Raw genomic sequence first — 72089 nt, forward strand, 5'->3', positions numbered from 1 at the left:
TGTGTATGACTATATGTACCTTTTTTATTGCATGGTATTGGCGATTATTTCATAAGTGCACTTTCACACTGACACCCACCTCAGAACTGCTGATTGACCGGATATGACATCTGAGCAAAGAGCCTGGTTGATATTTAGATTGGATCCTAGAAGGCTGTCCAAATGTTTTGACATGGAGAACCAGTGCTTAATTGGTAAAATATTAAGTGCCCGGGCTCTGACCAGAAGGCCACTGCAGCTTGCACCACCCATCACCCTTGTCATCGCTGCAGAAACAACTACTAACCATCTCTCTTGCAAGTAAATGCAACAGTTCACATTATTCCAGGTCCCCATATCAAAAGGAATGGCTGGGGAGGTAGGTGTTAGCTGCCGTTGCTCTGCTCCTCTAAATTAGATGAGCAGCGCCACCATGTGGTAGACTGTTCTATGTATGGTGTTGACAATTAGGTGCCGGTGCCGAGCATTGGAAAGCACCCGGTCAAATTAAGCAATGTGCTGAAGCTTCATGGAGGCAGAGAATAGTTTCATTCAAACCAGTCCCAGAGTACTGACATCTTCATCAGTACCACCAAACTATAGAAATAACTTGCATATCACCATTACAAGTGGATCTGTTGATCTTGCGCTCTCAATACAGGTGAGGGAGGGCAAGTTGGGCGGGTGATAGCAGACATTGTGAAAGAGACATGCCCCGTCAGTAACTGTAGGTCACACCATGTGCTTTTGAGTTACTGTCTCTGTTGACCTCTTCCTGCCTTCTTCAGGCCACATCAATCGCTGTGTGTGATTCGTTGCTGTGGACTCAGTTCTGAGAAGGGGTGGGGCCTGACTTCCATTCTGTCTTTGTGCTGTTTTGTCCATGTAGTCCTACTGTTTCTTTCAAGGTCTATCCATGGCTGGAGTCTCGCCATGGTTGTACCCTCTAATTAATTGTTGCCAGTGCTATATAAGACTCTTTAAATAAATAAGTGCTCCACATCAGTGACGGCTGCTGCAAAATACAAGCAGGCGGGAGGAAGGGGTGGAGGAGGGGGGAATGAGACAAGGGAAATAATTCTAATTCTTTTTTCTTACTTTCATGTTCCGACGTTTGCCGGCTGCCCCTTTGCTCCTCTTCTCTCCTGATGGTGTGCCAGCAGGCCTTGAGACACCAGCACAGGGTCCCCACCCAACCCCTGCGCTGCTCTCAATAGCATGAGAGCAGCAGCAGGATTGGACTTAGCGGCTTGGTTTGCCGCTCAGACAGTGCCCTGGAGTCTGTGTTGTTTCTCAAACCTGACTGTGCAAACCATCATGCGCACTTAGGTTGTACACTACTCCTCCGCTGCTGACTGTGATGACAACCAAGCCTACCCTGGCTAGCTCCAGAGGGAAACAGGAAAAATAAAATAATTAAAAAAATCTATTTATTATAAAAATAATTCCTGTATCCCTCAGCTGGCTCTCAGCGGGGTGGGCGGGGGCGACACTCCTCCACCATGGCAGAAGAGCCACCGCTCCTTCACATACTCATAAATGTCTTTGTGAATTAGCCCCAAAACCTTTAAACCATCTGTAAATTAACCTTATGGATTTGGTGGCTTACATGTTTCTTATCCCTTGAAACCAGTGTTCCTTCTTATCCATGCTCCAAACTGTGGGGTCCATTCACAAAAGCATTGATGAGCATGTGCAGTTGTACCACAGGATCCATGTGCAGTGATACCACAGGATCCATGTGCAGTGGTACCACAGGAGCCATGTGCAGTGGTACCACAGGAGCCATGTGTAGTGGTACCACAGGAGCCATGTGCAGTGGTACCACAGGAGCCATGTGCAGTGGTACCACAGGAGCCATGTGCAGTGGCACCACAGGATCCATGTGCAGCGGCACTGAAGGAGCTATGTGCAGTGGTACCACTGGAACTGTGTGCAGTGGTACCAGAGGAGCATTGTACAGTGGGACCACATGAGCCCTGTGCAGTGATACCAGAGAAGCATTGTGTAGTGGCACCACAGGAGCCATGTTCAGTTGTACCACAGGAACCATGTGAAGTGGTACCTCAGCAAACATATGCAGTGGCACCACAGGAGCCATGTGCAGTGGTACCAGAGGAGCCATTTGCAGTGGTACCACAGGAGGCATGCGCAGTGATACCACAGGAGCCATGTGCAGTGGTTCCACAGGAGCCGTGTGCAGTGGTACCATAGGAGCAGTGTGCAGTGGTTTCCCAGGAGCATTGTGCAGTGGCATCACATGAGCTGTGTGCAGTTGTACCACAGGAGCCGTGTGCAGTGGTACCACAGGAGCCCTGTGCAGTGGCACCACAGGGGCTGTGTGCAGTGGTACCAGATTAGCCATGTGCAGTTGTACCACAGGAGCCATGTGTAGTGGCACCACAGGAACCATGTGCAGTGGCACCACAGGAGCCATGTGCAGTGGTACCACAGGAGCCATGTGCAGTGGTACCAGAGAAGCCATGTGCAGTGGTACCACAGGAGCCATGTACAGTGATACCACAGGAGCCATGTGCAGTGGTACCACAGGAGCCTTGTGCAGTGGTACCACAGGAGCCTTGTGCAGTGGTACCACAGGAGCATTGTGCAGTTGTACCACAGGAGCATTGTGCAGTGGTACCACAGGAGCCGTGTGCAGTGGTACCATAGGAGCCATGGGCAGTGGTACCATAGGAGCCGTGTGCAGTGGTACCACAGGAACCGTGTGCAGTGGCATCACAGGAGCCATGTGCAGTGGTACCACAGGAGCCATGGGCAGTGGTACCACAGGAGCATTGTGCAGTGGCACCACAGGAGCCATGTGCAGTGGTACCGCAGGAGCCATGTGCAGTGGCACCACAGGAGCCATGTGCAGTGGCACCACAGGAGCCATGTGCAGTGGCACCACAGGAGCCATATGCAGTGGTACCACAGGAACCGTGTGCAGTGGTACCAGAGGAGCATTGTGCAGTGGTACCACAGGAGCTACGTGCACTGGTACCACAGGAGCCATGTGCACTGGTACCACAGGGGCCATGTGCAGTGGTACCACAGGAGCCATGTGCAGTGGTACCAGAGGAGCATTGTGCAGTGTTACAACAGGAGCTATGTGCAGTGGTACAACAGGAGCCATGTGCAGTGGTACCACAGGAGCCATGTGCAGAGGTACCACAGGCGCAGTGCCTCAAATACTCATACATGCCTTTGTGAGTTGACTATATAGTCTCCATTTGAGATCTGTCTCTGAGGGAGGAGGATGCATTTATTGGTATGTGCTTAATCTTCTAACTGTAATTCATATGTATTTAATTACTGCATGGTCACTTCATAGTGGCGATGACACTCAGGCAAACGTGCAAATTGTTTCTGTGTCTGATACGTGTCGTAAAAGTGTGTCTGATGTATGTCCTGGAGGCCTGGGTACATGCAGTATTTTTAGGATGCCTACTGACTATGAAAATGAGTTTCACTTAGATTCACCGTAGGTCATTTTATTTTCTGTGGATATCATGAAACGTTGGCATGGAACTGGCTCCCCAGAGCAGACCCAGCTCAAGTAGTACATATCCGCTTGTTTGGTGTCCATGATCATCGTCGTCATCAAACTCTTTCGCCAGAGGCATTGCACATCTCACATTTGTGCAGGTTGACGCAGGCAAAGTTTATGTAGCTTACAGACGGTGAATCATATGCAGGGTCACTGGAATCATGTGATTTTGCAGCTGCAGCCTTTTCCGCATAGTTGTGGATTTGCTGCATATGCCACATAATCCATGGTCTGCATAATTTGCAGATTTTACCCATAAAAATGTTTCTAGATCACATTCGGGAGGTTGACTGGTCACCTCTCTTTTGCTTATTGTTATACTTGGGTGTTAAATCAGTACTATAGGGTGAATCCTTTGTCCAAACAGTGTTAACGTGTAAAAATGACAAAAATAGGCAATTTACTTTATCCGCAGAACCTCTGATGCAAAAAGACCAGAATATCTGCAAGTAAATTCAAGCAAAACAAACAAAACAGGACATTGCTCTCCAGGCTTGCACCATAGACCATCAGGCCAGTGAAATAGCAGAAATCCATGGGAGGCCCTGCCTTTTCAGTACAACTTCCAATCATCCTGAAGCATTTATGGATCAGAGAGGTAAAAACATGGCTGTTTCCAAGATACTTGCACCATTCCATTATTCTTGAGCTCGAATCCGAACAATAACTGCTCTTTCAAGTACAGCCCCCAGTCCACGGATATGGACCAGCCAACCAGCGCTCTCACGTCCTGTGTGCAAACATGTTAACACATTTCTACATTCAGGAAAGTTGTAAAGAACTGACCTGTGTCTAGCCTGGATACCATATAATATGTAAACTCATACATAACATCTTGGCCCATACTCGCACTAATAGTATAACGCTCAGCAGTCATGAACTGATAGTAAAAGTTACAAACTGCCTATTAATTGTAATAAAGTCCATCACAACAGATCTTCTGACCGCCATTCCCTTCTGCTCAAGACCATAAACATACATAAATAATCTCAGAATGGACAAAACTTTTGATGCTGGCAATCGAGCGGAGTTAGACGGGCTTTGGACGTAGCTCTCTAGTTTGCAAAGTCTCTAAACCATTGTTTAATCAAATACATAGTGAAGATGGGCACCTGAAAATCTGCATGTAATATGAACCTACTTTAACTTTTAAGTGATATCAGAGATTTATCAAGTTTCCGATTGAAATTATCAAGCCAGCAATTGAATTAATATTGAACAAAGGAAAGTGTTATAATAGATGAGTTTCCAGGTAATTTAAGCCCCCGGATCCATCTGCAAGTTTTTTTAGACGATGACTTTGTGGATAGAGAGATTTTTTATGCAGTTAATCAAAGTCCTTGACATCAAAAGATGAGGATCGGTTTCAATCAAAATACAAGTAACAAATTGGAAGGAGTAACCACTGGTATGGAAACCCTGAAGAAGGCTTTGCCGAAACGCGTTGGTAGTCAACAACTATAACCAGTGTTTCCAAAATTGGCAAATAAATTGTTTGTTTTTAGCCTAACAGAGATCAGGCAGCTCTTTGCAGATTGTTTTTGATTGCTCTGATTATACCAACTGGAGATACAGATGGTTTTCAGGTTATACCATATAATGCAATAATCTGTGGTTCAAAGATGTATAATCACGTCTAGAATTTAGGTTTTATGAAAATAATAAATCATCATGTAACAAGTGTATTTATAAATGTTTCTCTATCCTGAAATACTTTGAAAAAAAGAAGAAAAATAAAAACAAAATATATTTTTCTATATTAGTTGTATTGTTTGTATATCTTGGTTTGTTGGTCTAAAGTTTATTTGCTTTGCTAGTATTATCCAGCACTGTGCCCGGTGCAAAATATTTTCCAAATAGTTGTTTTCCCTGTTAGGGTAGTATCCTTTCTTTCAGGGGCCCCGTTCTTTTTCCAGAGTACAACACTGTGCATTAATCAGGCTATTGGATGGCGATCATAAGAAATATCAAAAAGGGACATGCAGAGCTGATCAAGGCTACAAACTTACTGAACTCCTTAAACTGTGTAGCTATCTCTCACTCTTCTTCATCTATCACGCTGCTGGGTGCCGCGTGCCATATCCCGGCCCTAAAGCGCTGGGATGCCTGGCTTCACCTTGGGGATGTCCAGTAGGGAGCATCTCACAGGGAAAGCCAGGACGGGTTCCACAGCGGTATACAGCGCCAAGATGCCTGTCAGGTGATAGTGCGCTTTACAAGTATACATACATTTACACATTTACATAACTGCACCTCAGTGGTCATCACGCACAAAATGGAAACCCTTCCTATATAGAGTGAAGCAAAGACAATACCCTTCCAGCCCCATAGCCTGCATGGCGTAGCATGGTACCCATGTAGGCAAGCGATTCAGCATCCCACATAGGGCGGAAAGGACTATATAAATGTTACAGTACACCTCAGTCTGGCATCTGTACCCGGCCGGTAGCTGTGATGAATGGGTTTCATTATCTTTGTTCCATAAGGCGCAAACTAGGCCGGGCAGTGTCAAGGATGGGGCCCCAGTTCAGCTCATACTCCCTGCCCATGGTTTGAAGAGCCAGGGGAAGGTCTGGCCTGAAGTTGTCACTTCCATGGTGGTTTCACAGGAAGCAGGACATGTGCATTTTCTGGTGTGAAAGCAAAGCTCGCTGGACCTATTTGAAAGTATAATTTAAATGGGACTGAGTTGGTGTAAGGACAGTTTGATATTATTCAGTTTAAGCCTGGAACCTGCACCAAAATAGGAACCCAGTGATCTAGTTACCAGCTGGCTACATAGAAGTTAACCCCTTAAGTGCTGCCGTCGGCCAACGGTCGTCGCGAGCACTACCTTGCCAGTGCTGCGCACGACCGCTGGCCGATGGGCCAGCATTCGTTCTTCGAACGTACAGCACTGGGCGCTGAACGTTTGACGCTCCTATGAGGTTAAGGAAACAGAATGCATTTTAAGCCCGGAAGGAAAAAAAATAACCTACCACTTCCTGTGTCCAGATGCTCGATTGAAGTGAACCCTGACTGGCTGGACAGAGAGGGACCAGATACACAAATCCCCTGACACCATTGGGGTATTCATGCTCCTGCTTTGCTTCGGTGCTGGCTGAGGGGGAAATCTAGTCCCCTGTCGTCGTGAGGGTTCCCCAGCTGCTAGATGGCCCATGAGGATAAGGCATCTGGGCCCCTCTGTGGAGCTGAGACGCTGGCTGTGCCTGGTTCCCTGTTGGACTAAAGTGTACAAGAATAATGCCTGACTCTCGGAGCTTGAACCCATCGAACTGCTGGACAGATTTACTATATTATCATTGCGTGACAGGAAAAGGGCAGGAATGCGCCGCATTTAAGGCAATACAGCATAGTCCTGACGTTTCCCCTGCGCGGACGCTCATTTGCGGCCTAGCGTCAACGCAGGCATCCTAGCACCATGGGGCACCTTCCTGCACAAAAACAATCAATGGAGGCGATTTCCTCTTTCTATGTGTGCTGCAGAATGCAACTAAAAAACTAGGAGAAATAATGTTATTTCTCCTTTTTGAGCCTCGCCGACATGACTGCGGAGGGGAAGGCTTATGACGCATTCCCAGGCTTACAGTTTGTTGTAAATCTGGTGAATGTGTTAAATGCCATGCGTGCTACATGGGATCACCCGCCGTAATTCCCATGGTACGCCTCCACATCGTAAGGAGGCAGCGCAGTGACTTGCTCTGCGTTGCCTTAATCCTTATCTACAAGGCCATGAAAAGCAAGCAGGGTGGCTTTACGTGGCTTTGTAGATGTAGCTGAGCCCTGTGCACCCCCGGAACATCACAAAAAGTGGTGTTCCGGCGGTGCACGGGGCTTGTAAATAAGGCCCAAAGTCTGAGAGCCTCATTTGAACGACTGGGGGCCATATTATCAAGGAACGGTGATAACATTATTGCCGCTTTAGCGGCAGGTAGTGGCAGTTTCCTGCCGCTAAAGCTGCGATAATTTTAACGCCGTTCTTGAGAATTTGGCCCTGGGTTTGAGTGTCTGCATCAATCCGACAATCGAGGTACGACTTCCTTGAATTCCCGCCCTTCGTCCCAACCTGAGACTTTTTATTCATTACAAAGCAGCCCAGTATGCGCTTGGGGTCACTGTACCAGGGATCAGAGGCCTCAGTTATGAGAAGTGACGCATCGGTGCGTGAAAGCAGCGATGCGTCACTTCTCAGTGCGCACTCCTTGCGACATGATTGATGCGTAATATTGTCGCAAGGCGTCTCAGATACGTCTGACGTATCTGTATGGCACAAAAGTGACGCATTGTTGGAGTGTGTCACAAAAGTGACGCAAGTCCAGCAATGCGTCCTTTCACATGGGGCAAGCCCCATGTGAAAGGGCCTGTGTCAGTCTTACGCCTGCTGTGAGGCAGGAGTAAGATATTGACGCATTTGCGTCCTAGAAGTGGCTCAGTGAAATCTTATAGCTTTAACTGCGTAACTTCTATGAACCCTTTCTTGTGTCAGAATGCCCCCCCTGCATACATTATACCTGGCGCAGGTATAATGAGGCACAGGGATTTACAAAGTGACGCATCTACCTAGATGCGTCACTTTGTAAATATGGTGTAACAAGGCACATTTTTTATGCCGTTGGTGCGTCACAAAAACTGACGCACCGGCAGCGTGAAAGTGACGCAGGGCCTCATAAATAAGGCCCCACCCCGCACTTTCCAACAGGTAATTGAAGAGTCCTGTCATCGCCACATCAGGAGAACCGAATCCGCTCTGCACCTGTGCGGAGCTTTCCTTGAGCGTCAGTCACTTCCAAGCACCCGGATGCTTATTACCTTTACCTGTTCAGGCTGATGACGCAGTTAGTGCACGTGACATCACATAACCTCGCAATTAGCCCCATTTGTGAATTTCTTGTCCTGGGAAAATGACTCCTTCCGAAGGTAACTTTCTGCACTGGATCTCACCCATCAACCCTTTCCAAAATCATGCACCCATGAGTTTGATCCAAGTCTCTGAAAGGTGCCCCCGGCCCCTGTATCACCCTTGCTGAAGCCGCATGCCTTCATGAGCAACCTTGGCCTTGCTCACAACTTCTCCATTCACTTTTATTGACGCTCTCTCACACCGCTTTCACTTTTTTCCCGTCGGAAACTGTTCGATATTCTTTTCCCCCGTATTTCTTTAGAATGTTGCCCTGTACTCATCACCTAATAATTGTATCTATATATTTATCAATGTGATTTAGTTCTTTCATTGCTGTATTTCTGCATTCCTAACCCGAATCCTATGATTCCGCCCCCGAACAGACCTCCTGGCCTTGTTGCTGTGGAAGTTTGGCCTTAGCCACAACGTGGTTTGCATCTTTCCACCTTTAACACGTCTTATAGGCCCTGGATGGTATATAGTGGCACCCCTGGGAAGTAAGAGGTTGTGAGATGCGTTGATATGTCTGCATGAACTGACACCCTCCTCCTGTGCTTGCGCGCCCCAGTGGCTGTGACGCTGGACCTCCTCCGGATGCGTCACTGGTTCATGGATTTCACTTTGTATCCGGGTGCTGCGTGTGCTTGTGGTGGGTAGCTATTGTTGTATGTTTTTATGTATTTAGCTTCTTTACTGGCTAAGAGGGTATTGTGCATTCATGGAGTACATGTTAATGTTGTCTTCTGTCTTATTTTTGCATGCATGTGCGATACTCAGGGTTGTTATTGTGTTTAGGACACACGATCATCACAATCTGACACTGCCTTCTTCCTTCAGTCAGGTTACTCTTCTTCCAAACAACAAATAACATATTGCCCAGCCACAGATTATCTGTTGGGCCAGGCCCTCTCTGCCGGGTCACCCTAGATTCATGCCTTCTTGTGCTGAACGCGATTTAGTTTAGTTGGCTTTCAGGACTCCGTGCACTTTTCCCTGCTAATCAGTGGTAAAGTGTTTGTACTCTCTCTTCTTAACGTGGTAAAAGTGGCCTACACCTGATTGGTACATTTAATTTAAAGACTATCTCTCCTACATACTTTATTACACTTAATAAGTTATAATTTCAGTTTGAGAACAGATAGAGAAATGCTTCTTCCACTCTTTTTAATTGTCATTGAAATTCCTCTATAATGGTAAAGTGGGGTTTTATGCTACTATGCTGCGAATAGAAAGCTGCAGTTTTTCTGCCTAAAAAAATGTGCTTTCCTGTCAGTGTCCAGGGTCACATGACTGTGAATGGCTCTCCTGTTGTTGGTTGTGCATTCCTTCCAGATATGGGGACAAAAGGAACCCGGAAGAAGAGAGAGTGTGTCATCTTAACAGGATGGCAGGGGTGGGGCTGTGCCCTGCCCTGATTATTGTGCCCTGACCTGGCTGTAATACTCTTGTAATTGCATATGCGGGCAGTAAAGTGGTGAGTAGCCGCACATTTTTCTTAACATAGGCTCTAGTATGATTACTGCCTGTGGCACAGTTTCTGCTGATGGATTCGTAACTGAGCAGTTTTTACTATGTTTGAACTCGGGTACTTAATAAGCATGAGCGGGAAATCCGTTACGCTCGCGGATTTTGCGGATTTTTGGGAAATCCGCAATCCGCGAATTTTTCCCGCAAAATCCGCAAAAAAAAATCCCTGACAGTTGACTGTCCGCGAGCGTAACGGGTTCAAAAGTTGAACCCCCACTCATGCAACTATTTTACAATGGCGCCAGCAAGCTGCCAGCGCCGTTGTAAAATAGTTACAAAGTTAGCTTGCACAGGAACCACTAGATAAAACGAAGCAGGTGCTGCTTTATTTTATCTAAGTGCTTCCTGTGCAAGCTAACTTTGTAACTATTTTACAACGGCGCTGGCAGCTTGCTGGCACCATTGTAAAATAGTTACAGGCACAGCCTCACACAGGTCACTCAAGGGACCCCTGCGCCCTTCAGGGCGATTGCATAGTAACACACACATGGTCACTCGAACTAGTTGCTCAAATTCAGTGACTCATTCATTAGCCCAAAAACAATCATGAGCGTCTTCGAGGCTGGACAGGTGTGCCTCTTCCCAAATCTACCGTGGAAAATCAGCTGTGATGCTGGGTAGAGGGCGGCCTTTGCATGATCACTCGAACTAGTTGATGCTCAAAATCAGTGACTCATTCATTAGCCCAAAAACAATCATGAGCGTCTTCGAGGCGGGACAGGTGTGCCTCTTCCCAAATCTACTGTGGAAAATCAGCTGTGATGCTGGGTGGAGGCCTTTGCATCCTTGACTTTCATGAGCGCAATCCCCGTGCTGTTCCTGTGGCCAGGAGCTTCTTTCTCTTCATATAATTGTGTTCGCACAGGTTGCTGCAAGTTCGCACGCGTTTTGTACAATTTCGCAATTTGCGAAATTGTACAAAACCCTCGCGAACTTGCAGAAACCCGTGCGAACATAAAAAAAAATCCGCAAATTCGCGAGAATTCGCGGATTTTGCGGATTGCGAGTTCGCAAATCCGCAAAATTCGCGAACGCGAGATTCGCAAAATTCGCTCATTCCTACTACTTAAGTGATGGCTACTCTGTTACTGCTAGAAGTATAATCTTGTTAACAACACTTTTAATCAGATGTCCCTTTGTACTCTGCGGCCCTATGAAGCCAGGCAAGGCAGTGCATCCGAGGATAGAGCAAGTGTGGCTCAAGATGGGCCAATTGTTTCTGGAGGTGGTGGAAGGAAATTGAACAGACTTTCCACTATTGTTTAAAGTTGCTGTAAACATGGCGTCCTTCATGTGCCATTGATGCACCCAAACAAAAAAACAGCCAAAACCTAAGGCTTAATAGCAGAGTGCAATAAAAGACTTTATTTCCCATGTATTTACAGTCAACTGTCAGGGTGTGAGTTGGTGGTACATTTTAAATAGAGGAAACGGAAGCGGACAGCAGGGTGTGGTTGCAGGAGACCTTTATAAATAAGATGGGGCTGTCCTCTCAGTAGAACTGGTGCTTGCCCTGTTGGTGTCTGTTGGCCATATGCATGAGCTTGAGGAAGAAATCGCTGGCAGTCCCATCCAGAAGGGTCATGTTTCTCTCATTGGGTCCTCTCCTTCGCTCGGCGTCGTCGTCCAGGCAGCTGCCGTCCAGGGTGCAGCTCTCTAGAAAAACATTTTGAGAAGAAACATACTCATTACTGCCAGAAAATAGTTATATCTAGTATCGATTTGTCACATTTTGTGACACTACAACAGTCAAAATATGATAAAACAGGTTTTTTATACCAGTGACCAAATCCTATAGCCTTATAGCTCACCGTTGCTGGCTATACAGATCATTAAAGGCCCGGGCCGAGGGCCTTTAACAAGGGAGTGGGACTTTAATGCTGTTATAGTCCAGCTACGGAGGGCTACAAGGCTATTAGAACATTCTGCCACTAGAATGTTCTAACAAATACAGCAGAGGAGTCATGGAGCACGAGGGGATTGAAATCAACATTGGAATGTTGGAGCTTCAGGATTCTACCGTCCATTAGAAGGCCGCGCCACTCCATTGTCTTCAACGGCGCTCCCAACGTTCCAATGTTCTAATCGAGATTAGACTTAGGCACAATACTTGGCGCTGTGCTATGGTAACCCAGGGGTGCTTTGTGTGAGATGTGGACTTGCAGTAACCGATTCAGAAACACCTACGGGTGAGCAGTATATAAAGTGCTATTTGGCTACAATTTCACAGTTTCTCTGCCGGAATATCGCAATATCCCACTTATCCCCTGTTTGCATCTGGTTTACTTTGTCATTAATGTTTCACAGTAAACCAGGCCCTGCTACTTTAGATGATTTGACGTTGCGTTAAAACCCTTGGTTGTTGGTTCATGGATCAGTGCTCAGTTTAACTTCCTATTTAAAAAGAAATTTCACTGGAAGGTTGATCAGCGCCGTGCTACGTGTTACGTGCTAAGTGCTGCCCTGTGTTACAATAGAAACAAATAGTGAATCTGGGCCGTGGGGCTCACTTGAAGCCAGATAACATCACAATTGCAGAAATAAACATACTGCACTTAGGAGGTCCTGTGGATATCAGCAGGTCCAGGAATAGAATGCACTTCGAGTCGTGGAGAAGAAGGGGCCAGCTTCCTGTGTCCATAGGCCTAACTGGACTGAACCTAAAGAGACTGGACCAACACAGGGGCCAAACACAATCCCCTGCAGTGCTGGGGGTCCCTAACGTTGAAGTGGCCTCCCAACCCTTCATGGGGTCGCCATTCAGCCCAAGGTTAATGAATATCTGTGAGATATGGGAGACTCAGGGGACCCTCCTCACACTCTGCAGAGGGGCCCTATTATTTTCTGTTACCCCCAGGGCCGGACTGGGAACCGAAACCGGGCCTGGCAAAGAGCTCAGCCAGCCCCGGGGGAGGGGGGTTGGTAGTGGAAATCTTTTATTGTTGGGGAACGATATTGCAGCTATGCTGCAAAACGGGCCCCGTAATAAAACCAGCCCCCACCATGGCGGCCCACCAGGGGAACGCCCAGAGCCCACGACGGCCAGTCTATCCCTGGTTACGGCACTTGGACCAGCAGAGCCCCAGTTTACCCCTGGTAGTAGAGGGATGGTATTGCCTGCTTCAGGGAGACTTTAGTTTTTTACAATACAAAAGACTAGCCCCAATCAGCGGGAATGGGAGAAACACGCCATAATACAATTACTGCGCAGACAGACATTCCCTCACTGCTCTACTTCAGCGTTAGTGCAGATAACTTTTCTGGCATTTTTTATATTGGTCGATATTGAAATGTGTGAAACCATGTGGTACCAATTAAATGCAAGGCTTGGCAGAGACTCAGGAAATTCAAATGTAGGCTATATAAAAAACATCGGTGACAGATATTAAATGAAAAAGCTATTTATGGGAGGAGGTGTGGCTTAGTGGTTATGACTGCTGACTTTGAAGCCTAGGGACTTAGGTTTGATTACTGATCTCAGCTTTCGATTCAACATTGTGTGATTCTGGGCGAATCACTTAATCTTCCTATGTCGAGAGTGATGATAGGCACTTAAAGGACAACTGAAACCTACTTCAAAAAATCCAACGACAAGGAAGACGTTTGGGACTTTAGCATTATTAGGATTATAATGAGTATCTTTAGTTTTGATTGCTCTATATGTTACCTATATGTTCCATATTTATGCAGTGTATATCTTTAATTAGATATCTATGCTTTTAATGTCTGCTTTGGTTTCCAAACAGTGCCTGGCTGATGGTACAGCTGGCATTAGGCACTCTATGGGTAGATACAATTAAAATAAAAACATTTCATTGTAAGAACGACAGTTCTTGACAAGATGTTCAGCAAGCATCCTTACCATGTGTCTCTTATTCCCCTGAAGTTCTACCCTATTTTTGCATTGCTGGACACAGACCACTCTAGCCATTACAATATATATATATATATATATATATATATATATATATATATATATATATATATATATATATATATATATATATATATATATATATATATATATATATATATATATATATATATATATATATATATAATATGATATTTACATGCAGGGATTACGGACGTTCCCCTTAACTATTTGCAAACTTCTATCATAATGTCATGTCTGTCCTTACATTAGCTCCAGCTGATGGTACAAGAGGGTCTGATATGATCCTGCTGGCTACAGCTAAGTCAACAATGGCTTCTGGATGTATATAGTGTACCTACCTCTCATGCATCACCGCTGAAAATGGGTTACAAATTGAAATATGAATTGTAATTTCATAGCCACCATCATCTAGGTAATAAATGTCATTGCTTTTCTTTGCCTTCCAGGTGACTGCGTTGAGTCTGCCCTGTGCTGACCACTTACCGTCACTACAGCAGATCCCCGGGGCCGCGCACTTGCCCTCCATGCTGCATGACTTGCCCCCAGCCTCGCAGGGCGATGGTAGGTAGTTCTCTTCGACACAGCGCATGGTTTCGGAGGTCCCGATGTAGCAGCCGAGCTCCTCGCCGCAGCAGATGTTGGGGCCGAAGCAGCGACCTCTGTTCCCTGGACCACACGGTATGCACTAGGAAACATGAGATGCAAGGTTCAGATGCCACCGCGGCTGAGTCCCAGCAAATCAAACTGAACTGGACACCGGTTCATCAGACACGGATGAGCCACAATCAATTCTTTATGTTCAAAAAAGACCTTATTAGTCAAAATGCAAGGTATCAAATAACAGTACATAAATTGAAGGGTAACTAAAAGAAGGGGAGGGGACAACAAAAGCAGTCAGGAAAAATAATACAGCAAATTCAATGACATGAGCAAATCATGGGCAGCAAATGTAACAAAGGTAATACATTGGTTATACACGCATTCGGGTAAGAATATTCAAATAACAAAGAATGATGAAGAGAAAAGGAAAGGCAAAGGGCATTCAGGGTGGCTTAGGACCCAGAATCAATTATCCTCCTACAAATTCTAAAAGATTAACAATATGTGAAATCTACGACTCGTGCCTTTTTTCATAAATGGTCCATGATGTTTGTGGTCTGTGGGCAGTGCCGGACTGGCCATAGCAGGCACCGGGCAATCCCCCGGTGCGCCGCACTATAGGGGGCCGGTTGGGGGCCCCTGGGGGGCGTTTTTTTTACAGGGCCGTTTTTGCAGCATAGCTGCAAAATCGTCCCTGTACCAAAATCGGCAGAAAACTTGCCCCAGCAAAGAGCTCTGCGGCACCTCCAACCCCCCTGAGTGGGGAGGGGGGCCGGCCGAGCACTTTGCTAGGGCGCGTTGTGGTTCCCAGTCCGGCCCTGTCTGTGGGAAACCCCTTAAAAGTTGAGCATGCGCGCCAAAAAGGAAAGAAAAACACACACAGCCCATTGAAAAAGCCATTTGTGTGTGTACGATGCAACTCACGTGCACACATAGTTCGGTTCACGAGTGGCAGTTCACATTTTGTATGGAGAAAATGTGAGTTTACACTCATGTGCATTCACTCACATGTAACAGTACGCAAAACATGTATGTGAATGCAAAGATCTCTCAGTTCATTTTCACCCTGGAAGAGGTCAGAGCTTTACTCTTTCCAAGGGCAGAGGTAAACCCGTTTTCCTGGAATGGAATGGCTAAGTCAGTAATACTTCAAGTTCAGCCCAGAGACCGCATGGGGTTCTCCTTAACAGCCGCGGTCCATACAGGTAACAGAAGTGGGGCCGCGTTGGGGGGAGGGGGATTTCGAGGGGCGATGCCGAGGGAAAATTATTTATTTATTAAATTTCCCCTCTCCATCGTCCCTCGAAATCCCCCGCGGCTGCTGTTACCTGCACGGACCGCGGCTGCTCCTGACTTTACATGCGGGCCCCTGGCTGCTGTTTCTCCACTCAGCATTAAGTTTCAGAAATATGAAGGGGGACCCTTTTATTTACAGCTTAGCTGATGTTAAAAGAAGTAATTAAGGAGTCCTGCAACGCTTAAATTTAGGAACAAATTCATTTTAAGACATGTTGCAACTGTCAGAGCAGAGAGAGGCAGCGCTGCGCTGTCGGAGCAGAGGCAGCGCTGCGCTGACGGAGCAGAGGCAGCGCTGCGCTGACGGAGCAGAGGCAGCACTACGCTGTCGGAGCAGAGGCAGCGCTGCGCTGACGGAGCAGAGGCAGCGCTACGCTGTCGGAGCAGAGGCAGCGCTGCGCTGACGGAGCAGAGGCAGCGCTGCGCTGACGGAGCAGAGGCAGCACTACGCTGTCGGAGCAGAGGCAGCGCTGCGCTGACGGAGCAGAGGCAGCGCTACGCTGTCGGAGCAGAGGCAGCGCTGCGCTGACGGAGCAGAGGCAGCGCTGCGCTGACGGAGCAGAGGCAGCGCTGCGCTGACGGAGCAGAGGCAGCACTGCGCTGTCGGAGCAGAGGCAGCGCTGCGCTGACGGAGCAGAGGCAGCGCTGCGCTGACGGAGCAGAGGCAGCGCTGCGCTGACGGAGCAGAGGCAGCGCTGCGCTGACGGAGCAGAGGCAGCGCTAGCTGTCGGAGCAGAGGCAGCGCTGCGCTGACGGAGCAGAGGCAGCGCTACGCTGTCGGAGCAGAGGCAGCGCTGCGCTGACGGAGCAGAGGCAGCGCTGCGCTGACGGAGCAGAGGCAGCACTGCGCTGTCGGAGCAGAGGCAGAGCTGCGCTGACGGAGCAGAGGCAGCGCTGCGCTGACGGAGCAGAGGCAGCGCTGCGCTGACGGAGCAGAGGCAGCGCTGCGCTGTCAGACTGAGGCAGCGCTACGCTGTCGGAGCAGAGGCAGCACTGCGCTGTCAGAGCCGAGGCAGCGCTGCGCTGTCAGAGCAGAGGCAGCGCTGCGCTGTCAGACCGAGGCAGCGCTACGCTGTTGGAGCAGAGGCAGCACTGCGCTGTCAGAGCCGAGGCAGCGCTGCGCTGTCAGAGCAGAGGCAGTGCACAGCGCAGTGCTGCACTGTTGGAGCAGAGGCAGCGCTGCGCTGTCGGAGCAGAGGCAGCGCTGCGCTGTCGGAGCAGAGGCAGCGCTGCGCTGTCAGACCGAGGCAGCGCTACGCTGTCGGAGCAGAGGCAGCACTGCGCTGTCAGAGCCGAGGCAGCGCTGCGCTGTCAGAGCAGAGGCAGTGCACAGCGCAGTGCTGCACTGTTGGAGCAGAGGCAGCGCTGCGCTGTCAGAGCAGAGGCAGTGCACAGCGCAGTGCTGCACTGTCGGAGCAGAGGCAGCGCTGAGCTGTCGGAGCAGAGGCAGCGCTGCGCTGTCGGAGCAGAGGCAGCGCTGCGCTGTCGGAGCAGAGGCAGCGCTGCGCTGTCGAAGCAGAGGCAGCGCTGTGCTGTCGGAGCAGAGGCAGCGCTGCGCTGTCGGAGCAGAGGCAGTGCGCAGTGCTGCACTGTCGGAGCAGAGGCAGCGCTGCGCTGTCGGAGCAGAGGCAGCGCTGCGCTGTCGAAGCAGAGGCAGCGCTGCGCTGTCGAAGCAGAGGCAGCGCTGCGCTGTCGGAGCAGAGGCAGCGCTGGGCTGTCGGAGCAGAGGCAGCGCTGTGCTGTCGGAGCAGAGGCAGCGCTGCGCTGTCGGAGCAGAGGCAGTGCACAGCGCAGTGCTGCACTGTTGGAGCAGAGGCAGCGCTGCACTGTCGGAGCAGAGGCAGCGCTGCGCTGTCGAAGCAGAGGCAGCGCTGTGCTGTCGGAGCAGAGGCAGCGCTGCGCTGTCGGAGCAGAGGCAGCGCTGCGCTGTCAGAGCAGAGGCAGCACTGCGCTGTCAGAGCCGAGGCAGCGCTGCGCTGTCAGAGCAGAGGCAGTGCACAGCGCAGTGTTGCACTGTTGGAGCAGAGGCAGTGCTGCGCTGTCGGGGCAGCCAGGGAGTTCTGTAAGACACAGCGGGGGTGGTTCAGTGCAGAAGCAGATTCAGTCCCTGGAGGTCACGCTTGGCTCAGCGAGAGCCCAACATAGCCCTGAGACTAGAGTGTTATAATCATGACTAACATACTGACTTCCCATGCGCTTCCCTCAGTTGCTAACTGAACGACTGTTGCCTTACCCAAGAGGGCGGTGCCCAATGTATCGTCTTCCTGAGGATAAATGAGGAGGCGAACCAGCTTGAATGCCGTTTAGGTGATCCGGGTGCATTAACCAACCGAGCTATCCCGCATGCCAAAGGGCTGAGGTTGGATCTCTGCCCTTTGGATTTAGAATCTCTTTTGGTTTGAATCTTCGGATCGCTACCTCTAAAGGACAATGTTACCTCAATTGAAAGCGCACTGAACGTGGGAGGAGCCCTCAGGGCGCTGTGAAGTGTTCTCGGCGCTGTGCATGACAGAGCACAGACTGTGCGGTGTCTGACAGATGAAGCACGAGTGTCTTGGGACACCACGGGTATTGGGGGGCTGGGGAAGGGGGCAACTGATTCAATGTTCGTCGCTTTATTGGCAATTTCCAAAAGGCGCAGAGTTTCCAGGTGGAGGGCTTCTAACCCCATTCCTGCTCTCCCTGGATGGGCCAGCGGAGAGGCACGCGCGTGCACGCGAGCCTGATGTATTCAACATCACCGGCAGCTCTCGTGTAGATATTCATGGTTTGAGACGAAGCGCCTAATAGCCCCTTGCTATGCATTGGCACGCGCGCAAATGCGCAGCAACAGCGCACGACCCCGAGCTCGCGAGCAATGAAGCATTCATGGGGGGATGAGAGGCCACTGCCCACCGGGGACGCACTGTCAGGAGGCACTGGACCCCTGTCACTTGGGGAGCCCCACTCTTGGAAGCAGGTGAGTGAGGGGGGAGGCACTGGACCCCTGTCACTTGGGGAGTCCCACTCTTGGAAGCAGGTGAGTGAGGGGGAGGCACTGGACCCCTGTCACTTGGGGAGTCCCACTCTTGGAAGCAGGTGAGTGAGGGGGAGGCAGTGGACCCCTGTCACTTGGGGAGTCCCACTCTTGGAAGCAGGTGAGTGAGGGGGAGGCACTGGACCCCTGTCACTTGGGGAGCCCCACTCTTGGAAGCAGGTGAGTGAGGGGGAGGCAGTGGACCCCTGTCACTTGGGGAGTCCCACTCTTGGAAGCAGGTGAGTGAGGGGGAGGCACTGGACCCCTGTCACTTGGGGAGCCCCACTCTTGGAAGCAGGTGAGTGAGGGGGAGGCACTGGACCCCTGTCACTTGGGGAGCCCCACTCTTGGAAGCAGGTGAGTGAGGGGGAGGCAGTGGACCCCTGTCACTTGGGGGTCACTTGGGGAGCCCCACTCTTGGAAGCAGGTGAGTGAGGGGGAGGCACTGGACCCCTGTCACTTGGGGAGTCCCACTCTTGGAAGCAGGTGAGTGAGGAGGAGGCAGTGGACCCCTGTCACTTGGGGAGTCCCACTCTTGGAAGCAGGTGAGTGAGGGGGGAGGCAGTGGACCCCTGTCACTTGGGGAGTCCCACTCTTGGAAGCAGGTGAGTGAGGGGGGAGGCACTGGACCCCTGTCACTTGGGGAGTCCCACTCTTGGAAGCAGGTGAGTGAGGGGGGAGGCACTGGACCCCTGTCACTTGGGGAGTCCCACTCTTGGAAGCAGGTGAGTGAGGGGGGAGGCACTGGACCCCTGTCACTTGGGGAGCCCCACCTTTTGGAAGCAGGTGAGTGAGGGGGGAGGCACTGGACCCCTGTCACATGGGGAGCCCCACCTTTTGGAAGCAGTGTGGTGTTGGCCGTGACCTGGCGTCGCAGAGCAGTGGCAGGCAGCGTGGTGCTGCCCATAGCCTGACGTCACAGAGCAGTGCCAGCAGTGTGGTGCTGCCCATAGCCTGACGTCACAGAGCAGTGCCAGGCAGTGTGGTGCTGGCCGTGGCCTGGCGTCACAGAGCAGGGCCAGGCAGTGTGGTGCTGGCCGTGGCCTGGCGTCACAGACCAGTGCCAGGCAGTGTGGTGCTGCCCATAGCCTGACGTCACAGAGCAGTGGCAGGCAGTGTGGTGCTGGCCGTGGCTTGACGTCACAGAGCAGTGCCAGGCAGTGTGGTGCTGGCCGTGGCCTGGCGTCACAGAGCAGTGGCAGGCAGTGTGGTGCTGACCGTGGCTTGACGTCACGGAGCAGTGGCAGGCAGTGTGGTGCTGGCCGTGGCCTTGCGTCACAGAGCAATGCCAGGCAGTGTGGTGCTGGCCGTGGCCTTGCGTCACAGAGCAATGCCAGGCAGTGTGGTGTTGGCCGTGACCTGCCGTCACAGAGCAATGCCAGGCAGTGTGGTGCTGGCCGTGGCCTTGCGTCACAGAGCAATGCCAGGCAGTGTGGTGTTGACCGTGACCTGGCGTCACAGAGCAGTGCCAGGCAGTGTGGTGTTTACCGTGACCTGGCGTCACAGAGCAATGCCAGGCAGTGTGGTGTTGGCCGTGACCTGGCGTCACAGAGCAATGCCAGGCAGTGTGGTGCTGGCCGTGACCTGGCGTCACAGAGCTGTGCCAGGCAGTGCGCTGATGGCAGGGTACGGCCCGGACGTCGCAGTGCAGTGGCATGCAGTGCGCGATGTCCCGGGACTCGCATTGCAGTGTCGGGATCTGTGCCGTGAAAAGAATGGAGCGGGGTATGTCACTTGGGCGCACGCAGTGCGTTGTTTGCTGCTGTGCAGTGAATGCGCATACCGTATGTGTCGCCAAGTGCAGTGCAATGGATGGTGCGTGGGTTCCGCCCTTTAGTTCACACTGTGGTGAGGTGCAACGAACACACGGATCTCGGCTCTCAATTTGATAGTTTGGTGTCAGGCGCAGGGTACTTAATGCAGGGACGCGGCCCCGGCAGTTGGCATTGCAGCGTCGTGTCACGTGCAGTGACTGCGGCGCGTTCAGCCTTGCAGTTTACAGCGCAGCAGCAGCTGCAGTGCCTGCTGTGGCTTCGGCCTAGGGACTCAGTGTTGCGCCAGTTGCACCGAAGAGGGTGGTCTCGGCTCCAGAGTTCACAGCCACGCGTCACGTGCGTGCAGTGAACTCAGCGGCCCTGTCTTGGAGTTCACATAGCAGGTGCGGTGCAGTAGCAGGTGCAGTGCAGCAGCAGGTGCAGTGCAGTAGCAGGTGCAGTGCAGTAGCAGGTGCAGTGCAGCAGCAGGTGCAGTGCAGCAGCAGGTGCAGTAGCAGGTGCAGTGCAGTAGCAGGTGCAGTGCAGCAGCAGGTACAGTGCAGCAGCAGGTGCAGTGCCTGCTGTGGCTTCGGTCCTTGCGCTCAGTGTGGTATCCAGCTCACCGAAGAGGGTGGTCTCGGCTCCAGAGTTCACAGCCACGCGTCACGTGCGTGCAGTGAACGCAGCGGCCCTGTCTTGGAGTTCACATAGCAGGTGCGGTGCAGTAGCAGGTGCAGTGCAGCAGCAGGTGCAGTGCAGCAGCAGGTGCAGTGCAGCAGCAGGTGCAGTGCAGCAGCAGGTGCAGTGCAGCAGCAGGTGCAGTGCAGCAGCAGGTACAGTGCAGCAGCAGGTGCAGTAGCAGGTGCAGTGCAGTAGCAGGTGCAGTGCAGCAGCAGGTGCAGTGCAGTAGCAGGTGCAGTGCAGCAGCAGGTACAGTGCAGCAGCAGGTGCAGTGCAGCAGCAGGTGCAGTGCCTGCTGTGGCTTCGGTCCTTGCGCTCAGTGTGGTATCCAGCTCACCGAAGAGGGTGGTCTCGGCTCCAGAGTTCACAGCCACGCGTCACGTGCGTGCAGTGAACGCAGCGGCCCTGTCTTGGAGTTCACATAGCAGGTGCGGTGCAGTAGCAGGTGCAGTGCAGCAGCAGGTGCAGTGCAGTAGCAGGTGCAGTGCAGCAGCAGGTGCGGTGCAGCAGCAGGTGCAGTGCAGCAGCAGGTGCAGTGCAGCAGCAGGTACAGTGCAGCAGCAGGTGCAGTAGCAGGTGCAGTGCAGCAGCAGGTGCAGTGCAGCAGCAGGTGCAGTGCAGCAGCAGGTGCAGTGCAGCAGCAGGTGCGGTGCAGCAGCAGGTGCAGTGCAGTAGCAGGTGCAGTGCAGTAGCAGGTGCAGTGCAGTAGCAGGTGCAGTGCAGCAGCAGGTACAGTGCAGCAGCAGGTGCAGTGCAGTAGCAGGTGCAGTGCAGTAGCAGGTGCAGTGCAGCAGCAGGTACAGTGCAGCAGCAGGTGCAGTAGCAGGTGCAGTGCAGCAGCAGGTGCAGTGCAGCAGCAGGTGCAGTGCAGTAGCAGGTGCAGTGCAGCAGCAGGTACAGTGCAGCAGCAGGTGCAGTGCAGCAGCAGGTGCAGTGCAGCAGCAGGTGCAGTGCCTGCTGTGGCTTCGGTCCTTGCGCTCAGTGTGGTATCCAGCTCACCGAATAGGGTGGCCTGGGCTCTAGAGTTCACAGCCACGCGTCACGTGCGTGCAGTGAATGCAGTGGCCCTCCGTGCAGTTCACAGCGTGTGAGCAGGTGCAGTGCCTGCTGTGGTTTCGGTTCTGGAGCTCACAGAGTTTGGTGCCATGATTCTGGCTCTAAACCGGGGTTGTGCCACGTGCCGTGCAGTGAATGCAGCGGCCCTGTCTTGGAGTTCACATAGCAGGTGCAGTGCAGTAGCAGGTGCAGTGCAGCAGCAGGTGCAGCAGCAGGTGCAGTGCAGTAGCAGGTGCAGTAGCAGCAGGTGCAGTGCCTGCTGAGGCTTCGGTCCTTGCGCTCAGTGGGGTATCCGGCTCACCGAATAGGGTGGCCTGGGCTCTAGGGTTCACAGTGACGTGTGATGTGCCATGCAGTGCCCATGTTCCCGAATTCTCAATATGATGAATCAGCAGTGCGTGCAGTGGCCTTGCAGTGTGCAGTGCAGGGAGCCCTGCTAACCGAAGCCATTGATACATTGAGACGGTGCCCTAAGCGAGCGCCCCCCTGTCATTGGCAGGAGCTGCCCGTGGTCCTGAAAGCCCGTGTACATCCCACACTGCCCTCCTCTCTGTGCGCAGGAGAGCGCCTAGCACGACCAGCGACCGACGCAGCGCATTCATTTCAAAGTCTCGAATCTGAACGGTGTAGACGGCGGCACGATTCAACGCGGGCACTTTTGTAAATTATTCCAAAGACGAACGCTGCGCACGAGTCACGAGCTCCGTGTTCACGATTACCACCAGCACCACTCGGCCCAGGCCAATGAGTCACGAGGAGCATTGGAAGCAGGTGCCCTCTGCTGCCCTCCGCGCGACGGCTTCAGGTCACGGCTTGGAGTACCGTTAAGGCAAACCTGGCCTTTCATCCTCCCAAGGTCGATGAAACGAGCACGAGCAGCGCTTAGAGGCGGCCAACTTTGACATTAGGCGTTATAGAGCCATATGAATGAAACTTAGGTTTTGCGATTCTCAAATAGTGATTTTTAGAGAATTGCTATTTGAGAATCGCAAAATGCTATGTATGTAGGTTTTGCAAATAATTTTGCGAATCCTACATATTTCTAAATTGTGAATGGCAAATTGAGATTCGCAATTAAGGAATACCCCCCTCCCCCCCCAATGCATTCCAATGGGCCTAGAGGCCCATAAGAATGAATGGGAAGACATTCTCAATTTGTGATTCTCAATTAGAGAATCGCAAATTCAGAATGCAATTTCAAGGGTGCCAAGGTGTCAAAAGTACACCCTGTTGCACCCCTGAAATGTGCATGTGTGCACAAGTGGCACACATACATGCCCTGTATATGCGCCACATGGCACTTTGAAAAATGCAAAAAGGTGCACTTTTCAAAGAAATCGCAAATTACCACCAACTTGAAGTTAGTGATAATTTGCGATTCCTTAAGGCCAAATTGCACTTTTCTGTGCTTCTTACATTGTAATTAAGGAATAGCAATTTGCGATTCCTTCAATGCATGCGCAAAATCAGGAATTGCAAAATTAGCGATTCCTTCATTTGAAAGAAAATTTTGCTTTCATACATATCATTAAGCCTAATTACGATCGAAAACGCCGAAATTCTGAGAATTTCGGCATTTGCTATTGTAATTTGGAACGATACAAGCAGCGACAACCAGTGACTTCGTCCCCCTGACAGACACTTGAACACAGGGTGACATTTGGCACAGCTCACTGACTCAAGCACGTGTACACACAGGGTGAAATATACTACACTTCTCTGACGTGCTCATGCGCACAGGGTATAAGATACTGCATACCTCTGAAGTACACGAACATCAGGCTGGCCTATTCCGCACCTCATGTGGGGACACGAACACAGAGTGGCATATTCTGCACCCCATGAGCACGAGGTGGGAGGCTACGTCACCTACACATACATATGGGGAATGTATTGCGCCGCTGTGAAATGCACATGCAGGCAGGATGTAGCGTACACCTCGTGCACATGTACATGTACACCCAGTAGCGTACACTGCACCATCCCAAAGTATGTAGGGGGGACAGGTCAGTCACACATTCTCCAAGTTCCCATATACCTGCTCATACGGTGGAGTACAACGCACCGCCGTGAAGCACACGTGCACAACAGGTGTGATCGTGTGCACACCCCTTAAATGTACAGCACCAAGGTGCAGGAGTGCACACTGCGCTCAAAGATACAATGCAGACGATGGAATGGAATGCGCCTCTCCCAGGTATATGTGCACAAAGCAGGCAGTACACACCTCACACACTCATGCCACGTGGGGAAATGTGATTCATCTCTGATGCACATATGAACACATGGTGTGGTACTGCACCCCTGTCAGGTACATGCACACATCTTCCATGTGTATAGCACATTGGGGCCGATTCACTGAACTAATCTGAGACAAAATCCTAAATCTACTACTTTTGGTATTCACAGAAGGCATGTAGCAGTAGTAAAGCTAGGATTCCTAACTTTACTACTACTAAATCCCTTTAGTGAATACCAAACGTCATAAAGATAGGATTTTGTCTCAGTTTAGGAGTAGTAAAGTTAAGAATCTTAACTTTACTACTACTAAATGCCTTCTGTGAATACCAAAAGTAGTAAGTTTAGGATTTTGTCTCAGATTAGATCTGTGAATCAGCCCGATGTGCGTGTGTATATGTACGAGGTACACTCACACATACATGCATGCACACAGATTAGCTGAGGGAGTGATGTGTTGATACACTGCATACATATATGTGCACACAGGGTGTAGTTGTGTACACCCTAGTCCCTTGTACATGCACAAAGAATGGACATATTGCACTGCATCTCGAGAAAGTACACAAGCACAGAAGGTGTAGAGTGTACACATCATCGACGTAGACATGCACACAGGATGTACTATGATTCACCTCCCTGACACGGAGTAATGATATACAGCTTACTCTGATGTTATTATGCACTGTGTATCAGCGCACAGGTATACATGTGCACATATACACATGCACAAAGGGTGGAATAACCTGCAACTCTATGCAGCATTTAGGCATGCACTCGCACAGCGTGCAGTAGTGCACACCTTTCTGATACAGGATGTCAAAGGCACCCTGTGTGAACTACTGTACGCCTCTAACACACTTACAGGAAAACATAAACTGCAGCTTTCCAAAGTACACACACACACACAAGCTGTAAAGTACACTTCTGTACACGCAAGCCTTAGAGTGACCCTCTGTTCACACAAGTTGTAGTGTAAGCCGATGTACACGCAAGCTGTAGTGTACGTCTCTGTACACACAAGCTGTAGTGTACACTTCTGCACACGCAAGCTGTAGTGTACGTCTATGTACACACAAGCTGTAGTGTACACCTCTGTACACGCAAGCTGTAGTGTACGTCTCTGTACACACAAGCTGTAGTGTACACTTCTGTACACGCAAGCTGTAGTGTACGTCTATGTACACACAAGCTGTAGTGTACACTTCTGTACACGCAAGCTGTAGTGTACGTCTATGTACACACAAGCTGTAGTGTACACTTCTGTACACGCAAGCTGTAGTGTACGTCTCTGTACACACAAGCTGTAGTGTACACTTCTGTACACGCAAGCTGTAGTGTACGTCTCTGTACACACAAGCTGTAGTGTACACTTCTGTACACGCAAGCTGTAGTGTACGCCTATGTACATACAAGCTGTGGTGCACACCTCGCCTAAATATACATAGAAACTGTATAAAATATACTGCACACCTCTGTAGTACACACACAGGGTGTGCAGGCAGCACAGCATTACAGTACACACGCACACACAGGGTGGCATAGGCAAGAGCTCTCTGGAGTACACACACACACAGGGTGGCACAGGCAGTTCTTTGGAGTACACACACACACACAGGGTGGCACAGGCAAGAGCTCTCTGGAGTACACACACACACAGGGTGGCACAGGCTGCAGCTCTCTGAAGTACACACACACACAGGGTGGCACAGGCTGCAGCTCTCTGAAGTACACTCACAGGGTGGCACAGGCATGAGCTCTCTGAAGTAGACAAACACATAGGGTGGCACAGGGAGAAGCTCTCTGAAGTAGACACGCACACAGGGCTGCACATGTTGCAGCTTTGTGAAGTACACGCACACAGGGTGGCGCAGACAGCTCTCAAAAGTAAACACACATACAAGGTGGCACAGACAGCAGTTCTCTGACGTCCACTCACATAGAGGGTGGCACAGGCAGCAGCTCTGAAGTACACACACTCATACAGGGTGGCACAGGCTGCAGCTCTGAAGTACATGCATACATAGGGTGGCACAGGCTGCAGCTCTGAAGTACACGCACATACAGGATGGCAAAGGCTGCAGCTTTCCGCAGTACATGCACACACAGGGTGGCACACACACCTCTCTGAAGTACATGAACACATACAGCGTGGCACAGACAGCTCTCTGAAGTACACGCACATACATGGGGGCTCAGACAGTAGCTCTCTGAAGTATATGCACATTCAGGGTGACACAGACAGCTCTCTGAAATACACTTGCACATGCAGTGTGGCACAGGGAGTAGAGCTCTACAGTACACGCATATAAACAGGGTGGCAAAGACAACTCTCTGAAGTACACACACACACATACACATACAAGATGGCACGGCAGCCAGCTCTCTGAAGTACACAGACACACACACACACACACACCCACACCCACACCCACATACACATACAAGATGGCACGGCAGCCAGCTCTCTGAAGTACACAGACACACACACACACACACACACACACCCACACCCACATACAAGATGGCACGGCAGCCAGCTCTCTGAAGTACACACACACATACAAGATGGCACAGGCAGCAGCTCTCTGAAGTACACGCACACAGGGTGGCACAGGCAGCAGCTCTCTGAAGTACACGCACACAGGATGGCACAGGCAGCAGCTCATTGAAGTACACGCACACACACAGGGTGGCACAAGTATTATTTTCTGTGAAGTACATGCACACAGAGGGTGGCACTGGCAGCAACTCTGAAGTACATGCATACATAGGGTGGCACAGGCTGCAGCTCTGAAGTACATGCACTCATACAGGGTGGCACAGGCAGCAGCTCTGAAGTACATGCACACACAGAGGGTGGCACAGACTGCTCTCTGAAATACACACACACATATAGTGTGGCACAATTATCAATTCTCTGAAGTATACGCTCACACACAGGGTGGCACAGGCAGCAGCTCTGAAGTACACGCATACACACAGGGTGGCACAGGCAGCAGCTCTGAAGTACACGCACACATACAGGGAGGCACAGGCAGCAGCTCTTAAGTACACACACACACACGGAGTGGCACAGGAAGCAGCTCTGAAGTACACGCACAAATACAGGGTGGCACAGGCAGCATCTCTGAAGTACACGCACACACACAGGATAGCACAGGCAGCGGCTCTGAAGTACACGCACGCACACACAGGGTGGCACAGACTGCAACTCTGAAGTACACGCACAAACACAGGGTGGCACAGACTTCAACTATCTGAAGCACACGCACACACACAGGGTGGCACTGGAAGCAGCTCTGAAGTACATGCACACATACAGGGTGGCACAGACTGCAACTCTGAAGTACATGCACACACACAGGGTGGCACAGACTGCAACTATCTGAAGCACACGCACACACAGGATGGCACAGGCAGCAGCTCACTGAAGTACACGCATATACAGGGTGGCACGAGCCTCAATTCTCTGAAGTACACGCACACAGGGTGGCACAGATAGCAGCTCCCTGAAGTACATGCACACACAGAGTGGTACGAGCATCAATTCTCTGAAGTGCACGCACACACAGGGAGGCACCGAGCACGCCCACACGCTCACGCACACGTGCGGCACATACTGCACCTCTCTGACATCGGTGTCCGGGAAGGACCTCTTGCCGCCTCGCGGGCAGTTCTGTATGTAGCAGGCGGAGGAGAGGGCCAGCAGGCAGAGGAAGCAGGCAGGCAGGGAGGCGTCCGGCATCTTGAAGCTCACGAGACGAGGGGGGGTCTGCTGCGGTGCTACCTGTCAGCCTCCTCACTAGATTCTCCTCTCTGCCGGGTCTGCTTATTTATACCCCCTTTATTTGCTCTCACGCCGACGTGATTGCTTTGTGTTGCTTTGCTGTCCTGCCACGTGCTCGTCACTCCCCCATCGCCACATAATTGACGTGCTCACAAACACTGAATGCACCCTGTTTGTTTCCCCCCTCCCTCCCTGGATGTGACTGCCTGGCCTCGGGCCTATTGAAGAGTCGAAGGCCAGGCTCCGAGGCGCTGCCCCCGCCCCAGAGCATCCCTGCCACAAACAAACCTTGCCACAGGAAGTGTCCTTTGTCACTGCAGGGAACACTCAGTACTAGAAAGCTGACGGCAAGGAAAGCGCTCTGCACTATCGTTAGAGAACCTTGGGGTCGATAACTGAGTTACCATAACTCCCTCCCGACCGACCGCCGAGTATATTTTCTGTCTTAGTGAAGTATTACTAGAGCCCCTGCAATTATGCGACAGGAACCGACCAAGTTATGCGGCATGGTTGACTAAATTATGCTGCAGGGAATGACTAATTATCCTTCATTATGCGGCACTTCTTCCGATAATTTTACTTAATTATCTGTCATTTTACCCATATCAGCACTGCCTTAGCAAATGGTCCACCTCAACCCCGAAATACAGCAATTAACTAAATAAAGATGCCTACCGATCTTTGCAAAGGCCCTTCCACTGGAAAGCAACAAGTATCACAGCTTTTTTTCTGTTAGTAATTTTTAATCCGTTTGAGCTGGAAACTATTTTTATGTTGTTAACATCTGCAAATTCTGCAGCAGATGATGGATTATGCGGCAGATGCGGCATATCCATAATGGTGCAAAAAGCACTGCTGACGCAGAATTGCATCATTCCAGTGGGCCTGTGTATTACACACATCTAAGGAGGCATGTTGAACCTACTGCGCGTCGGTGTATCTATGGTCTTAGAATGAAGACACCGGCTCGCCTACTCACGATTGGCACTGGAAGACTCTGGTGCTAATAAGGAAATGAACCGGTACAAAAGGGGGTGGTGATGGACGGAGCATCTGAACCAATCAAACTCTCACACCCAGTCAACAGATCTGGGTTTAATCCATCACCGTTCTTTAGCCCACTCTGCCACCCTAGTTCAGACATGGCTATATGCAAATCAGTCTGACCCTGTGCCTCATGGGAACAGTCCAGCCCGAACTGCCAAGTCATGCCTTCCCTGGACCGGAAACAAGCTTCCGAGGACCGGTTTCTGGCATTCCAGCCGTCTTCAGCCAGGATAGCTTGACTCCAGTGGCAAAGTGAGCAAGGGACTCACGTCTGAGCATACCCTGCCAATTTATGACGAACAAAGCGGTACAAAAAGGGATGGTGATGGACGGAGCATAATTCTGAACTCATCAAACACTCACACCCAGTCAACAGATCTGGGTTTAATCCATCACAATAAGGAAAGGAAAGCATACCTTCCTGCACAAAACAATCCTCTGAGGCTATTTCCTCTTTCTATGTGTGCTGCTGGATGCACATAAAAAAGGGAAAAAACGAGGAGAAATAAACATATTTGTCGTTGTTACTCCTCGCCTGGGAAGGCGTTGCATTTTGACGCATCCCCCAGGTTCACTAGTCTTAATAAATTTAGGAATGCACCAGAAACCGTGGGTTGATGCATGGGAACACCCATACTTCCACCCGTTGAACCCCTTCCCAGGGCACAGTAACACAGCGCAGCGAACTGCGCTGCACGCGTCACTCCAGATTTACTATGCCACGCAGACCCACAACAGGTGGCTTTGCACGGCTTAGTACATCTCACTGAAGCCCTGTTGTTGCCCCTTGCACACTACAGTACGTGGCAATGCAAGGGCTTGGTACATTTGGGCCCTGTGTTCTGTAACACTAAACACAACACAGTCACTGGAGAAAATCATCGAATTGATGTTTTGAATTAATGCCAAATCTCCTTTCTAGTGAAGTGTTTTAAGAGAGTTTTTAATATTTTTAACATTTGAGCTTATGATGTAATTAACCAACCATAATAACTTGTACCAATATTTTTTATTCCATATATGTACGTATTCACTTTTAAAACATACTAAAGTGGAGCTACGTTTGCGTTGGAAGCAGACAGGTGTGTATTTCTCAGTGTGAGAACCCGAATACTTTTTGAAAAAACGTCAGTTTTAGTACTATCAAAGTTTTAACCCAATACCACCGAACAATTGTTTTTATGTTATCTGGTGCTGGTTAGTCTTGGCAGTTGGAGAAAGGGGGATTATCATCCAAGCAATAAAGGAGATTTTTCCGAGCGAAAAGCTCAAAAACATCGAAGTGAAAGTTTGCCATATTAGCTAGCAGATCTGTTTCACGTGCACTGAGTTCCCTCCAGCTATTTAAAAAAAAAATATTGGAATTATAGCTATCTGGTGCACGTGCTGGGTATTGCTATAACCATTACAGGGTTTCAAAAACATTCCAAAAAACAAAAGTCTTTTTATGAGTTGATTTTTCCTCCTGTTAGAGATTCTGTCAAAATATTGATTTTCTCTCTTTGATTCTTGACATTTTCCATCAGTGATTTCTTCCAGTCTAGATCCTCTGGTGCGAATCTTTCACATGACAGTCTCCTTGAGCCTTTCTAGCCTCTCGCCAGACACTAAAGGCTTATTTACAAGCCTCTTGCGCCGCAGATGCGTCATTCTTCCAATATTAAGTGACGCACCAGCGGTGCAAGGTGCTTGTAAATAGGCACCCGAATTTCAGCTACTTTTCTTGTGTGACAGCCGTGGGAGACAAATCTCCTTTGCTGTAGTTCAAGTTCAAAGAGACTTTATTTCGGTTTGTTACAACCATAAAAGTACACAGGTCATAAAATACAATTGTTAAAAAGCCATAGTCACATTGTTAAAGTGCAAGTGCGATGATATAATACCCTTTGTACATTAATTCATTAATGGTCTGGTACATTAATGCAGTAACATTCATTGATCCAGGCAATTTCGCAGTCTAAGAGACAATTTTAAAAATTCAGTCACTTGAAGTATACTGTTAGTATGCAATAATTGTAAATATAACAGAGCTGGTCGGATCTGTTTCAAATTAAGTGTCTTTAAAAGCACAGTCAAATAGCGTTTACGCGGGTATTCATAAAAACCACATAAAAACATAAAATGCAGCATATCCTGTGGAGACTTTCCGTCGTAGCCACAGGGTGCTGGAGTTTTGCTAAAAGAATCTTTCTTTGGTCTAATAAGCAGGTGATGAAACTGATGTAACCTGAACCTTGTTAGCAAAAAACTTCTCATGAGTGCTCAGTGTACCAAGGAGGTAGGGCTCCATTGTTAGACAAGTTTTAACCATAACATATTTTCTTACACTTGTTTTCTGTAACTCTACCCCTTCCCTCTGGGACTTCCTGTCCAAGAGGAAAGCTCGTTTAATTAGCCAACATCCCCCTTAACAATACTGTGTGGGTGGTCAAATAGCTCTGGGCGTCCCAGCCCAGAGAAGCATGTTTTCAGATATTTTAGCCAGGGAGTACCCATTGCATTGTCTTGAGACAGAAAATCATTTACAATCAGGTGTGTCAACGGGATATCTTGATTCAGCCACAGTTTTAACCAGCAGGTCAGCGGGCGTAGGGAGAAGATATCGCTCAAATATTCCGCCCCCAACTCCTCATGAACTGCAAAGTTAGACGTGCCGGCCGAGACACACAAGAGGCGCTTCATGAAAGCATTTTCGGCAATCTGAAGTTGTTCGCTGGGCACATACCCCCATAGTTCACTGCCGTAGACTGCAGTTGCCACTGATTTTGCATCATAAAGTTTCATCATGGCATGGGTCGGTTTTTCCCCAGTTTTGAAGCAAAGTTAAAAATGGAGGCATTGACTCTGGTCACATCACTTCTCTTTTTAGCAAGTTGAGGTCCCCAAGATAATTTGGAGTCAAAAAGGACACCCAGATATGAAAATGTATTTGACAGTGGGATCACTACATTGTCTAGTTTAAATGTATAGTTCCTTTTTGGGCGGTTACCCATTTGCATTATAAATGATGTAGAGTTATTGACCAATAGGTCTCTGTCTGTCATAAACAGTTTAAAGGCATTGAGCAAGGCTTGGAGACCTAACTCGGTTCTGGAGATTAAAACTGCATCATCTGCGTATAAAAATACAGGAATACTCCGCCTGCCGACTCTGGGACAATCGGCCTTCACATCCTGCAGAACGCTATCTAATTCATTTATATAAAAATTAAAAAGAAAGGTGGCCAAGATACAGCCTTGGCGAACTCCCTTATCTATAATAAAATTATCAGTTGTGCACAGATCTTGGGAGTACCTTACATTGGCACTAGTGCTACTTTGTAGATCTACCAAAAAGTTAACAATCCCGCTGTCCACATCCTTCTCCCTCATGGACTTCCAGAGCTTCCCTCTGTTCACACAGTCGAAAGCAGAGGATGAATCCATGAAGGCGAGTTGGACAGTACCTTTTTGGGCAACGGTGTATTTATTAAGGATTAGGAAGAGATTAATGCACTGCGTTATAGTTGATCTACCACTACAGAAGCCGTACTGGGAGATGGACATGATGTTATTGTCCAGAACCCAGTCGGACAGTCTCTGTAGTATAATTCTCCCCACTATTTTGACCATGGAATTAATTAGAGAGATGGGCCTATAGCAGAGTGGGCTATCCCTATCCCCCTTCTTAAACACCGGGACGATGGTAGAAGCCCCCAAAGCGGTGGACAGCCAGCTATGGCAGCCGCGTTAATAACCGCCTCAAGAATCGGTGCCCAGAAGTTTGGGTCAGATTTATATAAGTCAGGGGGAATCCCGTCAGATCCGGGAGCTTTCCCAGCTGTAAGCCCCTCTATCCCAACAATAACCTCGCCTCTGTCAAATCTTATGGATCCACCCTCATTAGCGGGGAGGGGATTCATATTGTTGTTCAACGTGCAGCTATATAGTTGCTTAAAATGAGCTACTCACTCCTCCTTTGTTATGACACATTCAAGCCCGTCTCCCGGATCCTGGGCCAGAAAAGGTTTCTTAATTACTGCCCAGAATCTGGAGCTATTGCTTAACGAATGGGGGTCCAGAATCTCATCCTTTGCTGTATACCTCCCCATAGGGCCGGGATCCTTTGTCCAAGCAAAGTCCAAACAATTTGGTAGAAGTCCTTTGTTGGAGTTTTATCATTAGACTAAGGGACTGAGTTAGATCTCGGCGGAGGGAATACTCTGTCTTGAACGCAACAGATATTCCGTCTGCAGTATTAACATAAGACGGCTGACGGGATATACGTCACGTTTGTGAAGGAGTCTTCATTCCCCTTCACCAAGATCTAAATCTGGCCATGAGGCCCATTTGACACACAATCAGGGCCGGACTGGCCATATCGGGTACCGGGCATTTCCCCGATGGGCCGACAGGGCGAAGGCCGTTTTTGGGCCCCTGGGGGGCTGTTTTTGCTACAGGGACGTTTTTGCAGCATAGCTGCAATATCGGCCCGCTGCAACGAAATCGGCTGAAATTGGCCCTGGCAAACAGCTCGGCTGCACCCCCAACCCCCTGGGGAGCCGGCCGAGCACTTTGCCAGGGCAGGTTTTGGTTCCCAGTCCAGCCCTGCACACAATACCTTCAGCAGATGAGTAGAAGGGACTCAGTTGGACCTCACACAGACAAACCAAAACCTCTCTTTGCATCATCATTTCATATAAACCTAAGATAAAGGGAAGTATTTACGGGTTCAGCTGGTTGGCTTCTTAACCGCTGTGACGTCTGAAGCATCACCTCTGCCGTACCAGCTGCAGCTCGCCCACCATACTGTGAGTCTTGCTAGGTAAATAGGAAAAACATGGCTGACATGAAAGCTGAACACTTGTTCTAAGTAAGATGGGCCTTCCGATGCCATGTCATCCAGCCAGTGTCGTAACGAAACTTTGGGGGGCAGGCAGAGGTGCAACTAGAGCCAAATCTTCAAGCAAAAGGCAGAGTGGAGCTGCCGGGGCTCTAAGAAGGGGTGAAAACACAATAAAGCCTCATTACCAAGCAAAAGGACTTTTAAAGACCTGTGAAGTGTTCGGTGCGGCTGTGTGTGTGTGTCCGGGAAGCTGTAAACCCCCGGCTGACACACACGATGGAGGGGGGGGGGCTGAAGTCCTTTGAGTCCAATGGGCGTTGCGTGCCAGGGGGGCAGCGCTGCAAAGCACATGGATGCCCCACCCCCGGTAAGGATCTCTCAGGCTAGGGGCCAACCCACCCATACACAGTGCCCGAGGAGGCATCCAGGAGCTCCCCCTCGCACAGCGGGGGCTAATGTTACACCACTGATGTTACCAGGCAGTTACATGCCAGAGGTTTGTTTTTGATCGCAGAGGTGGCTATGGCCCCATGGAAGCACAGCAGCTCACCTGACTCTACCTGAAACGTGGTAAACAAAAGCTGAACTGACGGGGCGTCTGCCAATTTTTGGCAGACGCCCAACTACTACCCAGCTCAAAATAACTATGAGAGGGAAGCAGGGTTTACAGGACAGAACTATGCTAAAATGCACAACAAAAGAGAGTCAGGTCTCAGCCAAGTAAAAAATATTTTATTTAATATTTACCAAGGATCCAAAGAAAATTGATAAATGGAGATTAATTAAAATTAGATTTACCTATGTAAATTTGAGTCAGCAGAAGCCACTGTTAACATTGAGTCATGTGGAACTGAAAGCAAGTGTCCGGAGGGTAAGAAAAACATCTGACAAAATGAATATGCAGTTTATGGAACAGTGGGTCATAGGCCAAAATCAGGCTGAATGCATGGGAGTGCATGAGGAGCGACAGGGTTAGCCAGTGCACAATACTACCTGCAGCCTTACAATCCCTAGTGACATGTCTGAAGTATTAAGAGTCAACTAGACATCTGCAGGGTGCCTGCAATGAAGAGCTCACCCTAAAGGTGACGAAGGCCCGAAGTCCCACAAATGTGACAGGAAGAATGCTTACAATAGGTCTAACCACTGTCAATCGCTCAGGGTGGCATTCCAACCCATCTTTTTGTTACCCACCATGCCAGCTCGGATTTTCCTTTCACTGCAAGACCTCTGTAAGACTCAAGCAAACACTGCATTGCCTGGCACCTTCGTAAATCTGGCCCTCGGTGCTTCACATCAAACACACAAACGATGACGGCAGGAATGCTTGCAATGAGTCTAACCACTGAAAATGGCTCAGCGTAGCATTCCAACCCCTCATTCTTCTGCACACCAGGCCACCTCGGGTTAGCCCTAGGCATATGCAAATCAGTCTTGGTCCTTCTCCGATAGAATCATTACAGCCCAAACTGACAAGCCATGTCCTCTCTGAACCGGAACACAAGGAACCCAGGACCGGGTGCGGCCTGATGGGGCCTCTTCAGTTGGGTGTAGCCTGGCTCCAGCGGGAAAGAGCAAGGGACTCACGTCTGAGCATGCACTTAGGGTATCACTCCAAACACACAAAATGTGATGGGAGGAATGCTTGCAATAAATCTAACTACTGGCAATCACCCAGGCTACCATTCCAATCCATTATTCTTTTGCTCACCATTCCACTTCAGATTAGACCCAGCCATATGCAAATCCATCTTGGTCGTTGTTGGAACTGGTACTTTCTGGTTAGCTGAGGCGGTGCCCAAGCCAGGCAGATCCTACCACTCGTGTCAGGGTTAGTGGATTACACACAATGTATAACCTGCGCTCACCCTTGGTAGCTTGGCACTGAGCAGCCAGGCTTGTCACAGAGGCACTGTGTAAAGCATTGGCACAGCACTCTCACAATAAATACACTGAGCATCACAAAAGAGACTTCACACGTGACGTGGTGTATGCAAATAAAGATTGTATTCAACACACACATTAATTAACACGGCATGAACATCAAGATTTTCTGGGAATAAGTCACTCTTGGAAATATTACTTGCAGTGCCAGCACAACCGTGCTAAAATAACATCAGTAGTATGCACACTTACAGTAAAATCCTTTTTTACCCTCAGCCCCCTTATGCAGTGTGATAAGTTGTCAGAACTGGGCCCACTCTGGTAAATAACACAATAAAATCCACACATTTCTAGGGTGCATCTCAGGACACAAAGATATCAGGAATGTGTTCACACAGGAATTCATAACTCTTTTCAGCAGCACTGTAGGCCAAGGCTGCATGGGTAAAACCAGTGCCAAAATGGAGTATTCGTTAGGTAATGAAACAAACAAATACTACAACACCGCTACTAGGTGCAATGATTGGCACGCTGTTCTCATGCAGCACACTCTCCCGCACTCACGCAGCACTGTAACGCAGTGCAAAGGATCTCAGCAAGTCCGTATGAAGCATACTCGCACATATGCGCTCTGATATCCCGCAGGTCAGTTGATATTATGAATGCAGACTCCGTGGCACAATCCCTCCCACACATCTCAGTTACCACCCTCCGTACTCTGCCCACAGGTTAGAGTCAAATACTCCTACCCCTTACTAGACCGGTTTAAGGCTGGAGTTGCACTTAGTCAGGGCCCCAGGGGAGAATGCTGGAGTAACTATCAGGGTAACCAGGCAACAGTCGACAAATGAGGGGTTGGCCACCACTCCGGAAGTTCACCCACATTAGGCAGAGCAGAAACCAGCCAGAGGCTGCTCTGTTCAATCAAGATGTCCCTCAATTTGCCTTCAAGCACCAGCCCAGTTCTGCGCCGTCTCTTGACCCACTTCTGATCGCTCTTGGAAGTGTTCCTCAGCCCAATCACTCAATCTCACCACCCAGGACTGATCTGGGCGATATTTCCTGACAACATAAAGTCGTCGGGTGGGGTGAGGAGAGGGACGTTGATTCACTGTTCTGAGAGCAAGACGGGACACTCAGTGAATGGGTGGTGCAGCTGTTCCCGGAATCCAAGGGAAGTGATACACAATATCTGGCGGATGTAGATCCAAGTCACACCAGACAATGCGGTCACAATGAACCACAAGTCGGGTTCTCTGTACCTCCCTGGAAATGAGGCACAACGTCTGGTGCACAATGATACAAGTCGCACCAGACAATCCGGTCACAATGAACCAAAGTTGGGTACGTCGTACTTCACTGGAAATAAGGCACAACGTCTGGTGCATGATGATATGATTCACAACAGACATTTGAGTCCCAATCAACCCAGAGTTGGGTTCGCCATACCTCCCTGGAATAAGGCACAACGTCTGGTGCGCAATGATATGAGTCGCACCAGGCAATCCAGTTACAATCAACCCACACTTGGGTTTGCGTACCTACTTGGAATGAGGTACAACGTCTGGTGCATGAAATGAGTCGCACCAGACAATCTGGTCCTACACACAGTCGCAAGTTCAGTTGTACTGCACAAGGTAGAATGAGGCACTACTACAGATGCTACGAGAGTCGCAACCTGTGAATCGGACACCACACGCAATGAGCATGTTATCAGCGTGTCGCACAAACGAGAGATGGCACAGACGACACAATGAACCATGCTGAGTCCTTCTACTGGTGAATCTGATCAGCACCATTAGGATGCTTGTAGGTGCTGAGGCCCCATGATGCAGGGGCCACACTTCTTAGATGCCGGCATGGTTTGGGGGCTCTGCACAAGGCAATCTGATCTCCAGGCACAATACTTAGTTCCGCGCTCACAACACACTGCAGTCAGGATCCAGCAGACAAAGTAAGCTCTTGAGAGGACACCTCTCTCCAGGTGAAAAACGTAGATGTTGTAGGTCCTGCATGGGAAGTCTTTGATGTATCCGAGACCTCCACAAAGAACAGGTGGCAGCCAAAAAGCCACACAGCAGCAGGTAGTCAGCCCAGGCCAGCCACTATTCATGCAGGGAGCACGGTCCCTTCCAACAGATTCTTCTGGCGGTGTGCACCATGCAGTCCAGGATCTCTGCCCTGCTGAAGTTTGGCACCAGTAGTTATACTATAGTATGCCTTGAAGTTGGGGGTGGTTCAGAGGCTTCCTCAAAATTTCAGTTCTGTCTGCCAGGAGGCCTTGGAATGCAGATCGTAATCTTTAGGGGTGCCATGATCTGTGTTCCCAAAGGCCAAGTGTCAAAACCTCTCCCCCAATGTATCCAGCCAGGCCCCGAAATGGCGGAGGTCTGTCATTCCAGTTGCATGCCCAGTGTTTATGGATGTCTGTGGCTCCCCCAGCCCTCAGTATGGATTGGAGTTTAAATAAAAGGCACACAAAAGAGTTTAGCGCTGAGAAATGCCTACTTTCTAGAAGAATATATGAACAAACAACAGGAGGATATCTGGAAACCCAGTTGAGACCTGGGTAGATAGCATGTAGCAAACAACAATGTCTCAACAGGTATTATTTAGAGGACATTTGTACTTTCAAGGAAGCATACACATAAAAGTTGAAAAGGAAGGGAAACAGAGAGACAAAAAATATATACTTAAGGGCAATGCATGCAATATTTGTCATGTATTTAGACAAGAAAAGCAAAATAATATTAACAGCACTGAGTTACATCAACTGTTCATGTTACCTGTATAAAACAGGTGCACAACAGTGCTTGTGAAACATAAAATATCACAGATCTCTGTACACCATTAATTCAGCGCACTCCACGCTTACATGTAAGTCTTACTTTCCATCTCCTCACTGTGCCTGCGCCTTATGACATGGTCATACCGGGGGTTTCCCTCACCGCATCATGCCTCGTTCCTTTATTGCAGTTCGTGCCATTAATCCTGCAGCTGAGACATCCCCATCGCGAGGCTCTGCACTCATCGCTCTACCGCTGGATTCCATTGACCCAGCGCCAAGTAAGGTGGACCTCCATCCCGCTTACTGCACCCGCGCCCATTAACTTGATCACACCGGGGATTCTCTCGAATTAATGACGCCTCATTCTTCTTCTTGTCCTTTTTCTACAGTCCCTGGTACTTACCCAGTGCCTACTACGTCTACATGCCCAACATCTCCTTTGGCAGACTTAACTGTGCCTATTATGGTGAGTCCCATGCCTCTAGAAAAAGAGGGTGGGGGGGTCAACAGGGGAAAGTTTAATGACCACGGTAGCTCAAACCCCTTCTATCAACTAAATAAACAAACAAGAGGTACCTGGTCAGATTGCTTATCTATGAGTTGTGTCGTGCCAAGGAGACCACTACACCAAACTGTCCTCCCAATGATAATACTGGGTTAGAAAAAGTCCCATCAGCCCACCCTTATTGGTGGAGTGTCGTCATGTGGGATATAGACCATGAACCAAGATTTTCTCCTGATGCACCTAGTAATGATGCAGAGATAGGTTCTGGAAGGTGATCTTCTTAACCACAGTATTACAGAGGTAGGACCAATGGAGTGCAGTGCTAGTGAAAACCAAAAATAACGGTGATTTTAAAATTGGCTCCTGGGACAAAAAATATGTTTATTCAGTATTGTCCAGGGTCAAAAGTAAAAACAACGCCTATAGTCTTAAAAATGGCTATGTCATGGCGTAGTGCATAGTGGTCGACATGTTTCAGCTCGGGGGACAACTAGTCCGAGCTTTCTTCAGGACCTTAAGATGTTATGCATCTGCACTGTTAGAAACAAGAAGTGTAGTTAACATATTGGATTAATCCTACCGGATCTTTGAGCCCAAAGTATTCCCTGGTAGTCATCCAATTGGTCTTGATTTTCCTAAATGGAATGTGAGAGGCAATTTGTGAAGCAGTGGCACTTCAAAAGACACAACACAACAAAGAATAAGCAGTGGCTACAGAAGACTTTTCTCAGCCCTTCAGAAGCTGCATATGTCTTCTGATTTACAACTAAATTAGTTACACAATGTTCATTAATCTATGTTCTACTCACCCAGCGATCTCTGGGAAAACGCCTCACCTCACCCGGCACCCACTCGGGAAAGAAGGAGGCCCGCTCTGTTAGAGATGGAAAAGTATAGTGACCTCTAATGAACTAATCTATTGAGGTACAGAGTGTGTGTGCTCTACTTATCCATATATATATTTATAGACACTAACTGAAACTAGTTGATTAAAAAGAGACTCAACCCAGACAAAAATACATGGTTGTGACTAGGCTAGGGAATAAAACTTGGTGAAAAAGTTGGTTCTATAGGTGGGCTATAGATGCAAGCTAGACCCACATGCAGAAATATAAGTAGGAGAGACCAAAACAGGCTAAGTTGGTGCAAGTAGGACAGCCAAACTGAAATTAAATAAACCACAAAGTTTAAAGTTAATTAAACAATGCTAAAGCTTAAATTTACTAGTTCCAAAAACTCAGGTTCAGCTGGGGCCATACCTGTCCGTCGGTACCCCTATGGCCAGCGTCCAAGTGGGAGTGGAGGTGATCTCAGCTATGTGAAATGCTGAGTTAAATACACCCTCTAATTGGTTAATTATCAAAAGCGCGCGAAAAAACAGCGTTTTTTTAATAAACATAGCCTGCCCATTGGTTTATGCTGACTGGCTAGTGTTGCTGGTGGCAGTTAGTATTAGACGCGCATGAGCTAAAAGTTAGCGCTGTAAAGAGATGCTGCTGCGCATGCGCCAAAAGTTAGCGCTATCGAGGATTGCTGCTGCGCATGCGCGTAAAATGAGAGCAGACGGAGTCTGGAAGCGCATGCGCCGTGTAAGGACGCTTGGCGCATGCGTAGCTTAACAACACCGCTCGCATGCCTCACCACAATGTTCCTTGGTAATTTGAAGCGTTAACTGTTATTCCTTAGAGTGCAAACGTTTCCGCTCCTTCCTCTCTTTCCTTAGATACGACCCAGTTCTGACATCCTCACTATTAATGAATGAATTAATGAATTCTTTATTTGTGTGGTTACTCAATACCATTACAAAAATACAGCTTATATAATGACAGTAGAAAAATCAAAAAATCTAAAAGCGCATGTGTATGTGCAACACAATGTTAAAATTCTCTTTTGCTTTCTTAGATAAAAACAATCAAGTAATAATCAGTCTTTTAGACTAAATAAGTCTGTTTTGAAAAAGTAGCCAAGCGGCAGCCCCAGCAGTGCCTGCCTGGTGTCCTAGGGGGAGGTGCCCATCAATTTTTTGCGGGTGAAATGGATGAATTTGCCAAAGTTGGCCCTATGCTTCACTGTGTCCAATGAGTAGAGGCGATGAACGGCCTCCTTTGCTGTGTGAGTGCCCAGTTGGAGGAGGATTGGCCTGAGGTAGTTTCTGTGGGCTAGGCGCTAGGCGCAGCGCCGGCAGCAGAGTGAAATATGGGCCAATAACTCACGTTTGTAGTTGCAAAGGCGGCACTCCGTGATGGCTGACCTTACTTTCCCGGTTGGATATAGTTCTTTGAGAGGGAGAGGATTTGGTCTCGCAGCTAGAATTCTGTACAGGACTTGTCTCTCCACAGCCTGCGTAAGATGACGTTTGAGGCTGGGCAGTGTGTGGGGGAGGCTTTGGGTCTCGGGAACGCCTCTTCCTACCACGAATTCCATATCCAAAGTGCGAGACCGTAGACGTACTTGATTTTTATTGTTCTTTTAATAGTGGAATACTTGATTATGTGTCCAACCAGGTTGAATCCTTGCCCCTGGTATATTCACTATTCTCCTTCTTCTTTCAACTATATTTTAACCTATCATTTCTTTCTCCTATCCTTGTTTCTTTTGTCTTTATCATCATTAACATTTGTTTGATCCAATTACAATTGAGTTTCATTTATTCCTCCCTTCACTCTATACACCACTCTTATGAATACCGTAACCTGATCCTGATGATGACCTGAAATTTGCACAGGTCGAAACGTCGATGACTCTTCAGCGCATTCCTTGGCGCCACCTTCATGTTTCCCTCAAAATTAGTTGTATTTCAAAATGCATGAATGTATGGGAAACCACCAGGAGTCCATTTTATATATTTATATGCTTCTCTGCGCCATCTTTTTGCAGTATATAAACCTTTACTTGTCACCTGCACCGTTCACTTTATGTTTCACGAGCACTGTTGTGCACAGGTTTTATATAGGTTACATGAACATTTAATGTAACAGAGTGCTGTTATTATTATTTTTCTTTTTCTTTTGTCTAAATACACAACAAATATTGCATTCATTGCCCTTAAGTATATTTTTTTCATCTCCCCGTTTCCCTTCATTTTCAGCTTGTATGTGTAAGCTTCCTCGAAAGTACAATTGTCCTCTAAATAATGCTTGTTGAGACATTGTTGTTTGCAACACAGTTTATAGAAGTGGCATTTCTAAGCTATTAATGACATCCGTTATCACCACAGGAGAGGGTTTGTCATTGTGAATCCAATGATAGTAAACAACATGATGCTGCTCCACGGTAGGCCACCCAGCAGCCTAAAGTAATCTCAGCCATTCCCCATGTTAACCTATGGGAAGAGCAAACCTCCTAGAGAGAGAAAACCCTCATTGGGATTATTCACTACAGGGGCAGGGAACACACATGTGTACAGATCGGTTTTGGCTTTGTTAGGCCCCGTCAGTGAGGTATAGCTTGGATCCTATAGCACAGTGACCAAGTGAAACTGCCGCCCTGTGGATTAGCTTGCTGCCAAAGGACTCAAGAGTGGAAACTCCCTGCAAGCTACAGGTTAACAGAGCTCACCTGGGCAGCCCCACAACAAATTCAAAACCTGGAGTACCAGTGGATTTGTAAGGGTTTTGTTCAAGTGGATTGCGGAATTGAAGTTTCCCACTTTCAAGGACCCTCTTGGAGATTCCAGAACCTTGGATTGTGTGTTGGATACTTTGGGACCTGCAAGCAGAACGCCAGGAAGGTGTTCTAACTGGACCCCGCTTGCTGAAGAGGGCGGCCCGCTACAGTGGTGAGAATTCTTCAGAACAATTTATAAAGGTGTGTCCCTGACAGAGAAAGCGAAATGACTTAAGGGGCACTGTTGGTTTCTAAGCACTAGAAAGTGACTAATCTTTAAAAATTCATATCTCTGGTTCCCTACTGTGGATTATCTTCGTTTTGGTGTCATTTAAAAGATACAAATATTACCTATTTTTATAAATTGGTGTTGGATTTTTATTTTGTGTTGTGTCTTAATTATTTACTGAAATGGTGTTTTTAAATGCTTTACATACCTGTCTTTGAAGTTAAGCCTGTCTGCTCGCAGCCACGTTACCAAGGGTTGAGCAAAGGAATACTTTTCTAAGACCTATGCTGAGTCCTATCATGTGTTAGTGGCCTTATTGCCAGTGGCAGACCTACATTTGCCCCCACCAATAACCCACTTTCCAACACTATGTTTCTGATACCATTCCCTATATGTACATGAAGTCAAAATGCTTGTTTAGTAACTAAGGGCCAGATGTATCAAGATACCCTTTTGCGATTCTCAAATAGCGATTTTTTGCGAATCGCTATTTGAGAATTGCAAAATGGTATGTATCTAGAAATTTGCAATTTTTTTGCAATTTCTTAAAATGTCTTAATTGCGATTAGCAAATTGCTAATCGCAATTAAGGAATAATTTCCTATTCATTTCTATGGGCCATGAGGCCCATAGGAATGAATGGGGAGTTATTCTCAATTTGCGATTCGCAATTTGCTAATCGCAAATTGAGAATAATTTCAAGGGTGAAAGGGTGTCTTAAGGACACCCTGCTGCACCCCTGAAATTTACATGAGGGCATGTATGAGCGTCACATGGCACCTTTACAAATGGCAAAAAGTGTATTTGTAAAAGAATTCGCAAATTACCACCAACTACAAGTTGGTGGTAATTTGCGATTTCTTAGCCCAAATTCGACAAAGTTAAATGCTTCATACATAGCATTTAAGGAATCGCAATTTAAGATTCCTTAAATGCTTACGCAATATTAAGGAATCGCAATTTGTGATTCCTTAATATTGCGAGGCTTTTTAGTTGATACATTCCATTTTCCTATTTTTTTGTCGCAAACGCTGCTTTTTAGCGATTCGCAGCGTTTGCGACAAAAAAATGTTTTGATACATCTGCCCCTTGATGTCACTGAAATCCCCTGCAACCAGCATATCCACCAGTGACACAGTCAGTGACATCACAGACAGTTTTTATGTTGCTGGACTGCCAATGCTGTCTGCTGGGGAACTCGTGTTCCCTATTGCGGGTTGGCTGGAGTACTATATGGGCGCCACCCATTTCACCTGATACCCAAGGGAAGGCTGCAATAATATAGAATTTCTTTACAATCTGTTTCCTTTTTGTTCCTGACTGTGGTGATAAATGGTGGCACTCGTTTGGTGATGTATATGAAGACATGTCGTAAGCACCAAGGCGACCCCGAGTTTGAGGTGCCCAGTGTGTCCCGACTAACCCTCTGGAAAGATTCAGTTTCCAGGAAATGCATTGTAGTCAGTATTTTAACACGTGTAGGAATGGTCAGAGAGCAGGCTGTAGGTGTGGTGAGCTCCAATTCCCAGTCAAGAATCACATGAGGTGAAAGTCAGTATATACCAATTTTTGTTTTTCTGAAGATGTTGACTTTCCTGCATATGCTCTTTCTCCTCCTCCTTGTTCATCAATATAAGACTTAAGGCAACAAAGACATTCACTGTCATGGTGGCTATGGTTGTCACTTGCCGTTTTATGTGTGATTGGTTGATGTAGTGACTTTAACCTGTTGATAGGTGTGATGGGGTCTTGTGTCTTCCCCCCCCCCATTGAATTAGCATGTGTGTTGAATGTGAAAAAAGCCTTGCAGCTGTATGTGTTGTCTGCGAATTCTAGACATGCTTACTGTGATATGCTTGCATTTACATTTAGTTAATGAATAAAAAAAAACGAGAAAAATATGTAAAATTTGATTTTTGAGACACATAAAAGTAATTTCCCCTACATTTTTGTTTCTCCCTTGTCTCTGTTAGTATGATTACCCGCCTCCATAAATATAAATGGGAATGCTTTTCAGTACCAACGATTGGCCAAATGTGGTACATGACTTAATCCAAGGCTTGGCTGAAATAGATTTTACTCTCTAAATAGAATGAGAGGGACCCTTTAGTAACCAAAGGACTAGGGTTCAATCCAGAAAAAGCAGAAATGTGTCCTTTGGTCCACCAATAATAAAAAACAGAGAACAATTGACGCAATAGACTCATAATTTGTGCAGAGGGCTCTTACACTAGATATTGATTTACCTCCCAGCCCCAATGGCATTATACCTGGTTACGTTTTTTAATGAAAAAGTGTAGTGTCTTTTAATACTCTCTTTATTTCCTTTGTTATCTAATCTTTTCATCTGTCTATTTATGGTGTGATTCTTTTGATCTAGAAGTATATGAATATTGTATGATCAAATGTTCTCTTTTTTTAACTTGTTAAATTTGCCTTATATGTTTTAAATACATTTATATGTAATATTTTCAGTACTATTTGTGTGTTGGCACACTGCTTTCTCAATCTGTGTGATAGAGGTGTTTGAATGAATTAGGGTTTTTATTATTGGTGGACCAAAGGACACATCGCTTCTTTTTCTGAAATAGATTTTAGCCTGTTTCATCTGTAGTACTACTGGCGTAGATGTGGCTGTAACTTTGGTGATTAGTAACTGGCTTACTCATTTGTAGGTATGTTATTGTATTTTCTTATGGCTCTCTGTGCGCCTCCTTTGTTTTACTTTTACTATATCTTGTCATCATCATCATCATCAATATTTATTTTTTGATTAATAAAAATCTTTACAATATTGGAATGGATAAAAACAGGAAAGAAGAAGAGAGAAATTAAGATGAAAATAAAATGACATGTATTCTTAACAATAAAAGTCAAAATGTTCTGACCCTAAAAAGGCCTCTCTGGACATGTATCTTTCGTTAAAACACAATGTGTGTATCCAGGGCGAGATTTTCGCTAAATGGCGTTTCTACCACCACGTTCTTCTTTCCTTGGCCAATGTTTGCACTAGATAGTAGGTGCCTTTGTCTGTTCAGTTTCCTGTAGCAGTTTTGTTACCTTGGTCATAAATTTTACTCCCCGGCATGACAGAATGGATGAGGCACCTCCTAGCCAGCTCATCACCGCTTGTCTGCAAGTGCGGATCTTTAGTGTGGTAAAAATTCCCTGTAGATGCCTTCTTCTTAGAGTCAATAGGGCCGGATTTTACTTTTACTCTATCAATTTAGCATGAGATACTCTGCATTTTACTGACAATCTCTATTGCCCCCCACAATTACACAAAAAAAGTACACATTTGTTTACACACATGTCAGAGAACTCCCATACATAGGAGATAGGTCAGGCGTGTGCAGAGATCTTAGGGCCTGATTCACAAAGGTAAACTTACACTTTTGTGTAGATATACTATTTCTTTTTTGTTATCCACAAAGTAAGAGTCCCAATATACTAATAGTAATTTTACAACTGTTGAGGGATATCTTTTTATGAGCAGAGTCTCCGCACTCATACAATTCCTATTAGTAAAATTAAACTTGTAGTTTGTGAATACCAGAAAAATAGTAAACTCACTCGAAAGTGTAAGTTTACCTTTGTGAATCAGGTCCTTAGTCCAGAGGTTACTGAATAGCATATATGTATATATGAAACAGTACTAATGTAGTACTCCTTTAAGTACTCAAAAAGGGTTTGGTGAATATGCACAAGCTTTGCAGGAATTAAAAACATTAACATAAAGAGGTGTATTGAGAAACAAGCAGCTAAAAAGCAGCTATTCAAGGAGCATTTCCATAGGGAAGAGCATTTAAAGAGTGCTTGAGATGAACGACTGTTAGTACAATTTAAACAATTATTTGCAATCTTAAGACAGCGTCAGATACTTTAGTGAACAAAATAATTGTATGACACTGAAGACATCGCAAATATGTATTGCACTGCAAGATTATTAGACTACATTTTATGGACTGAGAATTAAAGAGCATTCACTAAAAGCTATGCATAAAACATATTATGCAAGTCTTGGAAAAAGAATGAAGTATAGACTTTGCAAGACGCAGACTAATAAAATGAGATATAGGCCCTGATTCCATGAGGGACGTCAACTTTCGATGTCAGTGCAAACCTGTTGGCGCAAAGATCTGAATTATGAGATTTTTGGTTAGCACTGCACTCCTGCAATTTTAAGTGAATTATACTATAGAGGATTAAGGTATCTTTTTAAATCCTGTTATGTTCCGCAAGATTGTTGCATGAACCATGGTATATCTCTTCAGAGTGTGAGAATAACACCCAGGTTTGATCAGCACTTCTCTGAGATATTTTGTTGGGTCTAGGGCTGAGCTCAGCTCGCAAAATTGTACCACACAGAATTCCGTGGAGTTGCTTTAAAAACTATGTGGAAGTCTGCAGAGTACCGCTCCTCCCTGCCTCATCTTTGCTGTGAGCAGACGCTCCCCTGGCTCCCTGCTGCTCGAACTGCTTTGTGGTATCGTTATTCTGCGCTCACACATTCACAACGCGATCATTGCACAGATCTGCGCTTGAGATCTGTCTCCTTACTTTCAGCGCGTTATTTTGCATTGTGACGATTTGCTTTTAATGTGCCTCATTTTGTCTGCAGAGATAAACTGAAATTGTTGCGCTTTTATTCTGAGTGTACCTTCATTGCTCTCTTGTGTGGCGCTATATTGGTAGGGCTTGGCGCTTTGCTGCTCGTGCTTTTCCACACGCCGCCATTTGGTTGTTGTTGTTTTCCCCTGCAAGGCCGTCCTCCAGAGCCCGCCCCGCCTCCCAGCTGAGCCCCCCTCGCCCCTCCCCCTCCACCTATTTATGCCAGATGCACCCACGCGCAGCGACGGCGCCCAATCCGCGCCGAAGGTGCGCCAAAGGTAAGCCCGTCTACGCCCGTCCGCGCCTGGACCGCGCCCAGCGCCAGAGCCCCTGGTCCCCGTCATGCCCACCCCTCCCGCATTACTTACGATGCCACCACCCTCCAAGCCCTAAACCCTGGCCGCCCCCCCAACTGCGTCCAAGCCGCTCCTGGACACACCCATGGACCCTTCTCCTGCTACTCCTGCAAGTTCGACGGCACCAAGAACAACTCCTCATCTACGAACACACAACAGATATCCGACCCCAACCACCTACAATGCATCCTGCTCAACACCCGCTCGGTCCACAGGCACGCCATTGACCTCTGGAATCTACTAGACACCATCTCTCCGGACGTCGCCTTCCTAACAGAAACATGGATGAACGCCTCATCAGCCCCAGACATCACCATTGCCATCCCGGAAGGCTATAAGATCATCCGCAAGGACCGTTCCGGCCACACAGGAGGAGGCATCGCTATCGTCCATAAGAACTCCATCCGCATCTCAACCAGCTCAGACATCAATCTCGCCAACACCGAACACCTTCACTTCCAGATCCACATCGACCCCAAGACCACACTCAGAGGCACCCTCCTTTACAGGCCACCAGGACCTCGCGCACAATTCAGTGAAGACATCACGGACTTCATCACTCCACACGCGCTCCCCTCCAAGGATTACATCCTTCTGGGAGACCTCAACTTTCACCTTGAAAATAACAACGACCGCAACACCACCACCCTTTTAGACAACCTCGCCAACCTCGGACTTAAACAACTTGTCACTACCCCCACCCACATCGCAGGTCACACACTCGACCCTATCTTCACCTCCAGCAAACATGTCTCCTTCAGCCACTCCACAGCTCTCCTTTGGACTGACCACAGCTGCGTTCACTTTACCTACAACAAGCCCACATCCAACAACCACCCCCAACCCACTCTGCAAAGGAACTGGAACAAAATCACCACCGACCAGATCGCCTCATCGCTTCTTCTTAACCCCCCAGCCCACTCTTCAATCCCCGACCAGGCAGCCACCAACCTTACCCAATGGTTATCCAACAGCGCCGACATCCTAGCACCACTGAAAAAACGACAAATCAAACTAGGCAGCAAGAAGGCCTCCTGGTTCAACGATGATCTTAAGAAATCCAAGAAACTCTGTCGCTCCCTTGAGAAGGCCTGGAAAAAAGACCCAACCACCAGCACCAAGGACGCCTTCAAAAACGCCACCCGCATACACCTCCGATTGATCCGGAATGCCAAGAAAACCGCCTTCAAGGACCGACTAGATAACAACGCCCACAACAGCAAGGAATTATTCAACATCGTCAAGGAATTCACCAACCCCTCAGCCAACTCCAACGACATCACCCCCTCTCAAGCCCTCTGCGACTCCCTAGCCTCATTCTTCCACAACAAAATTGTCGACATCCACAACAGCTTCGACAACCGACCCGATGACCAACCCACCCAACCCCCTGCAGGACCCCCACCCCCCTGAACATCCTCAATGACTGGAAGCCAATCTCCACTGAGGACACCACCCGTCTGATGAACTCCATCCACTCAGGATCCCCCACATACCCATGCCCTCACCACATCTTTAACAAAGCAGACTCCATTATAGCACCGCACCTCCGAGACGTCATCAACTGCTCCCTCAACTCTGCAACCTTCCCGGAAAGCTGGAAACATGCCGAACTCAGCGCCCTCCTGAAGAAACCCACAGCTGACCCCACCGAACTCAAAAACTACCGCCCTATCTCACTCCTTCCATTCCCGGCCAAAGTCATCGAGAAAGCGGTCAACAACCAGCTCGCTACATTCCTCGAAACCAACAAATCCCTCGACTCCTCACAGTCCGGCTTCAGAGCCAAGCACAGCACAGAAACCGCCCTCATCGCAGCAACAGACGACATTCGAACTCTACTGGACAATGGAGACACAGTCGCCCTCATCCTCCTCGACCTCTCCGCAGCCTTCGACACGGTCTGTCATAGCACCCTTTTACAACGCCTCAGAAACATCGGAATCCAAGGAAGAGCACTGGAATGGATCACCTCGTTCCTCACCGGAAGAACCCAGAGAGTCCGCCTTCCACCATTCAAGTCAGAGGCCACTGAAGTCATCTGCGGCGTACCACAAGGATCTTCACTCAGCCCCACCCTCTTCAACGTATACATGAGCCCCCTCGCGGCCATCGCACGCCAACATAACCTCAACATCATCTCCTACGCTGATGACACTCAACTGATCCTCTCACTCACCAAAGACCCTAACATCGCCAAAACCAACCTGCATGAAGGAATGAAAGAAGTAGCCGAATGGATGAAGCACAGCCGTCTGAAACTGAACTCAGACAAAACAGAAGTCCTCATCCTAGGCACCTCCCCCTCCGCCTGGGATGACTCTTGGTGGCCAGAGGCCCTTGGAAAAGCACCCATCCCGACGGACCACGCACGGAACCTGGGCGTCATCCTGGATTCCTCACTCTCGATGAACAGACAAGTCAACGCCGTCTCTTCATCTTGCTTCAACATTCTTCGCATGCTCAAAAAAACATTTCGTTGGATCCCCACCGAAACTAGAAAAACAGTCACCCACGCTCTGGTCACGAGCCGTCTGGACTACGGAAACACCCTCTACGCCGGTACCACCGCAAAACTCCAGAAAAAACTCCAACGCATCCAGAACGCTTCAGCCAGGCTAATACTAGACATCCCGCGTAAAGATCACATCTCTGGACACCTGAAAAACCTCCACTGGCTCCCCGTCAATAAAAGGATTACTTTCCGGCTCCTAACCCACGCACACAAAGCGCTCTACGAAATCGGACCCGAATGCCTCAACACAAGACTGTCCTTCTACACCCCCACCCGCCAGCTACGATCCGCCAACCAAGCCCTTGCCACTGTACCTCGCATCAACAAAACCACCATGGGAGGTAGATCCTTCTCCTACCTGGCAGCTAAAACCTGGAACTCACTTCCCACTCACCTTTGCCTTACTCAGAACCACCTAGCATTCAGAAAGCAACTTAAAACGTGGATATTTGACAAGTAATTCCCCACCCCTCTCCAAGCGCCTTGAGACCCTTTGGGTATGTAGCGCGCTATATAAATTTATTGACTTGACTTGACTTGACTTGGTATTGATCATAAGGACTATGTCTGATCACTGGGAACAAGGGACTAGACCGCCCTCGCCTGGTACAACAAGCAATGGAGCATGTGACTGCGCTTGTGTAAAAGCACGTGCGGAGCACGGGTGACGGTTTACTGTGAATATCGGCTTACCAGATCGGTACTTCGGTTAAGTTAGAGCTGCCATTAAACAAATATTTATCCAGCTGCGCAGAAGAGAAGAGTTTGGGAAATATTACGGTCCACTAATGGAGAAGTGTGGCTCACTGGTTGTGGAGAAGTGTGGCTCACTGGTTAGAGAGGCAGACTCTGAAGCAGAGATCAGGCTCAGGACCAGGGTTCAAGTCCCAACGCGGCAGGGTCTTGGGTTCAATGTCCGCGGACTCGATAATTCTCACCTCGGTGCCTACTCTAACCATGGGTCCCACGCTGCAACTCGGGGCAATAGCTTGCTTAATCTCCACAACGGCCCCGAAAGCGCTGGGATACCTGGCTTCACCTTGGGGGTGCCCAGGAGGGGCATCTCACAGGGAAAGCCAGGAAGGGTTATACAGCGCCGGGACGCCCCGTTGGGGCAGCTGTGCGCTTTACAAAATTCACTACATTTACATTTTAATGTGTCTTCGTACAATGGCTGGAAGTGATTTGTAAGATAATAGAGCACAAAATTGAGATCATTATGCTGGGAAGTAAGGCCAACTTTTGGACCCCAGACTGGTGGCCGTTAGACCTGGGCACCCTCTCTAAACCTACGAGGAAGGCTAAAAATGTGGGTGTTATAGTGGATGATAGACTGAGCTTTGATGGCCAGATAAACGCCACAACCTCGGCCAGCTTCCATTCTCTTAAACTGATTAAAAAGTTCAAACCATTCCTGCCAGAACACAGTTTACGAACGGTCGTCTCATCCCTTATTTTATCACGTCTGGATTACTGCAATGGGCTCTCCTTGAAAATCAATTGAAGATCCTGTAAAATGCGGCAGCAAGACTGGTGACAGCTACCTCCAAATTTGTATCTGTCACCAAGGAAAATAAAAACCTAAACTGGCTGCTGATCAGGAAACGGGTGCACTTCAAGTCTCTATGCATTATCTTCAAGGCGCTACATGGCCAGGGTCCTGAATTCTTGATTCGCCAGTTTGAATGTTATACTCCCAGAAGATCTCTGTGCCTACTAGGAGCCAAACTAGTGAGCCTACCACTCACGAAGAAAACTACTTGGGGGGGGAGAAGTTTCATTACAGACGCAGCCAAAGCTTGGAATGCCCTCCCTTGGAATCTGAGGAAGTCCACTGACCTTCTCGCATTCAGGAAAGAACTTAAAACATGGCTATTTAACTTATAGAATCTCCCATCTACACCTTACCTGCAATCTTGATCTTAGTAGAGCGAGCTACCAGCGCCAGGACACCCTCGGGTAACAGTTGCGCTCTATAAATATAATTAACATAACATACCAAGTAAGCAATGCATCTTATATGAGGCACTTAACAATGAAAAGTAATAGCACACAATTTCTTACACGGATCGCCCGTCCACTCAGATTAATGCTCGTTGTCCATTATTGATTGTTTCAGGGACATTTGCTCGTAATATCACTCAGTAATATCGGGTTACATGACAACCCCTCCCGTGGCTGAATGTATTTGGCCATCCGTCTGGGAATCGTGAGCATTTTTAGGTCTCGCGACCTATCAATGCGCGCAAGCGCATTGAGCGGAGCGAGAATTCAAGTGCTCGAAATCCTCGTCAAACCAAGGGCTTCTTGCGCTGCGGTTTTCATTAAGTTCACGTGAATCACGTGACCAAACAAGCACGCGCATTCACGGCCGCACAGCACATCAAAGGGCTTCTCCCAGAGTGCGCTGTGCGGCTTCTCCTCCCCTAATTATTCATGGCCGGCCGCAGGCCGGCTGTACTTTCAGTTTCCCGGCCGCTCTGCATTATCAGGTACGTGTTGTTTCACTTTGTCTCCGTGCGTGCATCTCCCTCATGGTTTTCCCCCACCACTCGTGTTGTTCTCTCCCTTGTGAACCCAACCCACCCCCCCCTTGCATTTCCCGTACTTGTCTTTATTTTTTTCCTTTATCGCTGTATTTTCACTTTGTCTCCGTGCAACAGACCTTTTGGAACGTGTCTTTGGTGTGAACCCAACCCCCCCCCCCCCTTGCATTTCCCGTACTTGTCTTTATTTTTTTCCTTTATCGCTGTATTTTCACTTTGTCTCCGTTCAACAGACCTTTTGGAACGTGTCTTTGGAACGTTGCCCATTCTGATGCACGAGGATAAAAAGTTGCAGCCTGTACTACAGCCAAAGTTTGCACAGTCGTGGATTTATGGATTTATGATGTGCTTGATGCGCGAAGTTTTTAGCATCAAGCGGCTTCTGGCTTTCCGACTTCCCGCAGTTGCTGAATTGCAAGCCATGTGTAAACGAAAGTGCTCAGGGGGCTCACAATATCTGTAAAAGAAGATACGGATGCCCAGGGATAAAAGATGTCTCACCTAAAATCACAAAGTGTACATGGGAGGAAGCCACGATTGGAAAACTAGCCATGTACCGGCGGGCTGCATCTTTGGTGTTGTCGTGCAGCATGGTTATTTTTTAACAATGTGCACGCAAAATGTAACAAATGAAAGTGGAACATTATTTTGTGTCCTTTTTTGAAGCCCCGAGCCAATGTTTCCATAAATGCTAGGTTTGCAAGCATTTCCATGTTTTCCTTTATTTTTGTTCTTGAACCTGAGTGCCATCTTCATTCGGAAAAGACTGTACAAAAGTCGTTGTACTGAAATGTTAGTTATTAGTGATCATGATGCTGAACAGACATGATCAATACCGAAAATTACAATCCAGTACAGTATAACACCCAATGCATTTTTTTAATTGACCAATCACCAATGACAATGCAGTCGGTCCTTTATATAGTGTTTTTGTAAATATACTTTTTGGGGTTAAGTGTTTTTTGGGGCAGGCGATTGAATTGCAATGCTGCATTGAAACACACGCCGTACTTTAAGATCAACAGGGTTACCAGTAACCTTTTAAATACATACACCGTTATTAGAATTAGAGAACAAAAAGTTGTTGAGTAATTGTGAAAAAAGAAAAAAAAAACATTGAATTAAATGGACAGTGAATTCAACTGTAGCAGCACAACCAAAGTTTACCTGGTAGAGTTCCAAAGTGACAATGCTGCATTCTGGCATTAATTGTTTTTCACACGGTTTCGCTAAAGTCCTATTTCCTTTACCGTGAAATTGTCCTCACTCCAAGGGCTGAAAGTCAGGCCAGAATGAATAGCAACTTGGAAAATACACACCACAGTACAAACTTAAACAAGCACTGGCGTTGCCAATAGGTCTCGCAGTAGGAAAGTTGGAGCTATTGGTTTTGTAAATGACATTTTATATTTATATATCGGTATTGGCATTGTCAATAACAATATATAAATATAAAATGTCATTTACAAAACCAATAGCTCCAACTTTCCTACTGCGAGACCTATTGGCAACGCCAGTGCTTGTTTTAATGTGTTGTAAACTCACCCAGGATTAGAGCACGGCACCATCTCCTCCAATGTGAGCTGCACGTAATTCCGAAATGCTCATTGGCTACAAGGTTCACACGTCACGTGCCTCTGGTAAACATTGGCGGTGGGTAGGAAGCAGTTACCAAAGCAATTCACAGGAACGTTGGTAAGTCGCTCCAATACTCTAAATCAGTCTCCCCGCCCCTCAATTGTGGCTTTCACTTTATGATCTCCTTGGGGTTGTCTTCACTCACCGCTAGCCCCTAACACAGTCTCCCTGCCTCTACGATGGGGCTGTTTCTCTGCTTACCCTCTGGCAGTCTCTTCACTATCTGCTCTTAAGGCAGTCTCTCCGTCCCTCTGTTCTCCTTCTGGCTGTATTGTCTTGTGATGCTGCCCAATTGAGTTTCTTCTCTGTCTTCTAGTTTGTTCATAGATCCCTGCTGCTGAAGTGGTCTCTGTCCGCTCCCTCAGACAGACTCTCCCCTGGCCGTCTCGCTGACACACTCTTTTCACCCCTTCGCTCTCTCTCAAGAGCTCATCTGCAGTATTTCCCGCCCTTCTCCCCGCTCCCCCGTGATCACCTGCAGCTCTCCCCACATGGCTACTCTGCTAGATGAGCTCATCCATTACTGTGCTCTCCTGTCTCTCCTGTCTCACCGGCCCCTGCACTCCCTCAGGGCTCATTACATCCTTTCTACACCTTCCGCAGCACTCTCCAAGAGGTCAACCACCTATAAAAGTGCCCCCATCTGCCGTCAAGGCAGGAAAAGTGTCTCCAAGCGGCCATATGATACAAAGGGGCAAATGTACAAGTCCCTATTACCACCACAACGTCACTTTTTACAACATTGTGGTGGTGATAGGGACTTAGCCTTATTTACAAGGCAGCCTTAAGCTACTTGATGTGGCTTACTGCTGCCTTGTAAATAATCCCCCCTTTCAGGCTATGGTTAGCGTTGAAGGGATGGGTAGTGGGTATTGCGGTTGGCGTTCCACAGCAACACCCGTTGATTTTGAAGCTGCCCCCTATGTACAAGCGCAAAAGAAACAATTGATGGACGGAATGCTGGACAATGCAAACATTTACCCACAGTCACAAGGATCTGGGTTACATCCGTCATTCATTTGCTCACCACACCGACCCACCCCACCCCATTCTGGACCCAGCCATATGCATATCATTCTTGACCCTGTTCCTTGTGGGAACACTCCTGCCCGAACTCCTAAGCCTGGTCCTCCCTGGACCAGAAAAAACATCCTGGGACCGGTTTTAAAGCATCACCCTTTACCAGCCAGGCTAACTTGAATCCAGTGGTGTAGTGAGCACGGGACCCACGTCTGGGCATACCCTTCCCACTTAGAGCGACATATGCAAAAGAAACAATTGATGGGCGGAATGCTGGACAATGCAAACATTCAAACATGACGTTGTGCGGGATAGGAGCTTGTAAATATGCCCCTAAGTGTGAGTTACAATCGCCTGCCGGATCCTAATATCTTGTGTAATCAGAAGGTCCTTTGGCAAGGTTAAAAACAGTTAGATGCCACAGGGGTACAATGGCCCTAGACATCTGGTTCAGCCATTTTGATGCCCAGTAGGTCAGTTGACTTTCTTCAGGATCAGTTAGCGTAATAACCCTCACGTGGTGGAGTTGCTAATTTCAACCAATCTTTCGTGCGTTCGTACATATATTCAGTAAAGCATGCACGCAACTACACAGACCATTGATTGGACTTTTTCCTTGTTATGGTCCGAACTAGAAAAGTAAATGAATAGGATTGAACAATGCAATTATAAATGTCTCATGGTCATGTGGAATCTTCCTTTTTGTGCTGAGAAACATGCACACACGTGTAATAATCCATCAATATGTACATATATATACATTTAAAAGGCTCATCAGACAAAATGATACATTAAACTGTACAAAATACATTTAAAAACAGTGTACAAGATGCACACACACACACACACACACACACAAATAGTTAAAATAGTAAAAGTAGGTTTGAACGTCCACCTACATGGCCTGCATATCTGTTAGGCATCATGAGGCTAGTAGGTGAGATGGTCTCTGTAGTCACAAACTGTCAGGGAAAGCAAAAGTTTAAGATTGCTTTTTAAAGTGTTTTAAATGTATTCAATTCAATCTGTAGCCATTTGTACTTTGTCAACTGAATATGTCCACAAACACACCTAAACTAACACCATGGAGGAGTGAGAAGCTATAATCAGGTAAGATCCCTCAGCCTCCCAAACCGTCTGAAATATTTACAGTATATAGGGTTAACCTATCTTTTAAATCCCATTATGTTCCTGCAATTTTAACCTGTCAAATTTTAGCAGGTCAATGCTGCTGAAATTGACCGGATGAAAATGTGGTGAATTCCAATAAATGTTTAATTTTGTACAGGAAGCACCAAATACTTCATGTAATTCATCACCTTCACAAGAAATCTCAGACTACAAGGTTTAACTTAACATGGTAAATACTGCACTCCATGGGATTTGTATTTACCAATTGTGGTAAATCTGTCACACCCATCCACCACACTTAAAAGTGGGGTCTTTGTATCACCAGTAGAATTATTGCCATTTGATTCTCTATTTTCCATTTCAGAGAGTCAACTTACTTCTGTTTTTTATTTGCCCTATACCATTTATCTGTAGTTCCATTTACTAAAATGTACTTTGACGATGGAATCCATCTAATGAGTCTGCTGGGCTGTGCAGGTTTTAGCAATGAGAGTTCATTTTACTTCTACAATCAATACCAGCTTGACGGGTGGTAAAAAAAAAATCTGTCCTTTTGTGCATTGGGACACAATATAGATACAACTACTCATACACCCAACCACAGACGAAGAAAATCACTCATACACCCACACAGCCACTCACACACCTACTCACACACCCATAAAAGCCACTCCCACACCCACAGAGCTACCCACATACAAGCAGTGATACACCTATAGAAATTGCAGTAGCATATGTTTGTATTGAATTGTTGTTGGTTTAGCATTGAATGTGTGCAATACAACTGGCAGACCCCTTATTTGTCTGAGGATTTGCGACAGATCCGCGGATCCATAAAATGAATTTAAAAAATAAGAAAGACTTGGTCCATTAAATTAATAGAAAGAATAGATAAGTGACCTTAACTTAATTATTATTGTTTTGTTTTAAACTCTTTAAGAATGAATGTGTGAATAAATTGTATTTATAAATTAGAGAAAATGAATATTAGTCAATTGAATTTATGGGTCAAATCGTAGCACAATTTATATTTAAAAACGGCGAAATTCTCAAAAGAAACCAAAGGTTACAGGGCAGTTAAGGTTAGGAACTAGAATTTTAAAAAGTAGAACTTTAATGAAAAAAACAAAGGTTACAGGGACGTTATAGTTAGGTTCACATTTTACACACACAAAACCATAGAAATTCAGCAGTAATAGTTAAGAGCTAGCTGAAGAAACTATAACTCATGCTCTAAAGTAACTATAACTTGCACCCTCGTCATGCTCTGCTAATTACCTCACATATTATATCACTCATGACATCTTCTGTCACAGGATTGATATCACTGCAACATTTGCAATAAAATTATTGATGAGAAATATGTGCATGGTGGGGGCATAAGTTATAATTACCTGGTAAATCTGGAGAAACACAAGTCAGCATAATTCGCTGTTTTGTGTTACTGTGCACACCATAATCCACATTGCTGTCGAATTTCACATACATCTGTATGCCACGCCACTGTAGACATTCTACTATATGGTATCCCAATCTACACCACTCCACTCTATGCCTCTCCACTGTATGAGACTGGAGTGGCATAGATTGGAGTGGCATAGTGTAGAGATGTGTACAGTGTAAGAACGTGGAGTGCCGTGACATACAGCGGCATTGTGTACAGTCAAATGGCTTAGAGGGCAGTGGCGTAGAGTGGAGTCTCCAATCTATAAAAGTGTACCACACTTCATGGCACACTATGAAATTCTACTCCACTTTATCCTGTACACTCCACAGTCCAACTCTATACTTCACTCTATGTCCATACACTCCAATATACAACACTCTATTTCACTATATAACACTTTTCCATATGGCACAGCACTCCATTCTACTGTACAAGACCCCACTCCAATTTATAACAGTTTACTACCTATTCTACACCAGTACACTCCACTTCATAACACTCTAAGACACACCAATACACTCTATTGTACTTTACTCCACACTACGGTATACCACTCCACTCAACTCTACTCCGATGTATGAGACATTACCTCGTTCCATGCTACTATACAACAATCCATGCTATGCAACCCTTCTGTTTCACACAGTTCTCTACTCTATGCAACTCCACTCTACAACACTTTACTACACTGTATGCCACTTTTTGACACTTTAATCCTACCTATACCCCTTCATACTTCACTGTACAACACTGTACTATGCTGTATGCCACTGTACAACACTGTACTCCACTGTACTCTATGATACTTTAGTCAAGTATATGAAACTGTACGTAACTTTTTGTATGTGACTCACCCCACTTTAATCCACTCTGTTCCGACACAGTCCTGCACTCTACTCCACTACTCCACTGTACGCCACTCCACTATACGCCACTCTATGCCATTGTACTCTATAACACTGTATGCCAATCCACTTTATCACGCTCTACAACACTGTACTGTACTGTACACCACTCCACAAAAATCGACTAGAGTGCGTGCCACTCTACTGAAGTCTACATCACTTTTAAAATAATGTACAACACCCTACTACACTCTACTGTAAAACACAGTATTCCAATTTATGACATTTTTTTCAACTGTGTGGTTCGCCGCTCCACTCTACTGCACTCCACGCCACTATAGTCTGTGACACGCCAGTCCACTCAATGACACTTTACTCCACTCTACACTACCCCACTCCAGTGTACCCCACTCCACTATGCTTCACTCTGCTATACTTTATCTCACTCTACGCCACTGTACTATACTCGATTTTGCCCTACTCCATTGTCCGACCCCCTACTGCATTGTATGCAACTCCACTCTACAACACCATACTACACTCAATGCCAATCTATGCCCATTCTATGCCCATCTATTCTGCGCCACTGTACTACACGGTGTGGAACTCAATGACATGCCACTCAACTTATCTCTACGATATGCAACTCCACTATATAACATGGCACTCCACTCTACAACACTCTACTCCACTGTACTCTACGACTCTCCACTTGACAATACTCAACTCTATGACACTCCACTTCACCATACTCCATTCTAAAATACACTACTCTAATCTATGGTGGTCTATAACACCCTACTCTACTGTTCGACTCGCCATTCCACTGTACAGCTCCAGTCTATGATACTTGAGTCCACTATATGAGCCACCATGCCACTACACTATACAATAGTGAACTAACTGTACAATACACTAATACACTCTACTCTACCCCACTCTATTCTAATATACCATAACTCCACTCTAGGACAATATACTTTACTCTTCTCCTCTGTATTGTAGGATACTACACATAACTCTTCACTTGCGACAATGGACTCTACAATTTGAAACACATTATTATTAAAAAAGTTTTAAAAAACATTAAAATTCAATTTTAAAAAAGGATTAGTGCTTAGTTATTATTAAAAGACTTATTTTCCCTATACAAACCAATTGTAAACTATACAAACTTTAAAAATTCTAAAGTTATAATTATAGCTTTCATTTACAGTTTATCCACCACCTTCAAATAATTATAAGTTGCAGACCTTGTTACAGTCTTTTCAGCTCGCTAACCATACAACACTAACTATAACTCGCCACTTTACCATGCACTTTGTTCTCCCATATAATTATACTCCACTGTACAAATCTACACTGTACAAGACTCTCCGCCACTCTACTGCATGACCCTATACTGGACAACACTGAACTATACAACACTCTACTCCACTTAACTCCACTCTATGCCACTACACTCTACAACACTCTGCCACACTCTATGCCTTTACAGCGCTCTACTTGATGACGCTCCACTTCGCCACACTCCATTTCATGACACTCCAGTCCACGACACTCCACTGTACAACACTCAGCTCTACTGTTCAACATGCCACTGCACTGTGCAACACACCGCTCCACTGTACGATACTCCAATCCACGATATGACACACCACGCTACTCCACTGTATGCTACGTCACTCCACTTTACTTGGCTATACTCTATTCCACTCTACAATACTCCACTCTACAACACTAGACTTTACAACACTCTCCTTCACTGTACTACTACACTCTGCTTACGACACTCCACACTGCGAATTGAAATACATTTTATAAAAAAAATAAAAACCATTAACATACAATGAAAAAAACAAAGGATAAGGATATTCAATAGTTAAAAATACCATATGTATTCTTTCTAAACAAGTCCAACTTAAAATACGCAAACATAAAAAATTGTAAAGATCCAATTCTAACTTCAATGTTTAATATACGCACCACCTTTAAATTACAGTAAGTTGCGCACCTCCGAACACAGTCTGGTCACCTCCTTCACCACTCTACATTAAATAACATGCATTTCGGTGCAATACCACGTTTACTCACCTTTTGCATCAAAATCCATGGGTGAAGGCATTGGAACACCCATGGGATGCCTCCCCGATGCACAGAAGCGCAAAACAACGCTATGTGCTGCCTCGCGTGACATTTTGGAAAATATCACATGCAAAGCCATGCAAATCTGATTTTCATGGCTTTGTAAATCTCAACGAACATTTGCATCGTGGCTGGTCAAAGAAGTTGCTCAACCATGACGCAGAATGTTAGTAAATCTGGGTCTTAGTGTTATGGGTATATGCCCATTGCAAATCCATCTCCCGGGCACACAGTTTAATACGTCCCTATGGTCAAATAAGTCATATAGTCCAGTTGGCATGTGAGTATCTTTACTATACTCTCAGTTACAAATCCAGCCACACTTAAAAACGGTATATTTTGTAAAAGAGAACAAAAAATATTCACACTGCTTGCTCCTTAGCACAGCTCACAAAATACCACTCCAGTTTGTAATGGAATCTTAAAACCAGGCTGAGAAGGAACCAACCATGATGTTTGCAGCGATAATATACCAGTGGAATATTATTTGCCATATAAATACATATAACATACCAAAACACCTCAAATCTGCTGGGTAGTTCACAGTCTTCTATTAAATTCCAATTATGGTGACAGTATGTGAGGCACATCAGCAGAGAGTAATGAGCTGTAATCTACATTTGTTTGCACCCTGTCATTATTGCAAGGGGGCGTAGGACGTCAGCAGATGTCAAACTGCGTTCACACACCTGTCAACAAAGTCTCATCTAATGTCCAAAGAGGAAAGCAATATATCGATAAGTGATCAGGCTGATCTTCAGAACGAGCAAATATCTAGGGTATTCTCAAGACAGCTTGCATACATTTATATACGTGTCAGGTTTTCAAACACGTTCATTTCTTTCTGAATATAATTTCATATTAAGCAATCTGAGAATAACAGGTGTCAAAATTAAAATAATTCAGAGGTACCATGCCTATAAGATGCACCCTGAATGTTATTTTAGGGTTTGCATAATATTGCTCGAATCCCATGCCTGCGTGTTTAATCACGGCAGTGCTCCTTTTATTTATTTATTTATTTTTTTACCTGAGAACTAGATACTAAACAACCTAAGAATTCTGCTAATCTAGTGAATTTGTAAAAATGCAGAAAATGAAATCCCTGACAGGAGTTCACAGATGGGAGTGGTATGAACCACATTACCATACACCAGCGGGAGGAATGTCCCATTTCTGTCTGTGAATATCTGTTATCATGTGGTTTCCTTGTCTGATTTGCTTGTGGGATCCTCTGTCGGATCTCCAGTGATGTCCACCTGCCTGGGCCATTGTGACACTGCATGGGACCCCACACAAAAATGGAAGGTGTGCCTATGTGGGGTGTCATATCGAAATTGAATGTATTTTAATACGGGAAATATGTATGAACTGAGGCACTGTCTTACTGCATGGCACAGTGTGCCCATGTGTGGTACTGTGATACTTACTGCAGGGGAAGGTGTACCTAGCGATATTCATATGTACCTGGTGCACTTTGATACTGCATGGAAATGTTTCCCTACTTAGGATATTGTGACACTGCAAGTGTGTACCCAAGAGTGGCATTGTTATGCTACATAGAACAGTGCGTACCTAGGGAATTACTAGCCTGGCCTAGAAATGTGTATCTACCTGGGCATTGTGATACTGCACCTAAATGTTTCCCCAATTGGGTCTAGCCAAAAATGGCATGGGGAAACAGATAAGCTGGCATGTTGACTTGACAAATCTAAAGGAACCTGCTGGCTGGCAGACACAGTAAACATGGCACTAACTGCAACCAGCAGGTAATATTTGAGCAACACCTTCACATGTTATGTTATGTTATGTTATGTTATGTTATGCTATGTTATGTTATGTTATGCTATGTTATGCTATGTTATGCTATGGTATGTAATGTTATGTTATGTTATGCTATGTTATGTTATGTTATGCTATGTTATGCTATGTTATGCTATGTTATGCTATGTTATGCTATGTTATGCTATGTTATGTTATGTTATGCTATGTTATGTTATGTTATGCTATGTTATGCTATGTTATGTTATGTTATGTTATGTTATGTTATGCTATGTTATGTTATGTTATGCTATGTTATGTTATGTTATGCTATGTTATGTTATGTTATGTTATGTTATGTTATGCTATGTTATGTTATGTTATGCTATGTTATGTTATGTTATGTTATGTTATGTTATGCTATGTTATGCTATGTTATGCTATGTTATGCTATGTTATGCTATGTTATGTTATGTTATGCTATGTTATGCTATGTTATGCTATGTTATGTTATGCTATGTTATGTTATGTTATGCTATGTTATGTTATGTTATGTTATGCTATGTTATGTTATGTTATGTTATGTTATGTTATGCTATGTTATGTTATGTTATGCTATGTTATGTTATGCTATGTTATGTTATGTTATGTTATGCTATGTTATGTTATGTTATGCTATGTTATGTTATGTTATGTTATGCTATGTTATGTTATGTTATGTTATGTTATGTTATGTTATGTTATGTTATGTTATGCTATGTTATGTTATGTTATGTTATGCTATGTTATGTTATGTTATGTTATGTTATGTTATGTTATGTTATGTTATGTTATGCTATGCTATGTTATGTTATGTTATGTTATGTTATGCTATGTTATGTTATGTTATGCTATGTTATGTTATGTTATGGTATGTTATGTTATGCTATGTTATGTTATGTTATGTTATGCTATGTTATGTTATGCTATGTTATGTTATGTTATGCTATGTTATGTTATGTTATGTTATGTTATGTTATGTTATGCTATGTTATGCTATGTTATGCTATGTTATGCTATGTTATGCTATGTTATGCTATGTTATGTTATGTTATGCTATGTTATGCTATGTTATGCTATGGTATGCTATGTTATGTTATGTTATGCTATGTTATGCTATGTTATGCTATGTTATGTTATGTTATGCTATGTTATGTTATGTTATGCTATGTTATGTTATGTTATGCTATGTTATGTTATGTTATGCTATGTTATGTTATGTTATGCTATGTTATGCTATGTTATGCTATGTTATGTTATGTTATGTTATGCTATGTTATGCTATGTTATGCTATGTTATGTTATGTTATGTTATGCTATGTTATGCTATGTTATGCTATGTTATGCTATGTTATGTTATGTTATGCTATGTTATGTTATGTTATGCTATGTTATGTTATGTTATGTTATGCTATGTTATGTTATGTTATGCTATGTTATGTTATGTTATGTTATGCTATGTTATGTTATGTTATGCTATGTTATACTATGTTATGCTATGTTATGTTATGTTATGCTATGTTATGCTATGTTATGTTATGTTATGCTATGTTATGTTATGTTATGCTATGCTATGTTATGTTATGTTATGTTATGTTATGCTATGTTATGTTATGTTATGCTATGTTATGTTATGTTATGTTATGCTATGTTATGTTATGTTATGCTATGTTATGTTATGCTATGTTATGCTATGTTATGCTATGTTATGTTATGTTATGTTATGTTATGCTATGTTATGCTATGTTATGCTATGTTATGTTATGTTATGTTATGCTATGCTATGTTATGTTATGTTATGTTATGCTATGTTATGTTATGTTATGCTATGTTATGCTATGTTATGCTATGTTATGCTATGGTATGTTATGTTATGCTATGTTATGTTATGTTATGTTATGTTACGGGGTATTTGTAGTGCGCGCGGCTACTCCTGGGAGTGTCCTGGCACTGATGTGACCCCTTGACAGAACAGTGGAACACAACAGTAGGTGCCCCCTCTACTGTTGGAAAAGCCAAGTTTTTAAGTTTTTCCTGAAACTCAGGAGGTCCTGCGCCTTTCTCAGGGAGGGGGGCAGGCCATTCCATAGATTCGAAGCTGCCACCTGGAAGGAGGAGGCTTCATCCATACGCGACCGTGCAAACTTTGGCATGATCGTCAGGCTTTGGGTCGAAGACCGCAAGGTTCTAGATGGGGTGTGGGGCAGAATTCTATTCCTAATGTAAGGGGCCCCTATGTTATGAAAGGCCTTGAAGGCCAGCTCCAGGGCTTTAAAATGTACCCTTTTTCGCACCGAGAGCCAGTGCAGGGACTTCAGGCAGGGGTCATGTGTGTCCTGGGTCCGACCATAAGTACAGCCCTTGCCACCGCGTTTTGTACCACCGGCAGGCGGCCCTATAAGTAGTCAGGGAGGCCCAAGTATAGCACATTGACATAGTCATTATACATGTCCAAGAATGTTTACACATCACTCATGTGGGTAGGTAAATATATGTGTGTCTGTATGTATGTGTGTTTTGCATGTGTGTGTGTTTTGGGTGTGCACTCATAAATAAAATACGATATTGAAGTGTTAAAGGTATGAAAGAAGTTAACTGTTCACATAAGGTCATCTACTTTGAAGGGGTTGAAGCAGTCTACTGCTCTTGTGTCTATCCCTTGAGGTTGTCAGCCGGAGCGTGTGGCATGAAGTGCTCCTCCTGCAGGTGCAGGCCACGGCGGTCCTCCTCACAGGGCTCAATTCGTAAAATAATAGGTGCCAGGAAGGGCCCTGACCAGGAGGCCACTGCAGCTTGCACCACCCATCGCCCCTGTCATAGCTGCCAAAACTCAGTGGTGGCTGGCATGGCTCCTGGGTGGAAGGGCGGGCGTGGAGGGTCACAGTGGAGTAGGGGTCATGCGGGGTTGGGGTCGCAATTGCAGAAGGGAGTGAGCAAAATAAAAAATGTTAAATTAAAAATGTACCTTGCTGCCCGAACCTCCGTCTCGGCTCCTGCTCTCCTGCCTCCGACTTTAGGAACAGGAAGCAGGCGGCCAGGCTCCCTCCCCTAAGGGAATCACAATGCTGCAGTGCACCGTTGTTATTGGTCTGAGCACCATGATACGGCGCTCGTCCAGGGGCTGGAGGGGTGGGCATGTTCTCCATGTAGGCTGTAATGCAGCTTGCATGGAGAATGGGAAAAGTGCAAATTACTGGTTTGGGCGGCCGAGAAGGCCGACTAAACAGTCATTGTGCAACAGTTCAGATTATTCCAGGACCACGAAGCTGAAGGAATGGCTGGGGAGGCGCGTATTAGTCATTTTTAATGTGTATTATATTTGTAAACAACAATTGTTCTGCTTATCTCAAAATTAGATGAGCAGCGCCAGCATGTGGCAGACTGTCATACGTGCTGTGTTGACAATTATAGCAGGTGCCAAGCACTGGAAACCACTGGCTCAAATTAAGCACTGCCTCTTCAACAGCCCGGCATAAGCCCCAGCAAGAGTATTTGTGTCACTGCTCAGTCTGCATCTTCTTTGGGTGGTGAGGGTCGTTTTGTGCTGTCAGAGTCTCTGTAGTCCCTATTCTGTGAGTGTGAGGGAAGCCTGCAGTGCCGCAGTCCATGCTCTTCCTACTTATTGTGCCTCAGTGAAACTTCCAGTTGTAGCTATTGATGGAGCAAGGATTCGCACGTAAAGCGACATGCTCTCATTCATGAACCTCGTCTAACCTTTAATAAGTATTAACCAATCCTGTCCGTCTTAAAATTCATCTTTTAAAGTACACGCGGGTGCCCGAGAGAAGCTCGCAACTGTGTTTTATTAATCGTAATGATGCTTGCACTACTGAATCGCCGCTTCGCAGAAATCCAGTCTGCGCATGCGTCGGTCATACCCACGTGATGTGACGCACTCGCAAATTGGAGGGATGTTTTCGCTCATGCGCTTTACTGCTAAATATGGCCGTTTGTCTTTAACCATGCTCTCTGCTGGCTCATGCTGCTTCTGCATATCTGGTTTTACTGCATTAACCTTTAATGCCATAGATATTGGAAAATAAGGGATGCAGTGAAGTTTTTCATGGTATACAGTGTAATCATTTTTTTCTGTGTTTCTAATTTGTTTTCGCTTACTTTTCATGTACCGCGTAAATGGGGGCCTGGGAGTTGGGGAGCTGCGCCATTTTAGAAGCCTATGTGGTCTCGATCACGTGATATGAGGACCGGGCCTTGCCTCAGTGGAACTCAGCCAGCTGGCTACCGAAGCTGAGATGCTCCTGGGAACCTGCCTCATGACCCAGAGAGGAGCAGCTGAATTTCACCTGAAATGCTACATTTGTTTCTTTCTACTGTATGCTCTATTGTCCTCTTCTACACGTATGCCTGGGAACTGGAATTTAAGGGGTGGATACTGTCATTTGAATATTAAACATGGGAACGCAGAATTTAGGAGGTGACAATGACCTAACCACCTCTTTTGACCAATCGAAAGATGGGACCTTGTCACTTGCAACATTTGTGGGTGGTCTGGGGGTCCCAATAGAGTATAACTAGCCTAGTTTAGTTAGAAGAAGTTGTCCGACTTGTCCGAGTAGCTGACCTGTCACTGACCCTACAAACTCTATAGGTGATTGATACAGAGCGCTGCGGAGCACTCTGTCCGTATTTTCCACAAACTCCAAGGGGTGGAAATAGTCTTAAGTGCTGGCGAAGCACTTTTACTGGGAGATTCGAAAACCCAATCGGGGTTACTGGCGGATTCTGTGCAGAGAGGGAGTAACGCAGGCGTTGCATCCGAAGCTGCAGGTGTTGGTCGTGCCCTTTGATGAGCCCAGTCCTGACCCAAAACCTGAGGGGTATCCTGTCCTGACTGTCCATGAGTGTACCTGCTCGCCTACTGGCATTCTGAGTCCTTGAGGGTCCCTGTCCTCGCCTTTTTCCCAGCTGACCCGTGGCCAGGGTTGGTCTTCATTCCTGTCCTAGGTAAATATATTTGTGGGTGTCTGTCTAAACTATACTCTTACCTTTTCCTCTTCTTAATAAAGCACTCTTGCCTGTGATATTTTCCTTATAATCTTTGGAAAGTGAATGTTATACCATTGTTTATTAGTGATGTTCCACTCTTTCCCTACCTATAGGTTATAATTGAAACTGATCGCTTATACAGCTTGTTCCATTTTTCCTTTTCCTTTAGTACGTTGGCAATAAGGTTTAGTAAAGATAGCGTAAGATTAGGAATTAGTATAAGATTATTAGTGCACATTTATGCCCTACTCACTTACCCTGCCTTAGTTTAAACTCGTTCTGACTAGCATGTTCCCTAGTACTCATACTTTGTAGTGTTCCCTAGTATTCTATGGTACTTGCCCTCATCCACAGTTACATTGTGATTTTAATCTTGATTATTGATGTACTGATCTGTATTTGCCTCATACTCATGGCATATTCATTCTAAAAACTTACTCTATATAAAACTTTGAAAACCCTCCAGGTGTTTGTGGTCATTACATATCACAAGTGTTATTAAATGTACTGAATGTGTAAGGTATTATACTCATTTTAGGAATCTTGTCACCTGTCCACTGATAGCTCCTGATCCATCAGGAGAAATGTGCCTGTGGTAAGTCAGGTACATGAACCATAGTGGTGAAAGAGTCACCCCCTGAATTACTCATAGTAGCGTGGAAAGATCACCCGGGTTCAGGTAAACCTCAGTCGTCGTATGCACGCCAGGGCCCAGTGCGTGGAAATTGGTAAACTGGTGACTCGGGTGACCTGCGCGCTCTATCAGTAATTTTCTGGTAGCAGTAGTATGGTTAGGACTAGTTAAGATAGGTAGATAAGATAGTTAATAAATAAACCATGAAAACAAAAATGTGCTGCTAGATTTCAATGCTGCTATATTGATTACATTACTTCAAATATTGCGCAAAAGTTTTTTTTATATTTTGACGTCTTTGCATTACTGCTATATGTAATATTAACAAGAATTGTCCGTAAAGTGTTTTATGTTGTCTGAAATCCCCGGGGAATTGTATAGCGGGTGGTGAGTAGAATCCATCTCGCTCAGAGGTCGCTTGTCAGGAGGAAAAATTAGTGCATGGTTAGGTAGAACTGGAAGCGCTAATTAGGATCTTTTGTATTTGAATAAATGATAGCTACGAGTCCTTTGGTGTAAAAACTTCCCTTGTGATATCACCTAGTAAGGGTCACATGAGGAAGGAGTAACAGGGTCTCCAAAGCTTGAATGGTAAGCAAGGTAGTCCGCTGGTGAAAGCCTGACTTAGTATATATCCCGGAAATAAGTGGATAAGTCAGAGGAATAACAGGTTCTATATTGCTCGTGTGAAAGGTTAGGCAGAGAAGTCTATCCAAAGTGAATGAAAAGTAGACAGAAGTGGTTTGCTTGTAGCAAGAGAAAAACTTTCTTTCTTTTTAGGACACTCCGACACAGCGGCGAACGTTATGTATTGTTAACTAAAATAAGCACTGGCACTTTAAGAAAAATTCAAAGCTTCCGTTACCTTGTAAAGGAGGGAGTCAGTCGGAAAACCGCCCTGACGTCACTCCGTGCCGCGCTGGTATTGGTCAAGACAGCGGGTGTGTAGTGAAGCTGAAATTGTAAAGGAGGGGTGAGAGCCGGAGCATGAGACCGCGTCTCGCGAAAGGCCGCGCACCCATTGACAAGAGTTTTTGTAATAACTGTGTTGATTGGTTGCTGCGAGATAGAAGTCGCGCTAGCATTGGAAGCACAAAAGTAAACAAAATTAATCAAGCCGAGCTAGAAGCTAGTTTGGAAAGGTGTATGTGGTATCCCGAATTCTTGCCTAATCCACAGAATCTAGGTTTTCATAAGGAGCAGATGCTAAGAGGTAGACCTTACAATATGTACGGAGGAAAGAGAAAATTGTCATTTGCCGAAAAGATTAAAAACTATTTCAAGAAAGATAAGCCCATACGAACTAGGGAGGGTGTGATCATTCCCCCGCCAAATACTCCTGCTTCCTTCATGATGTTTGATAAAGGGTATCATACCTGTGTATGGTTGGAGAATTGGGTAAAGTATACGGAGGATGATGGGGTTTTAGCATTTCCCCTTGATGGTACCTTTAATGGTAGGATCCTGTTTAACTTAAGAACCCGAATGAATGAATTGCATCCCCGACCCAGATTAACTCAATACGAAGCATTAGAAGAGTGGGAAATTGAAGCTCTAGAACGAGACAGACCCCGAATGGATAAGGGATTGAGTAAATGGTATCCAAAGGTCCAAAAAGAAACCAAAGAGAAAAAGATGCAACAGTGGAGACAGAATATGATGGTTGAGGGACTGTTTCCAATGTTTGGGGTACTCGAACAAGGGAAAGGGAAGTGTGCGGAGAAAAGCCGACACCTCGTGGGTATGGGGGACTCAGAGGATGAACACCTAGAAGATTTATTGATGAAAAATCCACCTCCCTATGTTGCAGAGTCAGAATCTTTGAGCTCACAGAACCCGTTTTCTAAATTTCCTAGATGTCGAAGGGCCAGTGAGACAGATGTAACTGGTACGGAAAGTAAAGCCAGTGATAGTGATGGGTTTTGCAGACCTAGTTCCACGGTCCCAAATTACCAACCGTTTGGGGAAGGCCGACCAAGCTTGGTCCTTCCGACAGCCCCAAGTATTTACCCTACATTAGTACCCCAAGTGGTGCATGACAATTCTTCAGAAAGGGTTTTGCATGAGCGAGGAAAGGAAGCCCTGATTAAACAGCGAAATGATTTAATTCAGACTATAGCCCAGATAAATTCCAGTCCGGAGTCACTGACTATTCCAGTAACTATTGGTCCTGCTATACCTCTTTATGGGGATAGATTGGCTAGTCCAAGAACTCCTATTATTACTCCCATTGTACCAACCCCAAGAAAAGAGCCGCTCATAGTCGATGATCAAGAAAGTGAATGTGAGTCTGTGATCTCGTTAATGGATCTGCCCATAAGAGAACCTGGAACAAGTGTACCAAGGGTAAGAAGTCAGGTTAGGACACAAGAGGTGCTGATTGAAACCACTTCAGGGGTCCGGAGTGCCACTGTAGTAACTCCAGAAGAATTGGACAGATGGACCAAAGAGTTAGAAAAGGACACACCCCAACCCAAACCCTTAGAGATCTATAGACTAAGGATAGAAATAGAGGAACTAATGGCCGGAAATGTGGGATTGGATAGATTGAACACCCTTAGTGAAGAAGAGTTGCTGTTTATCAGCAAAAGCCTTACCCGGAACACCAGAGTGCTCCATGAGAGATTAATGGACACTGCTGCTGACATGGGAATTGATGTTAGTCGTTCCAAAGTCCTCCAGAAACCTTACAGAGCAGACTTTTCTGACAAAGACTTAGAGAACATGAACGTGTCAGGAAAACAAACCCAAATAAAAGAATTACTGAAGATCCTACAGAAATGGGGAGATGTAGAAAAATGGAAAACCCGGTGGGCAAAGAAAAAGGAAGATAGTAGGGTTAAACCCAAGGCTTCCGAATATGTACTGAAAGAGGTAGGGCCAGCAGAAAAATTGTGTCCCATGAGAGAAGTACCTGGGGGAAAATATGTCCATGTCCCTTGGTCCAGACAAGATATTGTGTCATTTACTAATGACTTCCCAAAATTACGGGAGAAACCAGTTGACTGGTATAGACAGGTCGAACGATTCATAAAGGTTCAGAAATGTCTTCTGAAAGACCTGGATGGGTTTTTCGACATTGTGGTACCTGTAGATTTGTGGACTGAATGCAAAATTGAAATTGATTGACCCAATGATGAATATGAGAGAGACTCCAAAACCGGAGCTCCCTCACCCGAGGTAATGAGGAAGTATGATCAAGTCATACAATACCTGAAGAAAAAGGTGC

General features: G+C 46.4%; 1 protein-coding gene across 1 annotated transcript; it reads right to left on the reverse strand.

The window, feature by feature from the left end:
- Nucleotides 1-11298: 11298 nt before the first annotated feature.
- On the reverse strand, nt 11299-28283 carry LOC147725590 (vasotocin-neurophysin VT-like). Its single transcript, XM_086964554.1, has 3 exons — nt 28121-28283; nt 14335-14536; nt 11299-11609 (listed from the first exon to the last, which is right to left on the reverse strand). The coding sequence occupies exons 1-3, from the start codon at nt 28238-28240 to the stop codon at nt 11446-11448; spliced, it is 486 nt and encodes a 161-aa protein (XP_086820680.1). The 5' UTR covers nt 28241-28283; the 3' UTR covers nt 11299-11445.
- Nucleotides 28284-72089: the final 43806 nt, after the last annotated feature.

The sequence above is a fragment of the Lissotriton vulgaris genome, chromosome 3_2 (genome assembly GCF_964263255.1).
Source record: "Lissotriton vulgaris chromosome 3_2, aLisVul1.2, whole genome shotgun sequence".
Classification (NCBI taxonomy): domain Eukaryota; kingdom Metazoa; phylum Chordata; class Amphibia; order Caudata; family Salamandridae; genus Lissotriton; species Lissotriton vulgaris.

Excerpts from the sequence above, each read along its gene's own strand:
- LOC147725590 (XM_086964554.1), bottom strand. The coding sequence starts at position 28,240 with ATGCCGGACGCCTCCCTGCCTGCCTGCTTCCTCTGCCTGCTGGCCCTC. Across the intron at positions 14,537-28,120 it reads CGGACACCGATGTCAGAGAG|TGCATACCGTGTGGTCCAGG; the intron begins GTGCAGTATGTG and ends CATGTTTCCTAG. Across the intron at positions 11,610-14,334 it reads GGGGATCTGCTGTAGTGACG|AGAGCTGCACCCTGGACGGC; the intron begins GTAAGTGGTCAG and ends ATGTTTTTCTAG.